Source organism: Gossypium hirsutum, chromosome A05 (genome assembly GCF_007990345.1).
Source record: "Gossypium hirsutum isolate 1008001.06 chromosome A05, Gossypium_hirsutum_v2.1, whole genome shotgun sequence".
NCBI classification, from domain to species: Eukaryota; Viridiplantae; Streptophyta; class Magnoliopsida; order Malvales; family Malvaceae; genus Gossypium; species Gossypium hirsutum.
Window position 1 is genome coordinate 82264422 of NC_053428.1, and position 72089 is coordinate 82336510.

General features: G+C 36.0%; 1 protein-coding gene and 2 non-coding genes across 4 annotated transcripts; all 3 read left to right on the forward strand.

Moving 5' to 3' along the window:
- Positions 1 to 21014: 21014 nt before the first annotated feature.
- LOC121230095 (small nucleolar RNA R71) lies at positions 21015 to 21117 on the forward strand. The gene has a single exon (XR_005928047.1). It is a non-coding gene; the product is annotated as a small nucleolar RNA R71 (small nucleolar RNA).
- A 3482-nt stretch (positions 21118 to 24599) lies between these two features.
- Positions 24600 to 32170, forward strand: LOC107948509 (histone-lysine N-methyltransferase, H3 lysine-9 specific SUVH4). Of its 2 annotated transcripts, none has more exons than XM_016883083.2 (15): positions 24600 to 25458; positions 25614 to 25682; positions 25877 to 25945; positions 26430 to 26484; positions 26622 to 26731; positions 27379 to 27555; positions 28021 to 28119; positions 28992 to 29090; positions 29502 to 29551; positions 29642 to 29730; positions 30503 to 30662; positions 30770 to 30875; positions 30982 to 31164; positions 31324 to 31560; positions 31795 to 32170. In XM_016883083.2, the coding sequence occupies exons 1-15, from the start codon at positions 24970 to 24972 to the stop codon at positions 31906 to 31908; spliced, it is 2106 nt and encodes a 701-aa protein (XP_016738572.2). In that variant the 5' UTR covers positions 24600 to 24969; the 3' UTR covers positions 31909 to 32170. The 2 variants fall into 2 exon arrangements, with proteins under 2 accessions (XP_016738572.2, XP_040968463.1); XM_041112529.1 differs by having other exon boundaries at positions 25319 to 25458; positions 25604 to 25682.
- Positions 32171 to 50480: 18310 nt separating this feature from the next.
- On the forward strand, positions 50481 to 50586 carry LOC121230107 (small nucleolar RNA R71). The gene has a single exon (XR_005928059.1). It is a non-coding gene; the product is annotated as a small nucleolar RNA R71 (small nucleolar RNA).
- The last annotated feature ends 21503 nt before the right edge of the window (positions 50587 to 72089 follow it).

Below are 72089 nucleotides of genomic sequence, written 5' to 3' on the forward strand. Positions count from 1 at the left end.
GAGATCACGATTGTTGTTGTAATTGAAGATGTGATTGGAGACTAATCATGACAACATGAATAGATAGATTTTGATTTGAAATCCACACATGTTTTGCGATTATGATTATGAAATAAAGAATTAATGGAGGTGTTTAGAAGCCTGTCCTATCAGATTTATTGCATTCCCTAAAGTGAATGCAAACATAAAGAAAATAAAATATATAATCATGGAGTACTAAAAGTGGGAACATAGTAATAAATAAGAGAACAATTCTCAAGATAACTCTTAAAAGGTTAAAGATAACTTATGTTATCAATGTGATATGAAAGATTATTGGCCACATATGTAGCATATGTCTAAATATTTTGTTTCTGTTAATATTCTTTGAGAAAAGATATGAGAATGTAGTAATAAATTCTATCATTATATATACAAAGTATTTATCTTATTTGGTACTAAAACAAACAAATATTATTCTAATATTTGATAGTACAAAATTAGTCGAAAGCTCCAAAAGAGCTAATATATTAATATCTTGTGATGGTTAATCCATTGGTTTTAAAAGATATTTATAATGGATCTTATATTAAGATTGTGAATGAAAAAAATATTATATTTCATATGAATCACTATTGCTATAAATATCTATTTTGAAAGGATGAAAAAGAGAGGGTTGGGTTATTAATTTATATTTATTTTATAATTTTTGTGATCTTCTTTTGTCATCATTCCCATTAAGGGGTTTGAAGCAAAATATTTAACTGTGAAAGATCTATTTATAAGCAATAGAATATGATAATTCTATCTAAAGCTCGTTATGGTTGGATGCACCTGAAGTTGTAAAAAAAATTAGATATTTGAAGATTTTGGCATAGTCCCTGAAGCGAATATTGCATATAATTGTTTGGAAATTATATTTATTTTGTTGACTTAGTGACATTATAATATTCACATTGATTTAGACATTTCCAGTAGTAAATGTCACAATAGCACTTATATGTGGATACAAAGTAAAAGAAATGATAGTAAAATTATTAATTTGTTACAATTTAGTACAATTGAAACTCATGTTAAAGTAAACCAGAAGTTTACTGATACAAATGCATTTACTACTTGGTGTGACTAGTTAGACCATCCTGGATCATATATGATGTGAAAATTAATTAAGAATTCATATGGTCATTCATTAAAGAACTAGAAGATTCTTTAATTTAAAAGAATTCTCATATGTTGCTTGTTCTCAATGAAAATTGATTATCAGAAACTCACTAGCTAAAGTTGAGATTTAATGTCTTGCATTTATGAAATGAATATCGGCTTATTCATCCACCATGTGGATGTTTTGATATTATATGATTTTGGTAGATGCATCTACAAAATAATCACATATGTGTTATCAATTTGTAACCTGTCGTTTGCAAGATTGCTTGTTTAAATAATTAATTTCAGATCCTGCAATTAAGACAATTCATCTTGCTAATACTGATGAGTTTATATCTCAATCTTTTATTGATTGAGTTTGAAAGGCTTTTGTAAAAGTATGAGGATAATGTTTTAGAGAAATTATTGATTAAACACCTCTGATTAATGTCTAAACTATTACTTATGAGAACTAAACTTCCTATTTCAACATGAGATTATGTTGATTTATGTGTTGTACGCATCAAGCCAATAAGTTATAAATACTCCCCATTACAATTGGTTTTTGATCAAGACCTAAATATTTCTCATCTTTAAATTTTTGTATGTGTGTATATGTTCCAATTGCTCCACCACAACGCACAAAGCTGAGTGATTCCTCAAAGAAAGTTAGGAATATATATTAATTACAAGTTTTTTTATACTATTAGATGTTTTCATTGTATTCGAGATTCAATTATGACATGATTTGTGATTACAATTTTGATTCGATAGTTTTCCTAACATTAGGGGGAAATAAATAATAACTTGTAATGAGTTAGAGGGAGAGTAATTTGAACCGGAAGTTCAATAAGAATAACTCATTACAAGTTAACTGTTAGATGTATTTACAAACTTAATGAGAATAATCAAGTGTTATATACGATGTAATATTTTAATTTGAATTTAAGTACCAGTAGGACAATCAGTTAGAATAAATAATAAATTGATCGGTTCCAAAGATGAAAATTCTTTTAGATGGTCATATAGTGGAGGCAGGTGCTCCAAAAGAGACCGAAGACATAACTAATAAGTAAAACTTCAAAAGAGATTCGGGTACCTGAAACTGAATTTTAAAATAATGAAAATAAGATATCTCGATAAGTTATGTCAATTTGAGAAAATGTGAAATCGAATAATAAAAGTGATTGACAATGATTTTGCATGCAATATTCTTATTGAAATAATGAAATAAAAGGAGTATCTTGAATAAATCTATTGAGAAATATAGATATGGAATAAATTGATCAAAATAGAAAGACGCAACTTAAGTACAATTAAATTCATGGAGTTTTTGGACCAGTAGTCCATATATCTAAATGTATAAAGCCAGTAAGGGTGCAATTGAAGTAGTTTTGCAAAAGTGAAAAAAGAAATATGAAGTTTTTCGCTAAGTCTTGGCATTGATTATGAAAAGATATAATATTCTTTTGTAGTGGATACAATTACTTTTAAATACATTATTAAATTGATAATTTATAAAAGATTTAACTTGCGTCTAATGGTTATTGTTACAACCTTTTATGAATAACTATATAGTAAAGCTTAATTAAAATCCTTGAAGGATTTAGGATGCTAGAAACATATTGAAATTCTTGAGAAATTGTTCATTTATATGAATTGAAATAATTTGAACATATGTGTTAAATTTGACTTAGTGAATAGTAGTTGATGGAGGATTATAAAATGATCCAAAATACCTATTTGTGTTTTTATAAAAGAATCATTATTAAAGTTTGTTGTGATTATTGTTGACTCTCTTGAAGAGATCAAAATATATTTCCCCAAATTTCCTTCGTTCATGACTTTTAAAAGAATGGTAATATAAATACTTAGCTAATGCATTCAAATAGTCATTTGAAAAAAACTAGTATTCAAGATTGAATACGTAGAATATGAGAAAATATGTGATGTTTTCATGAGGCGGAGTAAATATGAGTTGCACTATTTTTTCCTTAATCGAGGTTTTGTCCCATTGGGTTTTCCTAGTAAGGTTTTTAATGAGGCAGCATATTATGTGTATTATAGATTGTGTACTTTTTTTCCTTCATTAGGTTTTTATCCCACAGGGTTTTTCTTAATAAGGTTTTAACGAGGTATATTATCTACCAATGGACATTCAAGGGGGAGTGTTATGAATATCTTATGAAGCGGGTGTCCATCATGATCAAGATACAGTTTTAATGTACTTTAAATTCTAATAGTTATTAGAATTAGATCTCTACTTCTTTTATACTTCTTATGCCCATAAATAGATACTTTAATGAAGCATTGTTATCATTCTTTTTTATCCATAAAGTACATTCTCTATTGCTTTCATATTTTCTTTGTTCTTTATTCTCTCCATCTCTCTTTATTTTATAACACTCTGTTGGATTTTCTCTTTACAACTTTCTTTTGAATTCAAGTCTGTGAAAAATAATAACACATGACTCTTTTCATATTATAAGGCTTCTCTAAACAAAATGAGCAAGCCATCTTCGCATGGCTATAATGTATACAAAGTCGAAATATCATTCTACCTATAGTCTATCTTATACATGCCTTAAACCATGATGATATACAATCTTCTCAACTCACATAATGACTAGATAGTGTGATGATATCTCCGGCCCTTCCAACTCGAGCTAAAGTATATACCTATAAGAAATGGAAAAGAGAACACGGAGTAAGCTTCAATGCTTAGTAAGTTTTAAGCAATGCAAACAATTAATTTACTTATAGATCGATTATTCAAATTTTCAAGAAATCATCCCTAGATAATTGCCATTTTGGCCAAGTATCCATGAACATAATGCATATTTAGCAAATTCACCTCACTTGAATCTGAACTCAATTAAAACCAAATATTGAAATTACAAATAAGATCATAAGAACTCGAAAAGCATCTCATTAGCAAGTTTTAACCATGTTTGCAACAAAGTCACAAATTCACTACAAGCTGTCTTCCTAAGCAACAGTCACTAAATTATTTATAACTGGAGCTAAGAAACGCCAAATCAAGTGCCGTTAATTTTCCGTGAAAATAGACTCATATATCTTCCATCCATAAAATTTTTAGAATTTTTCGTTTGACCAATCAATACCAGGTTTTTATTGAAGTTTCCCCTGTTTCACTATTTGACTAATCTGACCACTCTTCACTACGAATCAAAGTTCTCATTATAAAGAATTCGAAATATGTTATCGTTTATTTCATTTGAAACTAGACTCATTAGGAAGTCTAAGAATATAAATTTTATCTTATAACCATTTTTGTACCATTTATAATGATTTTCTGAAAACAGAACAGGGGACCTCGAAGTCATTTTGACTCTGTTCCACACCACTTCAAATATCTCATTATTGGAAACTCTTTTGCTTAGACGGTTCCTTTTATAAAAAATAGACTCATTAAGATTTCATGACATAATTTATTGAGCCTCTAACTCAACTTCCACAATTTATGGTGATTTTCCGAAATCACGTTACTGCTGCTGTCCCAAGCAGATTTATTACCCATTCTTTGGATTCATATTATTTAACATGTATATCACCAAATCAATCTCATATAACCTTTCACCATAACCGAATACACACATACACATATGAGATTGTCACATATACTTCTCATTTTGCATTCATGATTCAATTCCGATCAATCTAACATATAAAAGTATATAATACATACCTGATCGACTTAATGTATTGAACATATTCAATGGTAGTTTACTACGAACATTCGAAATCATAATCTTACTCCAATCATCGGCATTAAGTCTGCTAGATTTAAAACCAAAATCAAATCACCACCAAAAAGCATGCGGGACTTTAAGCCCAGATATAATACCAGCACGAATGCCTTCGGGACTTAGCCCGAATATAACGCCAGCACGAATGCCTTCAGGACTTAGCCCGGATATAGCACCAGCACGAATGCCTTCGGGACTTAGCCCGGATATAATACTAGCACGAATGCCTTCAGGACTTAGCCCGGATATAATACCAGCATGAATGCCTTCGGGACTTAGCCCGGATATTTTTCCAGCACTTAGCCTGTGGACTTTAAGTCCGGATATATTTCCAGCATAAAGCCTGCAGACTTCAAGTCCGGATATATTTCCAGCATAAAGCCTGCGGACTTCAAGTCCGGATATTTTTCCAATACCATGCATACTTAGTTATATATTTAACACATCTCAATCAACCTATCACTTAGTAATCATTTAATACATTCCGATATAAGTTCAATAGGCACATCATCATTAACATTTCAACTCAAAAATTATACCTAATATCACACAATCATTTCGCCATTCAAGCTTAACCTCAAAGTTACCATCGACCTCAAAGTCATATACACGCACTGTTTATTAAACAACTTTGTACAAGTGCTAACTGAATTTCAATTCACCTATTATACTCTTATAAACCAACATCAATTATATATTAAAGGAAACTACTCAAAACTTACCTCGGATATTTTGAACAGTTGCGGATAGGCTACTCGACTGCTTTTTCCTTTCCCTTATCTGATTTAGACCCTCTTTGCTCTTGAGCTTAATTAAAACAAATAGATTTATTTAATGACTTATTCAACTTTACTAAATACAAATATCAATTTTTTTCAAAACAATATTCAAACATTATATCCAATGAACCACAACTATCGAGTATTTAACTTATAATCGGACATATGATATTTCCCATATGTCATAAGCTGATTACCGAACCTATTACTTCAATTCATGTACATATCGAATGGAGTAATCCTTACTCGAACTATTAGTCAACCTTATCAAATGGACAAATATACTTAAGATACCTTATATATATATGTGCATAGATACCATGTTACCGAAAATTATTTTTCTAGCTTAGTTGCCGAACCAATATACAAAACCCATATGCTAAACAACTCGTCAATGTTACCTATATATATATCAAATTCATTCCTCATCCATTCGACTAGCTAAGTTAATATCACGACACACTATCATATAATCCTTACGGCCACAAAGCATGCTCATTATTTATTATTTCCAAACCAATTTATAAGCTAATTTATACAATCAAAACAAGTCTATAATAAACCACAACCTAATCATATCCACCAATCACATTTACTTTACTTAAACCAAATAAGCAAGCACATTTAGTCCTTGGCCGAATATCACTAAACACAAGTCAACAATAGTCTTAATATTTATCACCCTATATATATCATTTGCAAAAGAAAAGAAAAAAATGGATTAATCATACATATATACTACAAAAGCCGAATACAAAAATTTAACCTATGCATAACATTACTTACATTCCAATACTCAAATTATTCAAAATCAAACTCTTAAAAGCTATGCACAAAGCCGAATCCCTAATATGAACAAACCTCAAATTCATTCATTTCAAACATCCACACGGTATTTGTTCAAGTCATTAAGTAAATTTATGTTCGGCTATAGTACTCATGAGTATTAAAATTTTATAACTTAACTAACTCCAGCCTTCCTCTTCAACAATTCTTCATAAAACATAAAGACTATAATCCAATCTCTTCCTTTAATAACCAAAACCGAATGCTCAAATCATCACCAAATTTCAAAATTTTGACAGGGGCTATGTATGAAACTATCTAATTAACTAAAATCAAGCTTAAAATTTCAAAAACTAACATAATTTACTAACCTTCGCCAAGTTTAAAGTGACCGAAAATCTTGTCCCTTTTTCTTTCTTCAATTCGGCCAAGAAGAACCAAAAAATATGAAGCTTTGTTTTCATCACCTCTTTTTCTATTATTTTTTTATATACATTAATACTATAAAATATAAAGCCACTTCACTAATAAACAATACATATATTCTAAATAAAACCACATCATGGCCGGCCATTACACAACAAAATAGATATTTGACATGCAAGTCCATCTTTTTGTATTTATGCATTAATAGGCCACTTTAAAATTAACCTAACATATTTCACAATTGTCTTACCTAAGTCCTATTTAATAAATTTCACATACAAATGACAACATTAAAGCATGAAACTTTCACACTTGCATGTACACATACTATAAGCATAGAATATAACAGTTAATTATTTTTTTATGACTTGGTTTTGTGGTTCCGAAACCACTTTCCGACTAGGGTCAAATTAGGGCTATTACACGGTCTAGCCACCAGTCTAACACATATGTGTCTTAAGCTGACGGGACGCATAAGCCACAACCTTACCATCCTGTATCAGAACACACCCTAAACCAACGTGCTACGCATCACTATAAACCACAAACTCCTTACCAGATTCAGGCTGTATCAGAACAGAAGCCTGAGTCAGAACAGACTTAAGCTTCTCAAAACACAATTGCTGCGCATCTGTCTAGTCAAATAGTATACCCTTACACAGAAGTTTAGCAAGACGAGCTGCAATCAAAGAAAATCCCTTAACAAAGTGTCAATAGTATCCCGCCAAACCCAGAAAGCTGCGGATCTCAGTCACGTTCTTAGGCTGTTTCTAATCAAGCACAGCCTCGATCTTTTGAGGATCAACTCGAATCCCCTCAGTAGAAACCACGTGCCTCAGAAAAGTCACTTCATGCAACCAGAACTCATACTTTCTTAGCTTAGAGTAAAGCTACTTCTCACAAAAAATCTGAAACACTATTTTGAGTTGCTCATCTTGCTCATCCTCCGTCTTAGAATATACCAGAATATCATCAATGAAAACCACAATGAACTGATCCAAAGAAGGCTGAAACACCCAGTTTATCAAATTCATAAATGCAGCCAGAGCATTCGTTAGACCAAAAGGCATAACTAGGAACTCGTAGTATCCACAACAAGTCCTAAACGTAGTCTTATGAATATCCATATCTTAACCCTCAACTGACGATACCCAGATTGAATATCAACCTTGGAAAACATAGAAGCCCTTCGGAACTGACCAAACAGGTCGTCGATCCTCGGAAGCTAATACTTAGTTTTTAAGGTCAACTTATTCAACTACCGATAATCAATGCATATCCTCATGGTCCCATCTTTCTTCTTAACAAACAAAACTGGTGCTCCCCATAAAGACACGCTAGGATGGATGAAACCACGATCCAGAAGCTCTTGCAGTTGAGTGTTAAGCTCAGTAAGCTCTTTCAGTGCCATACGGTAGGGAGCGATGGACACCGGAGCCGTACCCAGAAGAAGCTCAATCCCAAACTCCACTTCCCAATTAGGAGGTAATCCCGGTAACTCCTTAGGAAATATGCTTGAAAAATCCCTCACAGTTTTGATATCTCCAATAGCAGAGTCCTTAGGAACAGAAACACTAAAGTACGCCAAATACGCCTCACACCCTTTTCGAACCAGTTTCTCAGCCACAAGAGCAGAGATCACATTAGACAGATAATATTATGCTCATCGATTATTACCACATTCTCATCGTCCATAGTCTTCAGAATGACCCTCTTAGTCGCACAATCTAGATTGACTCGATGCTTGACCAATCAGTCTATACCCAAGATTAAATCGAACTCCCCAAACAAAAGCTCCATCAAATTAGCCAGGAAAACAGTCCCTTGCACCACTAACGGAACATCTCTATATAGTTTACTAACCAGATCAGATTGCCCCAACGAACTCAGTACAGTAACCTCACTCAAAGTGCTCTCAACGAAAATCATCAGGTTTTTGGAAACAAAACTGGCTATATATGAGTGAGTAAACCCTATATTTATCAAAGCGGTGAATGGTACATCAAAAATAAAGAACGCACTGGTGATGACGTCAGGAGCATCTATATCCTCTCGACGTCGTGCAGTATAAACCAGTGCAGACTACCTCACCTCTGTCTGACCAGCACCTCCGCCCGGTGCTCTCTGCCCTCGGCCTATACCATTACCACTCCTAGGCTGACCACGGCCCCTAAGGGCTGCTGAATTGCCCTCTGAGGCTACACAAAACCCGAAGCTTGCGTCTGATCTGCCCGCTATGGACAGTCTCTGATACGGTGCTCTAAAGATCCACACCTCAAACAGGCCCTAATCCTTCTTCAACACTCGCCCGGATAGCACCTACCACAATCACCGCATGGCTACAACCTAACTGGAGCAGTAGGAACCCCCACTCTAATGGGCCCATCAGACTTGGCATTTTTCTTAGGCCTCGAAACAGAACTAGAGGACTCCGAATCCCTCTTATTCTTACCCCTCTCTCTGTCCCTATTATGCCGCTCTACACACTTAACATCCTCAGCCATCTTCACCTTCTCTACCAGAACAATAAACTCTCGCTCCCTCTAAGGGGCAGTACCTTCAGACTATCCCTTAAGCTGACTTCAAACCGGACACACCTCTCGTACTCAGACGCCACCATGCCTCGAGCGTAGCGGCTCAACCTTAGAAATTCAACCTCATACTTAGCTACAGATCGATCACCTTGTGTGAGATTCATGAACTCATGCCTGCGAGCATCCACATAGCTTGCTCCCACATATTTGCTCTAGAATGTGGTTTTAAAGAAATCTCAACTTAAACAACCAGGCTGAGTATCTTCCTCAACCGTCAACCACCATTGGTAAGCCTCATCGCGAAGCAAAGAAACTGCACCCTTCAATTTCTGCTCGGAGGTACAGTCTAAGTCGTTCATAATTCTCTTAGTGGCCTCCAACCAATACTCGGCCACATTATGGGCGACTCCAGTGACACCCCTAAATAACTCACCTCCATTAGACCGAAGTCGTTCAGTTACTGACCTTAGGCCCTCAGATCCAGAATAAAGTCCAACGACCCTCTCCAATATCATTAGCATGGCCTAGGACAGTGCGTCTTCTCCAATCAAGTGACTCTAAGACCCAATCTCAGTAGCAGGTGAAATTGGTGTCTCACTCTTATCCAAATTTGGCATGCTGCCTAGAGAAGATAACTCAGCTCAAGCCCCCTACGGCTTTTACCACGGCTACAAATGCCACGTCCGCGTGTTCTATGAGCATTCATTGTTTAATTCGAGTTTTATCTACATTAAAAATTTTATGCATCAGTTTCAGTATTTATTAATGGATGTCTTATGCTTAAATTATCAAATGTTTAGAAGTATTTCTAGAGGTTCCAGTCTCTAACTATTCCAGTATAATTTTAGTATGTACTAACTACAGTGTTTCAGAACAATTTTAACTAAGTACAAAAATACTTATAAAATCGGTGCCGGAGACTCGGTGAACCACATACTTCTTTAATTATTCAAATAATTTTTAAATCCAATTCTTTCTAAAACAAAATTTTGGAACCTAAAATTCACAGGCCAAATTTTACAACCTGACTCTGATACCACTAAATGTAACACCCCAAACCCAGCTTAGACGTTATGGTCGAATCCAGATGTGTCACATGAAATGGGGTTAGAAACTATTGACGCTAAGTTAAAACCACATTAATTCATTAACCCTTATTGCATTTATCAATTTCGACATTTAATTCAATCAGTTGCTTAAAGGTAAATCGTATTTGTAGTGAAAGCTTATAAAACCGTTGAATGTAGGAAAAATCATTCGAGGTTTTTAAGAAACCTTTGTTTTTGGTAAAATCTGAGTTTTTGTCGAGTTTTGCAATATTAAAATCATAAATTACAGTCAAACCCAAGTATAAACAACAGTCCAAAAAGTCTACATTTTTATAAAAATACCCAAAAGAGAATCGAGAATTTAAAGTAAAAACCATAATCGAAATTGGTCCGTAACATGTGGTCACCGTCGAGTCCTCTGCTACACTGATCCGCCTAAGACTGTGGATTACTTGTACAGATCAAATGGAAAGGAGTGAATTTATGTAAACTTAGTGTAAACCCCATAGAATTAAGCATGCACACATACATAAATTCAAAATCAAATAGATACAGATCGGGCTTAATCCCGTCTCAGATTCAGACGTAGATGTGTAAATCAAAAACAGAAATCAGAAATTAGAATCCTACCCCCATCCTCTACACACCATCTCCGACCATCCCTATACACCCTGTGGGGTTTAAAACACCCACCCAGCCCTACATACCGTATTGTACCTGACTTGATCTAGCTCAGTTGAATTAGTCGAGTCTACATAAGTTACCTGATCGTCGATGAGAAGTTTCGTTCGGTGTTGTGAGAATGGTGTATTTTGGCTAAAATGATGAAATAGGTTCAAAACGCTAGAAGGTAGTTAGGATGATTCGGCTTAACAAAATCAAATGATAGAAGATAATTTGGATGGGCTCGGTTTAACAAGAAAGTTAGATAGCTAAGATAATTAATGGAGATAGACGATAAAGCTTAAGCGTCAAGAATGATTCGATACTATATCGAGTATCGCCTCGAGTCTTATATGGCTTAAGGTGAAGGATGGTTGGTAGATGGATAGGAGAACGCCACACCAAAAAATGGTGATAAGTTCAGAAAAAGAGTTCGGTTGACACCACTAACACGCTAGATAAGTCACTTGAGACTCGTACAAAATTTGAAAGGACGTTAACCTCATAAAAACAAAGTTTCATTTAATAATTTGGCAAAAGTCTTTTACATCAAAAATGAGCAAACTATTTATAGCCTTATATGAGATAGCCGAATAGACAAAATGACTAGCTTAAAGGCTAAGTAATTTGGCTAAGAAGAGGCTAGAATAATCTAGAACAATTTCCTTAAATTAGTAAGTCTAAATTTGGCTGAATGGAGCTTCAATGGGTAGCTTCTTGATTAAGCAAAAATGACTTGGATGAATGTGAAGACTTGGTAGCTCATTGGTCTTGTCTAGGTTCGGCCATGGCCTTAATTAGGGCATTGATGTTGTGTTGTTTGGTTGAAAGATTATGAGCATTAAAGAGGGTCCTTGAAGAGCCTTTAAGGTGTGAAAAGTCAACCTTGAAAAGTCCCTTTGTGTGTGAACATGTCTAACGGAATGGTCACTTAGTTTGACTAACTAGTGTGAACTGATTGATGGTAGACTTGAGAAGGTGGCCGGCCATCTTGACAATTAATTGAGAGCTACTCCTTGGCTGAATAGTCACCTTGAAAAGTCAAGTAATCAGCCCACCATTCATTGAAAGGACTGTGTATAAATCATCCAATGCATTGAACCAAGCCGTGCATGAACCTTGCATTTACTCCTCTTCCACATTTGGCTGCACCTATACACCAAATGAGCACATTAAATCAAGTGCATATTCAGCTGAACATAATCAAAACAGCACCTAGACAAAATAAATGACATACTAAGCTAAATGAAACACACTTAATTATGGATTAGCTAATATAGTAAACTTGGCTAGCTCAAACATGTGAACACAATTAATGCAATGAATTTTAAGCTAGGATATTCGATCATGAGCTGCAATAAATTAATTAAAATAAAAATAAATTTTAATTTATTAAATGATAAAGGAAGTAAGCTGGAAAGAAGCTAAGTCTAACTCAAGTGAGCTGAGTTGAGCTAGATAGAGCTCGGAGAGCAAAGGTTGAGCTGAAATCAGCTTGCACTAAGGTGCAAGAAGCCTTTAATGAGCTGGCCCGATCTTTTCTTTTGGCATGGAGCTCGTTGTCATTCTAAAGTTGAGCAAATAAAATTGAAACAACTTCTTGAATGTGCTTAGCCCGAGCTCGAGTCATAGGTCCTTTAGGTAACTCGATGGGATCAGGGTTAGAGCTTGTTGAGCCTCAAGACATGGTCACGTCAGTACCGATGCGGCACATAATAGATATAATGCAGCCATGCTGCCAGATAATAGGCATAAATTACCTTTTAGAACACTTCCTCCAATATACATCATCCCATCCCCAATATTAGATACAGAAATATACAAATACAGATAAACAGTCTAACATGCTCACATGCTTACATATAAGCATACATAGATAACAAATATGCAGATAATAGTGCAACTAGATGTGCATCAGTATCCTAATCAGATCAGTATATCAAACAATCAGATCATCAAGTTTAGGGTTTATTTAGCCCTTATCGACCCTACAATAGGCCCACAGTCGTTTGGGACGACTCGTGCAACCCTAGGAAAAATTTAGATAAATGGGCCCACATGCCCGTGTGGCTTGCTCGTGTGGGCCCACACGCCCAATTTGGCCTAGCCCGTGTGGCTCACACGGCCACACTCCAATCATTACATGGTAGTATCTTACGCACAACCTGGTCTTTGTCGATCACACGACCGTGTGGCGTCGACAATGAGGTTTTTTCGCTTTCATCGATTCCTATTTTTCTATATTTCGGGTACACACCTGGTACTGTTTTGCTGCGAAACTATCCTGAGCCTTCTGAAACCTAAAATTGATCAACTAACCCTCAATTAATTACTTGGAAACGATATTAAACCAACCATACCATAATGGACAACTTGTAAATCGTCTAAAACCTTTTACCATAAAACGTTTAACAACGTTTTCGCACAATCAAAGCGCTGATTGGGAACCTCCAGCCCCTTGATCTTCTCCTAAACATAAAACAAACCCATTAACCGAAGATTCATTAACTAAAATAAAAATTAGACTTACCAAAATTACTGATAACACCCAAAAGCACTGATATAATGAGTCACAGAAACTTGATAGTAGGTAGGAAATCAAAAACAAAATTTACAACCAGAAGGAGAAGAAGAAATCGATAGAGAGTAGAAGGAAAAAGGGGAAACGGCAATGGATGAGGAAGAGAACATCAGTTTTTTTGAAAAAACAAATTTGCGAAATAGATTTACTCAAATCCCACTACCTACACTATCATAACCACCCACTATAAGAATTTTAACTTCACCAAAACTTTGTTCCATAACCGAGCAAAAATAAATAGCACGCTGGCATAGGGATTCGAACATAGGACCTCTACGCAACACACAAACTCCCTTACCACTCGAAGCAGCAGGTTCATTCTGATATGGTTTTACAAGTAATTTAATATAAGCCCCTGAGCAAGTATAAGGCTTAAGTTAGAAAAATACCAAAATTTACCAAATGTAAGGCTTGAACTTGGGACCTCTCACACACACCCAGACCACTCAACCACTGTAGTAGACAGATATTTATGACAAATTTTACAGAAGCAGAAATAAATAATTAAGGTGCTACAGTATCATTCTTCCAATGAATAAATCTATATCTCTACCCATGGAGTTAACTACTACAATAGCCAAGACTAGCCATTTCCCCAATTGGAATTGTAGACGACATAATAATCCTTCTAAGTATTTGAATCAAATGCTCACTTTGATTCTTTTAAGGGATTACGAACTCGTTTAGATTATCTACTAAAGTAAGTTGTCTTTCTCGCAATGTAAAATTTTTTATAGTGTCGCTTACCATCAGTTTGAACTTAAATAATCAATGAGCTAATATTTGCTTATAACAACTTCGCTATGTATGCAAAACATGAAAGATAGAAACATAAAAGACATAATAGTGAAATGTGAAATTAACTTTGTTTATTTATTCTTCGTTCAGATACATAGAAAATAATTACATATTTACTACAATATGGGAACATTTCCCAACAATTTCTTATTAGACTAAAGACATGTTAGGTTCATCTACCGATATAAGTTGTCTTTCTGTATTATGATCTAACCACGTAATACAGCTTTATATTAGTTAAACATTAGATAATCAGTGAGCCAATATTTGCTTCCATTTTGCTTTGCATGTGAAAACCATTGAGGACAATATATAAAGGGTATTAATGTAATTCATGGATAATTTTATTAAACCAATCTATTCGAAAAATAAAAGTGTTCATAGGAAAAAAATACTACACTTAGGCATCAGATCTAATAAGAGCGTCTCATGAAGGTCACTTGATTAAATGAGGCTCATTTGACCCATTTGAACTGACCAGATTCGTGGAACATAAGGAGAGCCTATCTATTTGAAGCATTAATGGTCTAGTGAAACACTCAAGTAAAACTAGGGTTATCAAGGTAAATATGTAAAGTAATCTTAGAAGATTTTGTAATATCAGGGGATCTTGGAAAACCCCTTACGAATCTTAATTTGTAGATTGACTTTGATTTTGACAATTGATGTAATTTAAATTGTACCATTAGATTTGGGGAGCTCAACTATAAATAAAAGCTTCCTCCCTCATTTGTAATCATCCCATTATTGTGTAATACAATACATTTGAGAGCATTTACTCAAACACTTGATGAACTTATGATCGCGATTTTCGTGACAGGTAAGTTTTAAATATTTATAATGAATAGTTCTTGAAACTAACTATTATCACGATAAATGCAAGTGTACCTATCGAACAGTAGTATAGTTTTAGCAAGACCGGATTGTCGAACCCAAAGGAACTAAAAGTCCTAGTAATGACTGTATTTTTATTATCTAGCCTAAGAATAATGGGGTTTGTTTTAACTAACTAATTAACTAAACTAAGAAATCACAGAAAATAGAATTGGGGAATGACTTTTAGAAAACTCGATTGACTGAGACAATACCTAAGGAAAAATCCACCTAGAGTTTACTTGTTATTCTAGTTCTGAATCAGACGATTTATTCATTTAACTTGTTCTGTAGAGATCCCTAAGTTATGTTACTATCCCTATTCAAGACTAATAACTTCTAATCCCTAGATTGAATAATTGAGACTTTTCTCTAATTAACACCCTAGGGTTGCATTAACTCGATCTATGGATCCCCTTATTAGGTTTCACCCTAATCTGACAAAATCTTGTCACCCTATCTCTAGGCGCGCAATCAACTCCGCTTAATTATGACAAATGTACTCTTGACAGGGTCTATTCCTCTTCTGAATAAGAGCTTATCTTGAATCAGTATCCTGGGATATCAAAACAAGAATTAAGAACACATAATTAAGAACAAGTTAAATATTTATCATACAATTCAGAAAATAATAACAAGATTCGTCTTAGGTTTCATTCCCCTTAGGTATTTAGGGGATTTAGTTCATAACTAAAAAGGAAAACATCTCAGAAGAATAATGAATACAAAACATAAAGAAAACCCAAAACTCCTGAAGGGAAATTGAGGGGAGATCTTCAGTCTTGATGGTGACTCTGGCTTTTGAGATGGATCAATCGACTTCCCTTAAGTAGTTCCCTGCCCCCTTCTCTCTGTGCCTCCCATTTTCTTCCTCCTCTAGGGTGTATTTATAGGCTTTTGGAATGCTTAAGAACCCTCAAAAGTGGCCTTTTCCGAATTGGACTCAACTTGGGCTCGGTAGGGACACGCCCGTGTGAGTCGTGCTTCGAATCTGCCAAATTGACACGGCCGTGTGGTCTGCCCGTGTGAGGAGGTCCAGGCCATGTTGAATTTGTACTTTGGCCCATTTTTCTCTGTTTTTGGCCCATTTCTCGTTCCTTTCGCTCTCCTATGCTCTCCTAAGTATAAAACATGAAATTAAAGCATTAGGAGCATCGAATTCACCAATTCTAAGGAAAAATCATCCATAAAATGTGTTAAGCATGAGGTAAAAATATGTATAAATTACAGTTTATCAAATACCCCCACACTTAAGCATTTGCTTGTCCTCAAGCAAAATCCTCAACTCATAATCAAAATAAATTCTTCTTAACTTACAATTTCTATTGATAATGTCTCAAAATAATCCACAGGTAATCATACATTGAGAATTCAACTAAAAGAACATCAAAGTTTCAAACATTCCAAGTTGAGCATTTTATCCTGAAAACATAGGTGTCTCCCCTCATCTAAGTAATTTCCTTTTATTCAGAATATTATAGAGTTTCACATCCTCACTAAAGATTCACTTAAATCACTCGAGGTATTTAAGGACAATGAATGAAGCACTCAATAGTTAGTAATGAAAAGTCATTACCATAAGCTTGCATGAAAATCTCTCCACCACTATAAATTGAGTTGAAACATCAATCAAAAGGTCTTTAGAGGGTTATAAGAGGCTTGATTAGGGGATGCGGTCACAAGCTGAAAGAAAAAGGTTAGAATCGAGATCGAATTGAAAAATTTCCTAACTAGAAAAATGACTAGTCATTAATTGCATACAATAGAGCTTCTTCTCAGAATATGGAATTTAACTTTTTTAGCTCAAAAGATCACTACTACTAATATATATACATATTATTTTTTCAAGAACAAGTTAAATAAATAAAAATAGAATAAAACATAGCTAAGCAACTATTCCAACTCAGATCTTGACAAAAATAGGGATCAATTTAATTGAGGGGATTTTAACAATAATGGGTTAAGGGTTAATGTTAAGGGTAATAGAAAAAATGAGTTGTTAGGCTCAAGAGGGTTAACTAAAGGTCAATCGTGGAGGTAGGTTTTTCATGGCATGAGTGGGTTAATCCTAAGTGCCTCTATCATCTTGACATATCAAATTAAATAGTGTAGTCTTGACATGCATAATCAGGCAAGATCTAGAATAACAGTTCAATACTGACGCACTCAAAGCAATAATAAAAGTGAGCATGAAAGAATTAATAGATGCTCAAAAGGCTCAAAAATCTCACAAAAATTATGCCTTTTTAATGTTTAAACTTGTGAATTCCAATTCAAGATAATATTAGACTTAGGGAAACAACCTAAAATTTTAAATTCTTAAAAATCAACTTATCATGCTTGATTCTCTTAATGTCTTAAAGTTTAAACAATCAATGCATAAATGCCTATGTTTTAATTCAAGATATATCAATCAAAATAATAAATCAATCAAAATTTATCCTAAATATGATATGAGAGCTTTTCAAGAGAACAAGGTAATCATTCAGGGATTTTCTGATAATGAAATGAATACTTTCCACACTTAATGTACATTGTCCTCAATGTACAAAGATAGATATATAGAAAAGAATATAAAAATAAGTTAGGGAGAGAAGTGAAACTTCCTGAGTGATGAATGAATTTCCTTGAGCTGGAGGTTTGGAGAATAATCGACGCGATAGTGGAGGAGGATACTCCAGTGGGGGTAGAGGTTCGTTAGCCCACAAATCCTACACCAAAAGAATATTATATCTAGTGGTAGCTATGGTCGTGGTCGAGCAGGACATGGCAATCGTGGAGACCCTTTCCCGGTGGAGTTTTTAGTTCCTATGCGATTGTGAGCTTTGGAGCTCTCTATACCTGTGAGAAAATCAGGAACTTTTTAGGGGATATTAGAAAGAATATTTACTCATAAAGAAATAATCGAAATTTATAATTATAAAATAAAATTCTAAAATCTAATACAAATAAAAAGTAGTTTTAATAAAAATTAAAAAAATATAAAATAATAAATAAATGTTTTTAAACATCTTCATCGCTGGATGGTTCGCGAGGTGGGACTGGCGATGAGATGTGAAGGTGCTGACAAATCTGCTGTAGAGTAGGATCAATGTTATCAAACCATTGAAAACACTGCTGCTCGAATTGAGTGAGGCGCTCAGAGATGTCAGTATATGAAGCCGCCGCATGAACTGGATAAGAAGTGGTGGTGGCCGATACGGTGGGTCCTCGGGCTGTGAGGGTGCACACGGCCGTGTCTAGCATTGTTCGCTTCTCCCACGCTCGTGTTTGTAGGTCCACGCCCGTGTTAATTTAATAGGTTCGACCACTGGTACTAAACACAGGCGTGTCGCATGCCCGTGCTATTTTAAAAGGTTCACCCACGGTTCTTCCACACGGGCGTGTCGAACTCCCATGTTGTTTTGGTAGGTTCGACCAGGGCCATGTTGCACGGCCATGGTGTTTTATCGTAGCCCGTGTATGGGGAAAATCTTTGCCCTATTTTCACATAGTCCTAAGCACGCCCTTGTACTTGGCCGTGTCTCTGTGGAAAACCTGTATTCAAGAGCTCCGTTAGTAGGTTAGGTGTTGAACACTAAAATTTAAAGAAGTTAATACAGTTAGTGCTCGGGTTACCTCCCGATAAGCGCTTATTTATAGTTTAAGCTTGACTTACCTCTCCATTGAATGGTCATGGTGGTTCGAAGAGTTTATACTTCTCATTCCTGCTATCCATCTTATCAAAATAAGGTTTTAGACGAGTGTTGTTTACCTTAAAAGTGCCGAATTTGGAATGAATTACCTCGATTGTACCGAATGAGAAAATGCTAAGTACCGTAAGAGGGACGTATTTATTCGGTTTGGTAGTGACAATGTGAGGATCTACGGCATCTAATAAAACTTTATCTCCAACCTTAAGTTAATTTGGAAAGGTATTGAGCTTGTTCTGGCGTAGTGTTAATTTATCGAGTGTTCTCGGTTTTTACGTCCACCATTCATCTAGCTCCTCAATTTGTAGCCTTCATTCTTCATGAATATGTCATCTATTATTGCTTGAGAATGGTTCATGTACTTCATTCAAACTCATTTCCTGCAAAGTATGTTGTACCATATTGTCAGTTTTGATAGAATGGTTTAGACGATCACCTTCAATTTCCGATGTGTTGCCAGAATTGCGAGCTTGAAGGGTGATTGTTTCGTCTCCCACACGAAGTGTGAGCTCACTTGTGCCAACATCAATAATTGTTTTAGCAGCCGCTAAAAAGGGCCTTCCTAAAATCAAAGGAGTGTTGCTATCCTCCTCTATGTCTAGAACAATGAAGTCAACGGGAAATATAAATTTATCGATTTTAACTAGCACATCCTCAATAATACCCCTAGGAAATCTTATAGTTTTATCTGCTAATTGAATGCTCATCCTAGTTTGTTTGGGTTTCCCGAGACCTAGTTGTTTGAACATTTTGTAAGGCATGACGTTAATACTAGCCCCTAAATCAGCTAATGCATTATTGACATCTAAACTACCAATTAAGCAAGGAATTATAAAACTCCCTAGATCTTTTAATTTGTTGGGTAGCTTATTCTGTAGAATAGCTGAGCAAATTGCGTTTAGCTCCACATGCGATGTCTCGTCCAACTTCCGTTTGTTTGCTAAAAGCTCCTTTAAAAATTTCATTGCGTTTGGCATCTGTGACAGAGCTTCAATAAAACAGTAAGTTAATATGTAATTTTTTTAAGAGTTTAAAGAATTTACCAAATTGTTCATCTGAGTGGTTTTTCTTTGTCGCGTTGAGGTATGGCACACGAGGTTTATATTCTACATTCACTGATTTGTTTTTATTATGACCTACCTCACCTGGACTTCTGCTCACCATAGTTTCTTACTTCGGTTCTGGCTCAGGCTCAATGAATCCTTCTTCATCTTGAACATTAATTGCGTTGATATTACTTGGCAAGCTATCTTGTGGTCGTTCGAAAATTAGTTTGGACAGCTGGCCTACCTGAGTTTCAAGCCCTTAGATTGATGCTTATTGATTTTTAAGTGCTGTCTCGGTATTCTGGAAACGAGTTTCTGACACCGATATAAACTTTGAGAGTATCTCTTCAAGGTTCAGCTTCTTCTCTTATTGGTAGGGTGGTTGTTGAAAACCCAAAGGATGTTGTGGCCTTTGATTCCCTTGACTTCCCCATGAGAAATTTGGGTGGTTCCTCCAACCTGCATTGTAAGTGTTACTATATGGGTTATTTTGAGATCTAGAGTTATTGTTACCCATATATTGGACTTGTTCCTTCTTGATGCTAGGGTTGAAGGGTTGATACTCTGTGCATGCTTTTCCTCCATTTGTCTCGCACCTCATTACTGGATGTACCTGAGTAGAACCAAGTAAACCATCAATCTTTTTATTTAGAAGTTCTACCTAGTTTGACAGCATAGTAACCGAATTGACGTTATAAACGCCTGCTGTTTTAGTTGGCTTAGTCCTCATGACTTGCCACTGATAGTTATTCAGTGACATTTCTTCAATAAATTCGTAAGCCTCTTCAGGTGTTTTGTTGTTGATGGTTCCCCCAGTAGCTGCGTCAACCATTTGTCGAGTCGAAGGATTCAGGCCATTATGGAACATTTGAACCTGTAGTCAAAGCGGTAACCCATGTTGGGGGGCACCTTCTCAAAAGGTCCTTGTATCTCTCCCATGCATCGTAGAGTGTTTCTAAATCCATCTGTACAAAAGAAGAGATATCATTGCGTAATTTAGCCATTTTAGCCAGCGAAAAATATTTTAGTAAAAATTTTTCGGTCATTTGTTCCCAAGTAGTAATTGACCCTCGTGGTAACGAGTTCAACCACTATTTGGCTTTGTTTCTAATGAAAAAGGGAATAACTGAAGACGAATGACATCGTCAAAAATGCCATTAATTTTAAATGTATCGCAGAATTCCAGGAAATTTGCCAAGTGGGTGTTTGGATTCTCATCCTACAAACCGTCAAACTGAACAAATTAATGTATCATTTGAATAGTGTTAGGTTGTAGTTCAAAGTTATTCTCAGCAATAGCAGGTCTAACTATGCTCGATTCAGTTCCTGTTAAAAAAGGTTTAGCATAATCATACATAGTGCGTGGAACAGGATTTTAATTAACCGCAATTGCAAGAGGTAGCTGATTGTCTTGGTTTTCAGCCATCTCTTCGGTTGGGGTTTGAGTATCGTCCTCTTGCTCGTTCTCTGTGTATCTTAAGCTTCACCTTATTTCTCTTTGGTTTCTGTGAACTGTGCGATCGATTTCTTCGTAAAAAACTAGTGGTCTTGACGGGTTTCTTCTAGTCATAAACTATAAAAACCTACCAAGAGAAAGAAAAAGTAAATTAATAAATAAAAATAAAATTAAATTAACTTGCAAGAAAAATAAATGGCTAAAGTAATAAAAATTGAGTGTTCCTAATATCTTAGTTCCCCGGCAACGGAGCCAAAAACTTGATCTTGATTTTCGTGACAGGTAATTTTTAAATATTTATAATGAATCGTTCTTGAAACTAACTATTATCACGATGAATGCAAGTGTACCTATCGAACAGTAGTATAGTTTTAGCAAGACCGGATTGTCGAACCCAAAGGAACTAAAGTACTAGTAATTACTATCTTTTTATTATCTAGCCTAAGAATAATGGGGTTTGTTTTAACTAACTAATTAACTAAACTAAGAAATCACAGAAAATAGAATTGGGGAATAACTTTTAGAAAACTCGATTGACTGAGACAATACCTAAGGAAAAATCCACCTAGAGTTTACTTGTTATTCTAGTTCCGAATCAGACGATTTATTCATTTAACTTGTTCTGTAGAGATCCCTAAGTTATGTTATTATCCCTATTCAAGACTAATAACTTCTAATCCCTAGATTGAATAATTGAGACTTTTCTCTAATTAACACCCTAGGGTTGCATTAACTCGATCTATGGATCCCCTTATTAGGTTTTACCCTAATCTGGCAAAATCTTGTCACCCTATCTCTAGGTGCGCAATCAACTCCGCTTAATTATGACAAATGTACTCTTGACAGGGTCTATTCCTCTTCTGAATAAGAGCTTATCTTGAATCAGTATCCTGGGATATCAAAACAAGAATTAAGAACACATAATTAAGAACAAGTTAAATATTTATCATACAATTCAGAAAATAATAACAAGATTCGTCTTAGGTTTCATTCCCCTTAGGTATTTAGGGGATTTAGTTCATAACTAAAAAGGAAAACATCTCAGAAGAATAATGAATACAAAACATAAAAAAAAACCCAAAACTCCTGAAAGGAAATTGAGGGGAGATCTTCAGTCTTGATGGTGACTCTGGCTTTTGAGATGGATCAATCGGCTTCCCTTGAGCAGTTCCCTACCTCCTTTTCTCTGTGCCTCCTATTTTCTTCCTCCTCTAGGGTGTATTTATAGGCTTTTGGAATGCCTAAGAACCCTCAAAAATGGCCTTTTTCGAATTAGACTCAACTGGGGCTCGGCAGGGACACGCCCATGTGAATCGTGCTTTGAATCTGCCAAATGGACACGGTCGTGTGGTCTGCCCGTGTGAGGAGGTCCAGGCCGTGTTGAATTTGTACTTTGGCCCATTTTTCTCTGTTTTTGGCTCGTTTCTCGTTCCTTTCGCTCTCCTATGCTCTCCTAAGTATAAAACATGAAATTAAAGCATTAGGAGCATCGAATTCACCAATTCTAAGGAAAAATCATTCATAAAATGTGTTAAGCATGGGTAAAAATATGTATAAATTACGGTTTATCAACTTAGTTTTCTTATGACTTCTTTGTTCACTTTTTGCTTCTTTGTTTAAAATTTTTGCTGCTGCTTTTATTTCTTTACCTTAGAGAATTTTCTTTGTGAATTCTCACTTTTGAAAGTAAGGTTGACTTAAGTAGATTTGAAGCAAAAGAATGGCCTAAGGCCACACAGTTTGTTAGACTAAAGTTCTAGCCCCATTACACTAGCTCATTGAAACCAAAAATGAATTCCATGTAGAACCAAATGAATATAAATTGATGGAAATGATGAAAGTAGAAAAATGAATTTGTTTTCTCACTGAGTATAGAAAGAACTTGAGAATTAATTTAAGGTTTTTGAATTATTATTTAGTTAATTAAATAATTAAAATTCTAAAACTAAATTAAATTAAATAGTCATTGTGAATCTGTTGTATATGAAAATTAAATATATTTCCTTATAGATTCTTTCACAGTAAAGTTGTCATGATTTAAATGACATTAGAATTGAGTTGAAAAAATTATGTAATTGAAAAATTATTTTATCTAATTAAATAAATAATATTTATTTTGAGAAAATAATATATTGAGTGGGATTAAATTATAAAGTGTTGGGGGTTAAAAGTTCAGAAAACACATATAATTAAACCAAATATAAGAGGACCAAATCCTTTAATACAAGATGAAAGAGGTGACAATCCTAGTAGTTTTACAAGGGTGTGCCACCCATCCTATTCTATATAGTAAGAATATTATTTTTCATTAAATAAATATTATTTGTGTTTTACCAATTCAACCAAGATTCTTCTGTCACTCTCCATAATTAGATCACACCAGTAGAACTATTTACATAATATTCATATATTGTAATTTACCAGAAAGTAGTGTGAATTTATTTTCTGAAAAATAAATTTTATTTTCTGGAATTACAATTTTACCGGTTTCTATTTAGAGAGAATTACTTTCCTACTGAAAGTAATAAGTTCATTTTATTTTTGTTTTGATTTGTGATTATTCGAGCTCACATTAAAAGTAATTCGTATTGCAAGAATAATGGAGAAAATTATTCGGTTGAAACTTAGGAACGTCTAAGATTTGTCTCGCACAAAGGACAAATACTTTTTAAAAGAAAAATTATTACTATAAATATTACGAGCCAATTCGATTTTTAAAATTTTAATTTTTCATTATAGAAAACCGTTTTTTAAACCATATTTTTTCAACAAAAAGATGCAAATTAAATTTGAGATTATATATTTATTTTTCATATGTTTCCATACTTGTTGAATTTTTATTCCTTTCCATAATAGAAAAGATGTAGAATATTAAATTTGAGAAAAATATGTCTTTTTTTTTTATAGAAAAAAGTTCGAAAAAAATTAAATCCATTAAACCTTACAAATCGGAATACCTGAGAGACACCCAGCGTAGTTGTAGGAAAATGTACAATATGCATGTATGTTAGTATACACTATCCCCACAAACTTTTATTTTTTCCTGTTTTCCTATTACATAGCAAAAATGTATGTAAAAGTTAAAAAAATAAAAACCTGCATCTTCCCTCCTCTGTCTCTCACTGTCTCTTAAATTTTTAATTTCGAATTTAGTCATCCAATGAGTTAAGGATTCCCCTGCTGTGCTGTGCTCTGCTGTGGCTGTGGCTGTGGCGCTGTGAGTTTGTGCTTTCCCTCATCCATCCATCCATCCATCCATCCTCGCTCCTTACTGTCAAATCTTTGTTTCTTAGCCTTTTCCTCTTCTAACCCTAACTTTCCCCTCTCTCTTCTCTTCTACATTCCTTCTTTCATTTCATCATAGCATCGCATTCTTCCGTTTTAGATTTTCGATATGGTGGTTCAATCGCCGCATTCGCTCCAGAGTTCTGTCCCTACGCCTAAAAACGGAACCAAAAGGGTCCAGATTCAGGTAAAAGAGAATGGTTCAGCGGTCACGGACAACGTCGCCGGACAACGGAGAGCCAGTGCCAGATTACAAGCCGCCAAACAGAAAGCTGAGATGGAGCTTTTGGCAAAGCGGAAACTGGAGCTTCTGAATGAAGATGTTGGACGTAGCACCAAAAAAGTTAATGTGGATGCTGAAAAGCTAAAGCTAAAGCTACAACCTGCTCAAACCGTGATCCAACAGCTTCCTGAGATTTCATCACTCCCTGCTGACCCTAAAATCAACAAGAAAGTGGCGAAAATGGTGGAACGAGCGGCCAAAATTGCAGAGGGGCTTGACGGTACCAATGCTCCCAATGTTGCCGAGAAAAGTGCACATATGAAGGTCAAGGAGACTATAAGGCTGTTCAACAAGCACTATCTTCACTTTGTTCAGGTCTGTCTCTATTTCTACTGATTTTCGGTCTTCATGTCAGTTGAAACTTCACTACTCTGGTTTCGTTATATAATATTTTGCATTGCATCCTGTTCATCATTTGAGATCGGTTAAGCAGATTTTATTCTTATACAATCTTTTCTAGTTCTTCATAGGAAGAGGAAAAGAGGTGCGGCGCAGCTAAAGTTGACAAGAAAGCCCTCAAGGCCAAGAAGAAGGCCAATGTAAGTTATTCTTGTCTTTTCTTTCAGTTATACGGCTCATGATAATCAAGCTTTACGTTTGTGTATCTTTGTGATAACTTTTCTGACGTTGTTGCCTCTTCTACCTGTGACAATGGTGAAACATGGATTCTTTTTTTCTCTTTCAGTCATGCAATACTTCTTAATTTCATTGTTAATGTACAAACTATTTGCAGAGAGGAAATGTTTCTGAGGCTGATGTTAAGGCCAAAGCTAAGCGACCTGACTTAAAGGCAATATCAAAGGCAAGTGAATGAAAATGTGCTGCCTGTTCTTTTCAGTGTCTCAGACTTGTGCTTTTTGTCTGTTTGGTTATTCTGTTTAAGACTTCATGTCTTTCATTTTCAGTTGTTCAAGGGTAAATTTATAAACTACCCACTTTCATATTTTCTCCTCTAGTTTGTTGATTCAAATCATATTGGTGAGATGGGATCATATGCTATGTTTCATTAGATGAAAAGTTGTCATAGCTCCTTATAAGAATAACATATTGTTAATTCTTTTTATATTTTTTTCCCTTGAAATATCAATAGGTATTTATTGGCTGTTTGGGTGAACTATGTTGAACTGTTCTGATGATTATGAATTAATGATAACTCTGTAAAACATTCTCGATTCCATTTCTTATTCTTATATTTCTTTTTCTTTAAGTATGGTATTATGGTGTTAAATTAATACTGATTTTGATGTTACACGCCCTAATATTTTCTCAAATTAAAACATTTGCAGATGATGGAGAGAAATGAGGTGCTTTATCCTGAGAAAAGGATAGGTAGCATTCCAGGTTGGTTGTGAGAGCTTATCCCAGTTGTGTTGTTTCATGCTGGTGTTAGTTGGCTAACGTGTGCTCTAATGGGCATTCCAGATCTTGTTTCATGAGTTTAAGAAATTATCCTCTAAGATGTATTTAATGTATGGCAGGCATTGATGTTGGTCATCGGTTTTATTCTCGTGCTGAAATGGTTGCGGTTGGTTTTCATAGCCACTGGTTGAATGGTATAGATTATATGGGACAGTCCTACAAGAAAGGGGTAATACATTCAATATTTTCCTGTGAATGGGTTTTAGTGATGTCTGCACTTTTTTAAAAGCTTTTTATTTATTTCTTCAATGGATGGCCCTTTGATTTAAAGATGCTTTATAACTGCATTATCATACCCTTTCTACCTTGTGCACTGCAAGTGTACTCTCAAGCCTGCCCAAAAATTGGATAGAATCCAGGTTGTGCAGGGGGTTTCCGCTGTTACTTTTGCTGTCATCAAGTGCTGATGGCTACCATTAAGAGCTGTTGTTGAGTAAAATATCTCTTAATAGAAACATGTATGAACATGACTTGACATCTGAAAATATGGTTGCCTCTTGCCCCTCTTTTTCCTTTCGTACCAGTTCAAGGCTTTCAGTTTCCATCTTCTCTAGAATCATGTTTTATTAACACTGTAATTGCCTTGCTTATTTTTTTTGTTTCCTTATTTATTTCTATTTAGACATTCTAGACAGCTTTTGCTTTTCCTGAATGAACTCTTTGGTGCATGCTCTTTAGGAGTCATTCGTTTGGATGTTTTCAATTGAGTGGGTTCTTTTGTTTTTGTTTGTCAAAGAACGAAACCATCGTGTCAATAACATTTACGACACAACCAGCTCTGTTTTGTTTTACATTTTTGTGGTTGGAAAACTGCAGGAGTATGAACACTATATATTCCCGCTTGCAGTAGCTATAGTTTTATCTGGCATGTATGAGGATGATTTAGATAATGCTGAAGATGTTGTTTACACTGGACAAGGAGGACATGACCTAACTGGTAATAAACGACAAATTCGAGATCAAGTTTTGGAACGTGGTAATCTGGCACTGAAGGTATGAATTTTAAGTTCTTATGGATTTACATTTTATATACTTGGATGGTTGTAGATTGAATTTGTTACTAGTTGGAAACTACATATATTTGAAATTTTCTCATCATACTTGGGATAAAATATTTAAATAGAGCGCAATGGCATGCTATCAATATAATTATGAAAATGGTTTGTCTTTTGTGCATGTTTATTTGAGACTAAATCACTATGTTGTTAGAATGAACAAAAAAAGAATCACTATGTCGTTAGATGCTTGCTAATCGCAATTGTCATATCTTGGGTTCAAGATAAAAGTTCTTTTGTGCATGTGCACGCATGTATCTTGATGTTATGTTAGTGTCAGAATGTCTTGTCTGGCATTTGATTATAGGTTTTAAATTCTGTTGCATCTTGAACTTTTTCAATGTTGGTAGTGTACATCTCATTGGAAGTTGTCTGCTTACTTTCTGCCTGATTTTATTTATAGAACTGTGTGGACCTTGGGGTGACTGTCAGAGTAGTTCGAGGTCATGAATGTGCTAATAGTTACTCTGGGAAAGTTTATACATATGATGGATTGTACAAGGTAAGTTTCTGACAATTTATTCAGCTTCTCATTTTCTAACATTTTATTTGTTGGTTCAGGTTGCATGATATGTTTTCATTAAATTTATCATGTTATATGTTGTGGCAATAAAATAAATGGTAGATTTACTTTTCCCATTGTCTGTATGAACTATGATGAATAAAACTGAAACCATATTCCTAATTCTTTGTGAATAATTTGAATGCATACGATCATATTATAGTTCCTTCTGCGATAAGAAACTGATCAAATATGGCAAATTTGGATAATTTTTTAATATGATTAACTTACCTTGGTGATTCCGTCATGGCTGAGTGAGTCTTGTTTTCTTCAACACAAACATGCAGTTCTCTTGCCGTTCTTGAGAGAAAGACTGATTATTCCAAATATTTTTCTTTCGGTAAAAGCCAAAAGTTAAAGTGATAGGATGGCTTCATTTTGCTCAAAAGATTATGCAAACAAGTAGTTTGTTGCATGTCTTCTTGATGGGTGACAACAAGCTCTGTACCTATCTCGTGCTATGGCTTAAATAACTGAATGTTGAGTGTTTTGTTTTGCTTTGCTTTGCTTTTTACAATTTTTTCAGTTTTCGGGTTGATTTGTCTTTTACTTGCTTGACATTGTAGCCTTGTGTTTTTTTATCATGCAAGGCACGGCATATTTTTTCCTGTAATTTCTTAAATATTTAAAAACTAGATAATATTCTTTTAGTCTTTTTTGGAAATTATCTTTTATAGTATTGGATGTGCCTTTAGTTTAGGGTTTTTTTTTTTAAATAATAATAGTAGTCTTTGTTGATTTGAGAAATTGATGCTTTTTACCTAGCGTTCAATAGGACACTATGCATTTCAATACCTGCTCCACATTTGCAGGTTGTTCACTACTGGGCAGAGAAGGGTATTTCTGGGTTCACTGTTTTCAAATATAGATTGAGGCGGCTTGAGGGGCAACCAACATTGACAACTAGCCAGGTTTACTATATATTTTATGATTTTGGTTGGCTACTTGCTCTAGAAGGCCATTTATCTTCAGACCCAATGTTATTTGAATTTCACTGAAGATAATGATTGTTCTGTTATACTTTCCCTGTAAATTGAATTTCCACATGCAAGTTTTAAAATGAGAATAAATCTGATATTTATTCATCCAAATAGAGTATGTAAGAGGTTTTAGTACAATGGTGTAATCGGTGAAATAGGACTACAGAGTCTGGACTCTCTTTGGAGTTTTATTTTCAAATTTCTGATCAAACTGGGATTACTTTGCTTTCATGAGAAGATCTGTAGATCTCAAAAGAATGATGCGAGAATTCCTGTTACAGGAATTTGGATTTTTCTGTTGGATCTAATTATTGTAATCATGTTTGTTTACTCTTATGATAGGTTCATTTTACCTATGGCCGTGTTCCCCAGTGTCTGTCAGAAATTCGCGGGTATTTGAAGAATTAAATATTACATAAAATAATTTCTTGCCATTAATCAAATTTTCTAGTGTCTCTCAATTCGATTGTTTATTGGTTAAGGCTGGTGTGTGAGGACATAAGTGGTGGTCAAGAAGTGGTTCCTATTCCAGCTACTAATTTGGTTGATGATCCACCTGTTGCACCAACAGGCAAGCTTAACTTTCTAATTTGTTTCTTAGTAATGTGTTTTCATGCAGAATGAAATCAATAATATATTAGAGATATGCTTCTGGTTATAAGTTCATACTAGTTCACCAATAACATATCTGATCTGCTTCTTCTCGTGAGTTTGATAGTCCATAGCTCATTGCCTTCTTCTAGTTTATTATTACTGATTTATCATCTTATGCTCCAAACCTGCCACACCATGTATGAGTGTAAATTTCACTCATTCTGTCTTCTGTTATCTCAAGATAAGTTCCTGTAGATCACTTTGCATGTAAATTGTTCATTGTTTCCCTTTGATAATCTTGTCTTGTCTACAAATCCTCATTTCTAAGTGACTTTTTCTCCTTTCTATTATCATTTGGTGGAAGAGGTCCATTGTTCACATGCTTAATTGTGTTGCACGTTTTTATGACAATCTATGTGAAATGGATTCTTCATTTTTCTTTTCTTTTCTTTTTTCTGGCCAAATTCATTTTTCCTTGAGAAGTCATGTCTGATACATGTGTCTGAAACATATTAGACATGGATATGGGGGTATATACTTGGGAAAAATTGAGCATTCACATACTAGTATCTAACACTCACTCGAGTCTGGGTAACATAGCTAATAATGACACTCTTTTCTTCACTTTTACTTATAGTTTCCCCTCCTTTTTTCCAACTTTATACTTTTTTTATAAAGATAGGTCCATTGATACAATCTTATGCATGCATAATAAGTTATTAAAATTCATCCTGTTCCTGTGTTTTCAGGTTACCAGTATAGCAAGTCAATGAAATTTGCGCGAAATATAAAGCTTCCTGCTAATGCTGCTGGATGTGATTGCAAGGGGCTTTGTTGGGATCCCAAAACTTGTGCATGTGCAAGGCTTAATGGTTCTGATTTTCCTTATGTGCACCGTGATGGTGGCAGGTAAAATCTTAGTAATAGGGAGGCTTAATGGCTTGCGCCGTACTCCTTTTTCTTATTGTTGAAGTTTATTGCTTAATTATGCTCCTGTTCCACTGCTTCAATTTCAGGTTAATTGAAGCCAAACATGTTGTTTTTGAATGTGGTCCAAAATGTGGCTGTGATCCAAGTTGTGTAAATCGTACATCTCAGAGAGGATTGAAATATCGACTTGAGGTTTCTTACTACTGCAAGAAAAACTACTCTGCTCGTTTTTGATTTGGTCCTCTTTGATTCTGGTTGAAATATTTCCAGATAAAATCTGACTTATGTGAATTGACAGGTCTTCCGTACTCCGAAGAAAGGATGGGCCGTTAGATCTTGGGATTTTATACCTGCTGGTGCCCCTGTTTGTGAATATATTGGAGTGCTCACGAGGACAGAAGAGCTGGATAATGTCTCTGAGAATAATTACATTTTTGACATTGATTGCTTGCAAACTATGAGGGGGCTCGGTGGCAGAGAGGTATGGATGGTCTCTTAGCATATAGTATTGCATTTTGCTTTCCATTTCAAGTTGTTGAGTATAATCTTTTTCAAACAAAACACTGTTCTCTGATTTGTGATATTACTGCTCTGAAATCATATACGATTGTATTTATGCTGTTATTCTTTTCCTTGACAGAGGCGGCAACTAGATGCATCCTTGCCAATGATCCAGAACATGGACAAAATTGACGAACAGAGATCAGAAAGTGTGCCAGAGTTCTGCATTGATGCTGCTTCTATTGGAAATGTTGCAAGATTTATCAATCATAGCTGTGAGCCTAACCTCTTTATCCAGTGTGTCCTGAGTGCACATCAAGATATTAAACTAGCTCGAGTAATGCTCTTTGCAGCAGACAGCATTCCTCCTTTGCAGGTGATTCCCCCTTATTTTGGTTTCTGTGGAAGCACCTTTTAAAATTTCATGGAAGGTGTTTGGTACCAATTTCTGGATTTTAATGTAATATCTTTAGTATTGCTTCATAAATTCTGATAACGCTTGGAGCTTGAGTTATATATCTATTGGTCTTATTATGATCTACTTATATTTCTGTCTTGGGTTGGCTGGTGTTTGGAGTGACTGGATGAAATTTTGATATTTTGTTTGTAGGAGCTGACGTATGACTATGGGTATGCCCTTGATAGCGTTCATGGTCCTGATGGGAAGGTAAAAAAGATGGCATGCTACTGTGGAGCAGAAGGCTGCAGGAAGCGCCTATTCTAGGTCCTGAAGTCGCTTTCATTTCTATCTGCCTGATTTGTTCATGTCAACTTTTCCTTACAAATGGTGGGCAAACATGTAGGTTTTGTTGCGTTTTGTATATGGCCAGCTGTTGCTGGTTGTTACATCTGTCTTTTCTATGTTATTGCAAGTGTAGAAATCTTGTATCCTATATGAGGAAGTACAGTATGTACTGATTCCAATAGATCAGAGCTCAAGGGAATTTTAATGAAAAAAAGAGAAAAAAACAACTTTTTTTGCTCAATCAATGTGGTTTATGTGGTGGATGTCTTGTTCTGGTTGCAAGTGTTTTGTGCGTTGATGATGCAGAATCTCGGACCCAAATCATAACCCAAAAGATAGTTTTGTTGAATGTGGATGAACGGTTCTTGGAAATAATCAAATCTGAAAAATGTCGATTGAAATAGAAGTAGAATGATACGGCGAGAGAAGAAAGGATAAGGAACAAGGAAGAAACAGAACTTAATTTCACCGAGAATTAAGCATAACTGATATTTTCCCCTCACTCAGCCTAAAAGGGAAACAACCAGCAGTGTTTCATGGTAGTTACAGTAGCTGTTATTCTCAGATGGCAAGGGTGCACAAAATGCACCGTGTAACAAATAATTTATGCAAATTTTGAGTGGTTGATATCAAATTTTGTACTTATTATAATTCTATCTTGTTGGATAATGTTAAGGTAAATTTGTTATCTTCATTTTATATGCTAAACATATGATTTTTGCAGTTTTGAAGATGGTGTACTGGAAGGAAAGATGGACTCGAAACTCATCTAGGGATGCTCAGTGCTGTAACATCTCTGCAGCATCTCTACAATGACCTTGAGTCACCAATTTGCCTCCATCAGCAATGGACACCTTGAGTTTACATTGATGATCCACCAGCAAGTTCAACTTCTTCACTAACTTAGCATCCACAAAAATTATGGGTGCTACTAGAATACACCGGCATGATTGCCCAAGTGGTTCCAAGTTGTGCTGCAGTTCTCATTGTGTTATGGCCTTAAGAACCCTGCATTGCATGAAGTGACAAAATAGGAATGGTGCAGATCTCTCCCTTTGGATTAGTAGACTCTAAGATTTCCTGGCAATCTTGGAATTCCTCACCCTCACTTTCTGACAAAGGTTCTATCAACAATTGATATAATTGGGACATCATGCACTTATGATTAGGTCTATACTTAGCTCTATACCAAAAGCATAGGCCTTTTTTCCTCCTATCTTCCATGTCAGCTTGTGAAAGGGCTCAATTAGTGGACTTCTGGCCACTCATTCCCATAAAAGAGCTTATAGGAATAGAAGTGGACATTGGTGCAAGATTAGTTTTGACAGATGGAAACAAAGATGGAGGTCGGGACTGTCCCCTTATGCCCACCAGAGCTAGTTTTCTATTAGAATTAGACAAAATAGTCTCAACTTGTCTAGCAACCAAATCACCCTCTACCAAGGACTTAGGCTTGAATAGTTGCTAGTATTGTCTTATCTCAAGCTTAAGGTTACTAGTAAAGATGTTTAAAGCATATGTTTCAGGAAGATAAAGTTGATTGGGAAAACTTACAAAATCATCATGGAATTGGTCCGTCCAATTGCTTCAAAGAGACCAATTTTGCCATGGGGTCCCTAAAAGAACTAGATCAAACCTTTCTTTTAAGCTACGAGCATAATTGTCCTAAGACAACAAATGAAAACCTTCTTGTCTTTGAGCATAAAAGTGATGCCAATCGAGTGCCTTCCATTCTAAGTGCAACATCACAGCCCATGCCTTAACACTATCAACCACACCCTCAGTTTCACAATATTACTCCAGCTTTGACCACCACCCTCTAAAATCTATACCACCAGACCTTAGATAGTCCAACTTAAAAGAGCGCCCAGATCCATAAATGGGACTTCCACAAGTAAGTGTCCTAGTATTGCCCAGATCCCCCATGGGAGAAGCAATCAAAGTGTCTCTAGGAAGGAAGCCTAGTGGAGGACTTCCTAGAATGCTCTTATCTCGGTCTTGGGAAGAACCAACAACAACTACAGATGGCAAGTGTCCCAAGTACTACACAAACAAGCTCTACAACTCAGATTTGGTTTCCCTATGAAAATCTTCCCTGAGCTCCTTCAATCAGTTGTTGATCTTGGTGTCCTATTGAGATAACTCAACTTGGAGTTGATCAACCTCCTACTGCAAGTGGCCAACCTTTTTTTGCAATCTGGTGGTTAACCCTTCACTAGCCATGGCGAATCAAGTAGCTCTGATACCCTTGATACGGTTGTTTCAAGAAAAAGAAGAAAATAGAAGGAAACAAGAGAGGAGAGGAAAAGGAACAAGGAAGAAACATAATTCAATTTCACCAAGAATTAAGCATAACTGGTTTATTCCCTTCACTCAACCTAAAAGGAAAAAAACTAACACTATTTCATGGTAGTTACAACTGTTGTTATTCACAGCCGGCAAGGATGCATAAAACACAATGTAATTAAGGGCATAAAACATACAGTTCAGCTAAAGTCTGAACTCATTGTTTTTACAATTTATTCCCCCTCAAATTGAAACATATAATAACAGTAATAATAACAACGATCATAATTTTATTTTAAATTCTAACAGAATTAAAAATCCTTCATAACATAGAAGAAGGATTTTTTTATAGGTTTCTTAGAATCTAAGTAAGGTGCTGCTGATTCTTGAATATAAACACTTGAAACTTTGGAAAACTAAAGAGATTAGAATATTAAGTAATTAAAATCTAAAAATAATGAAATAAAGATGGAAAACAATGGAAAGATGAAAATGAAATAGAGTATGGATTATGTAAGATAGATGCATAATTGATGTCCATTAGGAAGTTTTTGGAATAAGGATTCCATCAAATTTAAATAATGGCTCCAATACAACCCTTCACAAAGTAAATTATTTTGGCAATTTCAAAGTTGAATACTTCAACTCTAATCCTAGAACAAATCAAGAAGAATGTAACACCCTAAACCCGGTCTAGACGTTCAGACCAAATTTTGGAGAGTTACGTCAATCATAATAAAGTTTCACACTATCTCATTTCAGTCAAAGTAAACCATACAATAGCATATTATTCAACACAACAAAATATAATATATAGTCGTCATAAACTCCATAACATCTTAAAATATTAGTTCCTACTAGTAATTCTGAAAGGGAAAAGAAAAGTTTCACCGAGCTCCCGCGACCTTGACCTGATCAAAGACTGGGATCCACCTGAAACCAAGTCAATGAAAATGTGAGTTGTGAACTCAGTGCATAAAGAAAATTAATTCAAATAGACCTCTTTCATAGTGAAATTCCAATTTCAGATAATCAGTTCACATTAAACGTATTTGCAATTCAAATTTAGAATAGACCAATTATATATGTACATTTACGCAATTTCAGATCATATGCGGTACCAATCAGATTCATATGTGATTTCCTATTACCACTCGCTACACACCATCTTCTGCCAAACCCAACACACCATTATGGACATTCAATACCCAACCAACCCTGCACACTATTAAGTGTTCGTTGACACTTTTATAGAGAAGCAGCTTAGCTGCTAATTCAGTATATAAGCGCCAAAGTCAGATATAATTTCAGTTGCAAAGCCACGATTTCAACAGACTTTTTCTTCCTTCATAGCACTTCACCCCATACCAATGCAGAATACACTATCGTAATACATGTTTAGTCATCCAAATACGTTACTAAATTAACCCAAACAATTCAATGACAGGGTGATATTACAGAGCATGTTCAATTGTGAAATCCACAGATTAGTCTCAATGAATCAGACAGTTCTCGTAATAACAATTTCAATCATTCATACATTGGGAAACCTAAAATCAAAGTTTAGCATCGTTTTTGGCCTTAGAAACAGTTTTCGGGCCCTACACCCTGCCACACGGCCTGGGCACATGTCCATGTGCCTTGGCCGTGTGGTTTTTAATCACAAATAGTGAGTTACATGACCTGGGCACACGCCTGTGTCCCTAGCCATGTGGTTCTTAAGTACAAACAGTGAGTTATATGGCCTGGGCCCACCGTGTGATTCTTAAGTACAAACAGTGAGTTACATGGCCTGGGCATTTGCCCGTGTTCCTGGTCGTGTGGTTCTTAAGTACAAATAGTGAGTTACACGACCTAGGCACACGCCCGTGTCCCTGGTCGTGTGGTTCTTAAGTACAAATAGTGAGTTACACGGCCTTGGCACACGCCCGTGTCCCTGGCCGTGTGAACCCTGCACTAATTTTGGCCATACACGGCCTAGTCACATGCCTATGTGGCCTTAATTCAGCAAACAATGAGTTACATGGCTGTTCATACGGCCTACCACATGTCCGTGTGTCCCACACGGCCTAGTCACATGCCCGTGTGCCAGGCCGTGTGACACCAATAGCCACCATTTTTTGCGATCCGAAACTAAAAAAGTTGAGTTTCTGATACGCACATGATCCGGTTTTGACAGAGAAACGATACGGAGACTACTCGGAACCTAATTATTCATTCCATAAACAATTATATCATCAATTCCAACGTTCAGCAAAATCTCTTATCGTTAAGCATACGTCGAAAGATTTGACATTATTCTATTCCAATTCGCACACTTACCTCGTACGAAACAGGAGGAATCAGCCTAACACGGCGGATTATTGTCTTTGGCAACACCCTTGCCTAAACAATATAATAAATCGAGCGTTTAACAGAAAATTAAATAAACAAGCAAAGTCCTATTTTGACAGAAAATACTAACAGAATGGAAAGCATAACGAAAGGAAGTTACAACGGAACTTATGCTGAATTGGTCTTACAAGCAACTAAACTTCACAACCACACAAGATTGATTGCATGAAGAAAAGAAAAGAAAAGAAATTTGAGAAGAAATAGCAAAAAATTAAAGAACTAAAAGGAAAAGAAAAAGAACGATAACTTTTCCTTAGACTACTTAAACTAAACCCACTCTTCTAGATATTTGCAAAAATATATTCCTAATGCATACGATGGAATTCGAACTGGGAACCAGACAGATGCTTAACTAGTGAACCAACATGCTCATTCTTGTCATCCTTTTATATAGGATTGAACTTAAACTGGTAGTGCATGCTTGTGGGTTGATTCTAAAAAAACAAAACTTTTGATGATGCGACTCAAACTCCAAACCTTAAACTCAATCACAGAACACAGAACTACAGATACAAAAATTAATTACTATAGGTTTTCACAAACAAGTTCTTAAGATTTTAGGGCGTTACGACTCTCTCCCCCTAAAAGAAATTTCGACCTCGAAAATTTATCTGAGTCGAACAGATACAGATACAGTCGTTAAATTGATTCTTCCGGTTCCTACATGGCTTTCTCAGTAATGTGATTCTGCCAGAGAACCTTCACTAGAGGAATAATTTTCTTCCCTAACATTTTAACTTCACGGTCTAAGATCTGTACAGGTTCTTCTTCGAATGTTAAATCCGGTCGTAACTCAATCTCATTAACAGGGACAATATGTGATGGATCTGACCGATACCATCTCAGCATTGAGACATGAAATACATCATGAATCTGATCCAGTTCTGGTGGTAACTCTAACTGTACGCAATAGGTCCAACCCGCTTCAAAATATGGTAAGGTTCGATGAACCTCAGGCTCAGCTTACACTTGTACCCAAAGCGGAGAACCTTCTTCCAAGGCGACACTTTTAGAAACACCTGGTCACCTACTAAAAAATCAATATCCTTTCTTTTTAGGTCCACATAAGACTTCTATCTATCGGAGGCTGCTTTTAGACGATCGCGAATCACTTTCACTGTATTCTCATTTTCAGATACCAATTCAGGACCCAATACCTGACATTCACTTAATTCAGTCTAACATAACGATGTGCGACACCTATGACCATATAAGGCATTGTAGGGTGCCATCTGTATACTAAACTGGAAGCTGTTATTATATACAAATTCGGCCAATAGTAGGTACTCCTCCTAACTACCCCTGAAATCCATCACACAACTGTGAAGCATATCCTCTAAAATCTGAATAACTCGCTCCAACTATCCTTCAGTTTGGGGGTGGTATGTAGTGCTGAAATTAAGTCGGATGCCAAAGGCCTCATAGACTTTCTTCTAGAATCATGAAGTAAATCGTGGATATCTGTCAGAGATGATTGAGACCGGAATCCCGTGTAGTCTTACAACTTTGGTGATATACAGTTTAGCTAACTTCTACAAGAAGTAATCTGTTTGGGTAGGGAGGAAGTGAGCCGATTTGGTCAATTGATCAACGACAACCCAAACTGAATATTTCTTAGTGGGGGTTAAAGGCAACCCCGAAACAAAATCCATTGTTATCCACTCCCACTTACTGAAGAATCTTAACTGGTTGAAGTAACCCGGATGGCAACTGATGTTCTACCTTAACCTTTTGACATATCAAGCAATGGGATACAGAAGCTACCACCTCCTGCTTCAGTTCGGGCCACCAGTAAAGTTCTCAAAGATCCTAGTACATTTTATTTCCACCAGGGTGCATAGCATAGGGACTATTATGCGCCTCTTGTAGAATTGAATGCCTTAGCTCCTTATCGTTGGGTACACAAATCCGTCCTTTGAAGCATAACACGTTATTATTATTCATGCTAAAATTAGAGTTCCCATTTGAACCCATATGTCGCATTCGCTACACTAAGGTCTCATCGTTCCATTGTTTAGCTTGAATATGCTCCACCCAACTCAGTTTAATCTGAAGTTCAGCCAACAGTCCTCCATCCCTAACCAAACTCAAACGAGCGAACATTACTCTCATGTTAGTCACCGCTATACGGCTAAGAGTATCAGCCACTACATTCGCCTTCCCGGAATGGTATTCTATAGTGCAATCGTAGTCTTTAAGTAACTCAACACAATAGCATTGACAAAGATTTAGCTCCTTTTGGTTTAACAGATATTTGAAACACTTGTGATTGGTGTAAATAAAGCACCTTTCACTATGCAGGTAATGTCTCCATATTTTCAAAGCAAATACCACCGCAACTAGCTCCAAATCATGCGTTGGGTACTTACCCTCATGTGTCTTAAGTTTTCGCGATGCATAGGCTACCACCTTACCGTCTTGCATAAGCACGCAGCCTAACCTGATATGTGAAGCATCACTATAAACCACAAACTCCCGACTCGATTCTGGTTGGACTAAAATAGGAGTTTGTGTTAGAACGGACTTCAGTTTGTTAAAACTAGACTGTTGTGCCTCAGACCACACGAATGGAGCATTCTTATGTAATAGATTCGTCAAAAGTGACGCAATCAGAGAGAACCCTTCGACGAACCCTCGGTAGTACCCAGCTAAACCCAAGAAATTACGAAGTTCGGACATGCTTTTTGGCTGTTTCCACTTAACAGCGGCTTTGATTTTCTTAGGATCAACTCAGATCCCTTCCGCCGTCACCACATGACCCAAAAAGGTGACTTCCTGCAACCAAAACTTACACTTGCTGAATTTAGCATACAACTATTTTTCTCGCAATATCTGAAGTACAATACGCATATGACCATCATGCTCAATTTCAGTTTTAGAGTAGATCAAGATGTCGTCGATGAAAACTACTACAAATTGATCCAGATATGGATAAAACACCCTATTCATTAAGTCCATAAATGCTGCTGGAGCATTTGTTAATCTGAAAGGCATTACTAAAAACTCGTAATGTCTAGAATGAGTTCTGAAAGCAATTTTGTACACACCAGTCTCTTTGACCTTGAACTGATGGTAACCTGAGCATAGGTCAATTTTAGAAAAGATGGACGCTCTCCGAATCTGGTCGAACAAGCCATCAATCCTCAGTAACGAATACTTATTCTTGATCGTCAACTTATTCAACTGTCTATAGTCAATGCACATTCTTGTCGACCCATCATTCTTCTTAACAAACAATACCGGTGCCCCCCACAGAGACACACTCGGTCGGATAAATCCCCTATCAAGGAGTTCCTACAATTATGCTTTTAATTCGGTCAGTTCCTTCGGTGCCATACAATAGGGCGCAATGGACAATGGGGCAGTACCTGGTAACAAATTAATTCCAAACTCCACCTCTCTTTTTGGAGGTACCCAGGCAATTCCTCGAGAAAGACGTCTGAGAATTCCCTCATAGTGTGGATATCTCCTACTGAAAGCTTTTCAGAAGTAGAATTAGACACACAAGCAAGGTATGCTTTACATCTCTTTCGGACTAACTTATCTGCTACAAGAGCGGGGATTACATTTGAGAGATAATCTCGACGCTCATTAACCATAACCACCTCCTCATTCTCATTCGGTCTCAGAGTAACCCTCTTGGTTGCACAGTCTAGACTGACTTGATACTCAACAAGCCAATCCATTCCCAAAATCAAGTTAAACTCATTAAAGGGCAATTCCATTAAATCAGCAGAAAACACTATACCCTGAAGTTCTAGGGGTACCCGTATGTATACTCTATCAACTCAGATTGACTGTCCCAATGGACTAATCATAGAAAATTCTCTAGCAGTATTCTCAGCAGTTAAACCCAAATTTATAGAAATAACACTAGCTATATACGAGTGAGTAGATCCAATATTAATTAGTGTATAATACAGGACAGAATGTATAAAGAAGGTACATGTAATGACATCAGCATCATCGCTTTCCTCACGACATCTCGCTACATAAACCAGTGCCGGCTGATGAGCCTCAGCCTGACCCGCACATCTAGTTAGTGCTCTCTAACCTCTCCCAAATCCATTACCATCCCTACTAGTACCATAACCATGGAATGGTTACTGAACCTATCTTGGAGGTCGAACAGAATTAGGAGCCTGAGTTTGTGCCGCAGTTGGCACTAAATCAGATCGACGAGGGAAATCTCTAACTCGATGCTCTATCGACCCGCAACGGAGACATGCTCCTAGCTTCCTCTAGCACTCATTTGGATGATGTTTCCCATACTCACCACACAACTGAACCTCGGTCACTACAAATGATGCCTCGGCCTTCGGGGGCTTACCAACCTCGCTCGCTTCTTAGGGCATTAATTTGAACCAGAGGGATTCAGGTCCTTCTTACACTTATTTCAATCCTTCTCACGATCACGCCGCTCGCGCTCAATGCGCTTCACTTCTTCCACTATCTTCGCTTTGTCGACTAGGACCGCGAAAACCCGCTCTCTCTGAGGAGCTATCAAAACCCGCAAATCATACCTCAAACCCCCATCAAACCGCACATACTTATCGTAGTCAAATGCTGCTAAAGTTCGTGCATATCTACTCAGCCGCAGAAACTCAGCTTCATATTCAGCCACAAACCGGTCGCCCTGAACTAGGCTCATAAACTCACGTCGGCAAGCCTTAACGTAACTTGCCCCTATATTCTTACCCTGAAAGGTATTTTTGAAATAATCCTAGTTCACCTGTTCAAACTGAGCACCCTGCTCAACGGTTAGCCACCGCTAGTAAGTTTCATCTCAGAATAGAGACACAACACCCCTTAGTTTTTGAGTAGGAGTGCAGTCAAGGTCTGTCATGATACGCTCGGTAGCCTCGAGCCAATATTCAGCAACAGTACGAGTGACTTCTATGACGTCCCTGAACAATTTAGCACTATTTGATCGGAATCATTTAGTAATTAACCATCGACTTTTTGATCTCGAATAGGTCGTAGCGACCCTTTCAAGTGCTCGGATCATACCCTGGAATAGTGCGTCGTCCCCAGCCGTTGGAGTTTGAAACTCCGTCTCAGTAGTGGGAGTAACAACTGTCTCGCTGGTGTCCAGATTAGGCATGCTACCCATAAAGGATGACTCTGCTTGAGCTACTCCCCGGCGTCCTCGACGCCCTCGCATACCATGTCCACGACTACCACGCGGACTCATAATGCTTTAGTTACAATTTCAGAGTAAATAGATCAGTTCACAGATCCAGCAAGATGGTTTCACCATTTTATATCAAGCAATTTAGCACAACAGTCAAGTATTGTAATCTTTATAGCAGAGAAGAAATACTTACTGGGTCAACATCGGAGACTCAGTCACACACTAAAGTTTTAGTGTTTTCATATTAGTTCAGCTACTAACTATTACTAGCTACCTTTCGCATACATTAAGAGCCCAAATACCGTCTGAGTGTTGACTAATCTGGCTTTGATACCACTAAATGTAACACCCTAAACCCGGTCTAGACGTTCAGACTAAATTTTAAAGAGTTACGTCAATCATAATAAATTTCACACTATCCCATTTCAGTCAAATTAACCCATACGATAACATATTATTCAACAAAGCAAAATATAATATATAGTCATCATAAAATTTATACCATCGTAAAATATCAGTTCCTACTAGTAATGCTTAAAGGAAAAAAAATGTTTGACCAAGCTCTTGCAACCTTGACCCGATCAAGGCTGGGATCCACCTGAAACCAAATCATTGAAAATGTGAGTTGTGAACTCAGTGCGTAAAGGAAATTAATTCAAATAGACCTCTTTCATAGTGAAATTCCAATTTCAGATAATCAGTTCACATTAAACATATTTGCAATTCAAATTTAGAGCAGACCAATTATATGTAAGTATATGCAATTTTAGATCATATGCGATACCAATCAGATTCATATGTGATTTCCTATTACCACTCGCTACACACCATTTTCTGCCAACCCAATGCACCATTATGGATATTCAGTGCCTAACCAACCCTGCACACTTTTACAGAGATGCAGCTTAGCTACTAATTCAGTATACAAGCTCCAAAGTCAGATATAATTTCAATGGCAAAGTCACGATTTCAGAACAGACTTCTTCTTCCTTCACAGCACTTCACCCCGTACCAATGCAGAATACACTATGGTAACACATGTTTAGTCATCCCAATACATTATTAAATTAACCCAAACAATTCAATGATAGGGTGGTATTACAAAGCATGTTCAATTATTAAATCCATAGATTAGTCTTAGTGTATCAGACAGTCCTTGATGGTCGTGTAACTAACTAAAAATTTGACTTAAGGCAAGCGCACCTATCGAACAGTAGTATAGTTATGGTGAGACTGGAAATATCGTATCCATGAGGACTAAAAGTATTAGTAATTACTATCTTTTTTATTATCTAGCTTAAGAATTAAAGTGTGTTTTTAAACTAAAACTATTTATCTAATTAACTAAGATTACGACAAAGATGAAGTTTGAAAAATACTTTGGGAAAAACCGATGGAGAAGACAATACCCAAGGAAGAATCCACCTAGACTTCACTTATTACTTCTGAATTAGACAATTTATTCACTTAACTTAATCCGTAGAAATCCTAATTTATGTTAATATCTCTCTCGAGACTAAGAACAACTGACTTTATGTTGATTAATTGAAATCGCTTTCTAATTAAAACCCTTATTGTCGCATTAACTCGATCTATGGATTCCCTTATTAAATTTAACTCTAACCTAGCAGATTTATGTCGTCCTATCTCTAGGAGTGCATTCAACTCCGCTTAATTATGGATGATGTACTCTTAAACAGAGACTTTTACTCCACTGATTAAGCATATCAAAACCTGAATTAATACCCTAGAATATTAAAACAAGAATTTAGAACTCACAATTAAGAATAAGAATAAATCTTTATCATATAATTCAAATAGTAATAAGATTCGTCATAGGGTTCATCTCCCTTAGGTATTTAGGGAGTTTAGTTCATAATAATAATGGAAAACATATCAAAATTTGGAAAACAACAAAACAAAAAGAAAACCTAAAGAGCTTCTAGGAAATTGGATGGAAATCTTCAATCTTGATGTAGATCTTGGCTCCGAGGTCATTCCGATGGCTGTTCTTGAGTATTTTCTGCCTCCAACTCTGTGTGTCCCCTCTAATCCTCTTTTAAGGTGTTTATATAGGCTTTAAAATGCTTCAAAACTCTCAAAGTGCCCTTTTCCGAATAGAACTAGGCTTGGGCTCCACAGGGACACGACCGTCTGCCACGCCCGTGTGAAGGTGCTCAGGCCGTGTGCAATACTGAGTTGGTTCTTAGTCGACACGGCCATGAAACACGGGCGTGTATTCTACCAGTATGTCACACACGGGCGTGTGGATTACCCGTGTGGAAGTGCCTAGGCCGTGTGCAACACTAATTTAGGCACAATTTGTCTATTTTTGGCCCGTTTCTTACTCTTTTTGCTATCCTAAGCTCTTCTGAGTATAAAACATGAAATTAAAGGATTAGGAGCATCAAATTCAATAAAACCAAGGAAAAATCATCCATAAATATGTCAAGCATGGGGTAAAAATATGTATATCTTACGGTTTATCAAATATCCCCACACTTAAGCATTTGCTTGTCCTCAAGCAACATCCTCAACTCACAATTAAAATAAGTTCTTCTCAACTTATAATTCTTACTAATAATGTTCGAAATAATCCACAAGTAATCATACGTTAAGAGCTTAACTATAAGAACATTAAAGTTTCAAACAATCTAAATTGAGCATTTCAATCATAAAATTATAGGCATCCCCATTTATCTAAGTAATCACCTTTAATTCCAAATCGATAAGGTTGACATCCTCACTATTGATTCACTCAAATCACTCAAAGTGTTTAGGGTTTAATAATTAAGCACTCAATAGTCAAACATGGAAATTTATTACCATAGGCTTGCATGAAAATCAAATCTCCACCATTATGATGAAATGATACACAAATCAAAAGGTCTTTAACAGGGTTGTAATAGGGCTTGGGTTAAAGGTGTGGATAAAGGCTGAAAAAGAGGGTTAGAATCGATATTAATTTAACTTAATTACCAAATTTAGAAGAGTGAGGCTAAGCGCTGAATTAAAAGAGAGTGCTAGAATTTAGACTATCTAAAGCAAAAAATGTGAGCTTCTTTTTCATAACATAACAACTTTAATTCATCGAAGCTCTTTAGAACAATATGTAACTGTATAATATAAATATACGTCTTTTTTTTTTAAGAATAAGAATAAATAATGGAACATATATAATAAGAATTAATTTAGCAACTGGAATGAACGAAAAAGAAATAGGTAACTAATCAAATTAAATCTCGATTAAAAAAAAGGAGTTAATAAAAAGGGAAAAATTCTTAATGAGTCAAAAAGGTTTAAGTTATGGGTTAATATTAAGGGAAGAATTCAAGAAATAATAGTTAAGGCTCAAAGGGGTTCACTAGGGGTCAATTATGTGGGTATACTTTTTATGGGGTAGATGGGTTAAAACCTAGGTGCCTTTATCATTTTCGTATATCAAATCGAATGTGTGGTCTCGACATGTATAATCAATGCAAGTTCTATAATAACAAATCAATGTTGACACACTTATAACCAATAAAATCAATAAGCAAGAAAGATATATGCTCTAAAAGGCTCAAAATCTCACGAAAATTATGGGTATTTGATGTCAATCTTGTAAATTCGAAACTTCAAGATAACACCTCAATTCAGGGAAATAACCTAGCAATTTTAGTTATCAAAAGTCAACTTATCATGCTTGATTTTCTAATATCTTAAAGTTTAAACAATCAATGCACAATTACCTATGATTTAATTCAAAACATATCAATAAAAATCATAAATCAATTAAAATTATTCTAATATGAGAAAATTGTTTGAGAACGAGATAAAAATTCAGGGATTTTCTGATAATCACATAAATATCCTCCCCACACTTAAGATGTACATTGTTCTCAATGTATAAAGATAAATAATAGCAATTAAGCATAATAGCAAAAGAGAGGGAGAGAAGCGAAACTGCACCGAATGTTTGGATGAAATCCTTGGAATAGGGAAGGCTGGATTTGTAGATATGACCAATGAAAGGCATGATTCTGAGCTATTAATAAGAAAAAAAACACAACTGTGGAAGAGAATTTAGGGCTTACTCGATAATAACCATTAAGATAAACATATTTCAAAATATAAAAACATAAGTTTTCAAAAATAAAAGATAAAATAAAAAATAAAAATAAAAATAAAATAAATGGACTCAAAGGTCCTCATCATCGGTGTCGTGAGCCGGTGGCGCTGGAGGAGCGATATGGAGGCGCTCACGAATCTGCCGTAAAGTCTCATCGATACTGTCGAACCTCGCATCAAGACTGTCGAACCTCTGAACACAGTACATACGGAAGTCAATAAACTCCTCGAATGACACTCCTCGAAAGCTGGCAGCAGAAGGAGCATGGCGATGACTCGATGGTGGAGGCTGTGGTGGATCCTCATGAGGGGGAGGGACATCATCAGTAATGTCCTCTGGCTCATCCTGGTCATCAGACTAAACGACTTTGTACTGAGAGGGGTCAAATCCACGGCGTCGTTCTATCATCCTCATGTGGATCATGCTAGAGATTCCTTGAGGAGACATCTGGCCTACTAGTGTGAGTGTCGATGACATCTCTGGAGTGTTGAAAAGGCCGAAGTGTTGAGCGAGGCAAGTCACATAAGGGCCAAGGCAAATGGGGCCCCTCCTATGGCGATCCGTCTGGTGCCGGAAGGCGAGGGCGACAAAATAAGCCAAGTCAAATACATGGCCAGTCGCCATGCTCCATAAGAAGTACGCATCGGTGATGCTAACTACTCCGGTGCTCTCTCTCCTCCCAGTCAGAGTGTGAGCCAAGATGGCATGAATATAGCGTAGTGTTGGAGGAAGAGAAGTCGCCGTCGCCTTCGAGCGACTCGCGTCATAGGGAACTGTGCTCACTGTAAGGTTAGTCCAATAGCAAGATGGCGAATAGTGTATGTGTCGGTGAAGCTGTAGAAAATTCTCAGAAGTCATGAACTCCTCCGTGTAGAGGCCCAAAGCAGCTCCAAACTCAGGTACACTCATATGCCTAACAAGTCCACCAAGTCTAAAGACGATAGCACCAGCCTCGTCATGTGTGTTCATCACGTGCTGTAGGTGGAAGGTAGTGCAGAACTCCAATGTCAGCTCTGAATAGGTGGGCTCGATGATCGCAAAGAACCGATCATATGGCTCAGTATCGAGATGGAAGTGAACGAGGTGAGCAAGTTGGACCTACTCCAAAGCGGCCCAGTCAATACAGCGGCCCACTCACAATGGTAGTACACGTAGTAGCTAAAACAGGACGTCTTATGGGCTGGAGGAGAATCGAAGCAGTGGGTGACGAGCTTCGGTCGAGGCGCTCGGGGAAGTTGTGCTAGGACTCTTCCGATTTTTCGAAGCGGGGACAGTAGTCTTTTTGCCTCATGTGTTCGTCATGGTGTGCCTGAATAATAGCATTTTCGATATTAGTGAAACTGAGATAGATATCACCAATCAACTACATCGAGAGTCTGAGGGATAGATATGGGAATAAGACAAAATTATGTTAAGAAGTAAAATGACCAAGTTGTATAATCTAGTCCTATAAGCATTGATATCTAAACATGTAAAAACTTTCAAAATAAAAATTCTCAAGTATCGGTAAACTAAACTACTTATCAATAGTAATAGTAAGAAAAGAAATAGCATCTAAACTAAAAGAAAAATCCAATGCACCTAATATACAAATTAATAAAGAAAACCTTACTAACCAAATCCATAAAACTGCCAAAAAGAAAAATAAGCAATATAGTAGGATTTCAGAAATAATAGGAAGACTAAAATGAATAAAAATAAAAAGACTAAAGCTAGCAAAATGTCAGTCAATAGAGAATGACAAAATTCTAAAGAATTAGTATGTGAATAAAATAAAACTGACTTAAAAATAAAATAAAAAAAGAGAAAATGGGAAAAAGGTTAACCAACGCGGTGTAGGGTGATCGGTGGACGGCGTGGGGGGTATTGCGAATGGCTGGGGTGTGGGTGGAATGGTGGGTGTGTGGGTAGGGAGAAGAGGGAGAGAGGAGGAAGGGAAGAGAAAATGAGAGGTAGGAAAGAAAGAGGGTCGACCAGTGGTGGTTAACGGTGGCCGGAAGAGAAGTGGAGGGGGTGCGGTGGCTATGGTTGGGAGACTTAGGGGGAAGACAAGGGAAGAAAAAAATTAGGGTTTAGGGGGTTTAAAAAGGGCACGACCGTGTGAGACCCGTGTTGGGCCACACGATCGTGTCACACAGGCGTGTGGCTCGCATCCAACCAGTGTTTATCACGAAATTTAAATGCCTAATCATCACACGGCTTAGGGACACGTACGTGTGACGATTCCGTGTGGTTCACACGGTCGTATCGCAAGGCCATGTGCGATGATGTTCGTTTCTCCCACACCCGTTTGGTCCCCCACATGCCCGTATGTTCAAACACACGGTCGTGTGCCTTGCCCGTGTGGCTCTCTGACTTATTTAAAATTTGAAAGTTTAGCTCCAGTTTTCACACGGCTATGTCGTACAGCCGTGTGGATAGAATTCATGGCCGTGTGGCTTGATACTTGGGGGATTTTTAGCCCTATTTCCATACGGCCAAAGACAAGCCCGTGTGGGCCGCTGTACCTGCAAAAAACACTAAAAATAGCTAAAATAAATGAGTTAGGAGTGTTAATGCTCAAGTTGCCTCCCAAGAAGCACTTATTTAGAGTCTAAGCTCGACTTACCTCTCATTCGCATGATTACGGTGGGTTGAGGAGTTGAAAATCCTCACTTCTACTATCAATTCTATTATCCTCATAAAGTTTAAGTCGAGTAATATTCACATTGAAAGTGTCAAATTGGGAATGATTTACCTCGACTGTACCGTATGGGAAAACATTCAGTACCATGAAGGGAGTCACTCCGTTTGAATTAAGCTCTGAGGCAGCAATTCAGGGGTCTTTTTCATCTAACAACACTTTATCCCCAACCTTAAATTTCACTGTTTCATCCCTACTCTCATCGTGGTGTCACTTTGATTCATTGTGTACTTTTGGTTTTTCCTTGACCTGTGTTCGTCATTTGTCTAGTTCAATGATCTGAAGCCTTCGTTCTTCATGAGTAGCTCTATTTTTGTTGCATAGATTAGACTGGAGCTCCATCACGTTCTTTTTAGAGGAGTCCTGCAAAGGAGGTTTAAGTGCAACATTATTCAGGTTAATAGAACTTAAACAATCGTCTCGATTACTAGATAGTTTAGCAGAATCACGAGCTTGAAGCTTAATCGTGTCATCACCTACAAGAAGTATCAATTCACCTGTGCCAACATCTATGATAGTTCTAGTAGTTGCTAAAAAGGGTCTTCCTAAGATTAAAGGCACGTCACTATCCTCTTCCATGTCTAGAACAACAAAATCAATTGGGAATATAAATTTATCAATTTTAACAAGCACGTCTTCAATAATACCCCTAGGAAATCTGATTGTTTTATCTGCCAATTGAATGCTCATCCTAGTTTGTTTGGGTTTCCCAAGACCTAGTTGTTTAAACATTTTATAGGGCATGACATTAATACTTGCCCCTAAATCAGCCAAAGCATTGTTAACATTTAAACTACCAATTAAACAAGGACTCGTAAAACTCCCTAGATCTTTCAACTTTTTTGGTAGCTTATTCTGTAGAATGGCTGAGCAAACTGCGTTCAACTCCACATATGACACTTCATCCAATTTTCGTTTATTTGCTAAAAGCTCCTTTAAAAATATAACTGTGTTTGGCATCTACGAGAGAGCTTCAATAAACGGTAAGTTAATATGTAATTTCTTTAATAATTTAAGGAATTTACCAAATTGTTCGTCCGAGTGGTCTTTCCTTGTCGCACTAGAGTATGGCACACAAGGTTTATATTCTTTACTTACCAATTTTTGCTCACTGTGGTCCACCTTATCCTTACCTTTACTTACCACAATTCCTTGCCTCAGTTCTGGTTCAGGTTCAGCTAACCCTTCTTCATCTCGAACAGTAATTGCATTAAGTTGTTCCCTTGGGTTAGTTTCAGTATTGCTCGGCAAGCTATCTTGTGGTTGTTCAGAAATTAACTTAGCAAGATGCCCTATTTGAGTTTTGAGTCCTTGAATCGACACTTGTTGATTTTTAAGAGCTGTTTCGGTATTTTGAAAACGAGTTTCTGACACTGAGATGAATTTTGTTAGCATTTTCTCAAGGTTTGGCTTCTTTTCCTGTTGGTAAGGTGGTTGTTGAAAACCTGGGGGATGTTGTGGCCTTTGATTTCCTTGACCACCCCACGAGAAATTGGGATGGTTCCTCCAACCTGCATTATAAGTGTTACTGTATGGGTTATTTTGAGGTCTAGAATTATTATTACCCATATATTGAACTTGTTCCTCCTCGGTGCTAGGGTTGAAGGTTGGATAATTTGTGTGTACTCCTCCTCCACTTCAATCACACCTCATCACTGGGTGTACCTAAGTAGAACCATACAAACCATCTATCTTTTTTATTTAAAAGTTCTACCTAGTTAGATAGCATAGTAACTGCGTCGAGGTTGAAAACACCAGCAGCTTTCGTCGGCTTCGTTCTCATAACTTGCCACTGATAGTTATTCAGTGACATTTCTTCAATAAATTCATAAGCCTCTTCAGGTGCTTTGTTGTTTAACGTTCCATCGGCGGTTGCGTTGATAAGTTGCCTTGTAGAGGGGTTTACACCGTTGTAAAACGTCTGAACTTGTAGCCGTAGAGGTAACCCATAATGAGGGCACCTTCTCAATAAGTCCTTGTACCTCTCCCATGCACTATACAAAGTTTCTAAATCCATCTGCATAAAAGAAGATATACATTCCTTAATTTAGCTATTTTAGCCGGCGAAAAATATTTTAGTAAAAATTTTTCAGTCATTTGTTCCCAAGTAGTGATTGACCCTTGTGGTAACGAGTTTAACGACTGTTTAGCTTTATTTCTCAATGATAATGGAAACAACCGAAGGCGAATGGCATCGTCAGAAATGCCATTGATCTTAAAAGTGTCGCAGAACTCCAGAAAATTTGCCAAATGAGTGTTTGGATCTTCGTCCTGCAAACTATCAAACTAAACAAACTGTTGTATCATTTGAATCGTGTTAGGTTTCAGTTCAAAATTATTTGCAGCAATAGCAGGTCTAACTATACTCAATTCAGCTCCTGTTAAACTAAGTTTAGCATAATCATACATAGTACGAGGAGCAGGATTCTGATTTACTGGGTATACAATAGCCACAAGAGGTAACTGATTATTCTGATTATCAGCGATCTCCTCGGTTCTGGTTTGAATATCATCCTCTTGTCCTTCCTCTATGTATCGTAGGCTTCGCCTTATTTCTCTTTGGTTTTTGCGAGTCATTCTTTTGATCTCACTATCAAAAAGTAGAGGTCCTGACGAGTTTCTTCTAGTCGTAAACTATAAAAACCTGCCAGAAGTAAATAAAAGAAATATTTAGTAATTTTAAGAAAATTAAATTGCAATAAAATAAATGGCTAAAGTAATAAAAATTAAGCGTTCCTAATATTTTGGTCCCCGACAACGGCACCAAAAACTTGATGGTCGTGTAACTAACTAAAAATTTGACTTAAGGCAAGCGCACCTATCGAACAGTAGTATAGTCATGGTGAGACCGGAAATATCGTATCCACGAGGACTAAAAGTACTAGTAATTACTATCTTTTTATTATCTAGACTAAGAATTAAAATGTGTTTTTAAACTAGAACTATTTATCTAATTAACTAAGATTACAACAAAGATGAAGTTTGGAAAATACTTTGGGAAAAACCGATGGAGAAGACAATACCTAATAAGGAATCCACCTAGACTTCACTTATTACTTCTGAATTATACAATTTATTCACTTAACTTAATCTGTAGAAATCCCTCATTTATGTTAATATCTCTCTCGAGACTAAGAACAACTGACTTTAGGTTGATTAATTGAAATCTCTTTCTAATTAAAACCCCTATTGTCACATTAACTCGATTTATGGATTCCCTTATTAAATTTGACTCTAATCTAGCAGATTTATGTCGTCCTATCTCTAGGAATGAATTTAACTCCACTTAATTATGGATGATCTACTCTTAAACAGGGACTTTTTCTCCACTGATTAAGCACATCAAAACCTGAATTAATACCCTAGAATATTAAAACAAGAATTTAGAACTCACAATTAAGAATAAGAATAAGTCTTTATCGTATAATTCAAATAGTAATAAGATTCGTCATAGGTTCATCTCCCTTAGGTATTTAGGGAGTTAGTTCATAATAATAATGGAAAACATCTCAAAGTTTGGAAAACAACAAAACATAAAGAAAACCCAAAGAACTTCTAGGAAATTGGATGGAAATCTTCAGTCTTGATGTAGATCCTGGCTCTGAGGTGATTCCAATGGTTGTTCTTGAGTATTTTCTACCTCCAACTCTGTGTTTATATAGGCTTTAAAATACTTCAAATCTCTCAAAAGTGCAATTTTCCGAATAGAACTAGGCTTGGGCTCGGCAGGGACATAGCCGTGTGCCACGCCCATGTGAAGGTGCTCAGGCCATGTGCAATACTGAGTTGGTTCTTAGTCGACACGGCCATGACACACGGGCGTGTAGTCTACCCGTGTGTCACACACGGGCGTGTGGATTACCCGTGTAGAAGTTCCTAGGTCGTGTGCAACACTAATTTAGGCCCAATTTGTATGATTTTGGCCCGTTTCTTGCTCTTTTTGTTATCCTAAGCTCTCCTGAGTATAAAACATGAAATTAAAGGATTAGGAGCATCGAATTCAATAAAACCAAGGAAAAATCATCCATAAATATGTCAAGAATGGGGTAAAAATATATATATCTTACGGTTTATCAGTCCTCGTAATAACAATTTCAATCATTTGTACATTGGGAAACCCAAAATCAAAGTTTAGCATCATTTTCGGCCTCAAAAATAGTTTTTGGGCCCTACACCCTACCACATGGCCTGGGCATACGTCCGTGTGCCTTGGCCGTGTGGTTTTTAAGCACAAACAGCGAGTTACACGACCTGGGCACACGTCCGTGTCCCTGGCCGTGTAATTGTTAACTACAAACAGTGAGTTACACGGCCTAAGCACACGCTCGTATCCCTGGTCGTGTGGTTCTTAAGTACAAACTGTGAATTACACGGCCTGGGCATACGCCCGTGTCCTTAGCCATGTGGTTCTTAAGTACAAATAGTGAGTTACACAGCCTGGGCACACGCCCGTATCCCTGGCCGTGTGGTTCTTAAGTACAAAAAGTGAGTTACAAGCCCTGAACACACACCCGTGTCCCTGGCCGTGTGGTTCTTAAGTATAAATAATGAGTTACACGGCTTGGGCACATGCTCATGTCCCTGGTTGTATGGTTCTTAAGTACAAGCAGTGAGTTACACAGCTTGGGCACACGCTCGTGTCCCTAGCCGTGTGAACCCTACACTAAGTTTGGCCACGTACGGCCTAGTCACACGCCCTAATTTAGCGAATAGTGAGTTACACAGTCATTCATACGGCCTGTCATATGCTCGTGTATCCCACACAACCTAGTCACACACTCGAGTGCCAGGTCGTGTAACACCGACAACCATCATTTTTGGCGATCCAAAACTAGAAAAGTAGAGTTTTCGATACGCACTTGATCTGGTTTTGACGGAGAAACTGTACAAAGACTACCTGGAACCTAATTATTCATTCCACAAATAATTACATCATCAATTCCAACGTTTAGGAAAATTTCTTATGGTTAAACATACGTTAAAAGGTTCAACACCATTCTTATTTATTCACACACTCACATCGTACGAAATAGGAGGAATTAGCCTAACACTGTGGATTACTATTTTTGGCAACACCCTTGCCTAAACAATATAATTAATCGAGCCTTTAACAGAAAATTAACTAAAAGAGCAATGTCTCATTTTGACAGAAAATACTAACAGAACGGAAAGCAAAACGAAAGGAAGTTATAACGGAACTTACGCTGAATTGGTCTTACAAGCAACTAAACTTCACAACCACATAAGATCGATTGCAGGAAGAAAAGAAAAGAAAAAAAATTGAGAAGAATGAGCAAAAAATTAAAGAACTAGAAGGAAAAGAAAAAGAACAATAAATTTTCCTTAGACTACTTAAACTAACCACCACCCTTCCCGATATTTGCAAAAATATATTCCTAATGCGTACGATGGAATTCGAACTCAAATCCAGATAGAATATAGATAGATGCTTAACCAGTGAACCAACAGGCTTATTCTTGTCATTAGTTCACTTAGGATTGAACTTAAACGAGTAGAGCTTGTTTGTGGGTTGATTCTAAAACAACAAAACTTTTAATGATGCGACTCGAACTCCAAACCTTAAACTTAATCACAGAACACAGAACCACAGATACAAAAATTAATTACTGTAGGTTTTCATAAAAAATTTTTTAAGATTTTTGAGGCGTTACAAAGAAGAACCTTCTAATAAAATACAAGAACAAAATCTTGTAAATAAACACTCCATGAGTAATTTTATTAAAATAAAAATAATAATTATATACACTTAGGACCCAACCCTGCCTTCGCAGTTACAATTAAAAGCAATTTGTAAAATATTAACAGTGTTAGTGAAAATAAGTCAAGTGTCGTGAATTTTATTTAAACTTTTTTTTACCAACTTACATTACAAGAAAGTTAAAAATTTTAAATAATAATTAAATAATTTAAAAATAACTAATAAAATAAGAATTAGTATTTGGTACATCGGCAGTGTATTTTTTTTATTTCACAGCAGCCTTAAAAATTTATCATGTGTCTCTTTTTTGAAAATATTTATTTATTTTTAATATTTTTCTATACTCCTAAAAAACATTTGTCAACCTCTAAACCTACTTGAGAAGTCTAAAAACTTCATTAATAATGTTACAAAAATAATAAAATAAAAGACTTAATTGAAAGGTAAGAAATGAGCAAGTACGATGACTTTTACTAAGGTGGCAAGTTGGTTCGTGGAATGATTCCGAGGGCCATTTGGCTAACACTCCTGATTATCTATCTAATTCACCAATTAAACTTTTTGAGGGAGAAGCTTTTTTTATAAGCTTAAATTAAGAATTATTCCTTATATGAATTACTTAATTTAACGAATTTCTTAATCTCAGTCTTTGATTTGGATAACAAATTTTCAAACTTGATTTCCACCCCAATTACCCCCTGTAATTGATCAATTAAAATTTTAGAGGAAGAAGTTTTTTTACGATGCTTCAAATAAGAATTCTTTCTTTTTTGAATTACCTAATTTAATGAATTTTGTAATCTTAGTCCTTGATTTGGACAATAGTTTTTCAAACTTGATTCCCATCCTTATTCGAATTGCCCTATTGAGAACTTGACTAGCTTTTTCAAACTAAGTATTGGACGAGAGAGATAAGTTTACTTTCAATTGCTTGGAACATAATTCAGTAATGAGACCTTAAGGAAAAATTAGTTCCTAGTCTTTGACTTGACTAGATGAGATGTTTGAACGCACATCATTCCTCCTTCCTCGAAAGGATACGTATATTTTATTCATCATATAGAACACTTTATATATTTTCATTTTGGTTATTACCTCTTGTGAAAATAAAATAAAGAACACATAGATTTTTTACATGGAAATCCTTTCGGGAAAAAAAACCACGGGTAGAAGAGAAGAAAAATTCACTATATCGAATTCGAATTCGAATTTTTTTTTAAAGAGGAATAGACTATATCTATTTATAGGCTTGTAAACCCATATTCTAGTAAGACTGAAACACATTATTCTAATCAATATAAAATAGATGGAATTTAATAAGGTTTAAAAAACCTTATTCTAAAAAATAAAATAAAAGTAGTGTAGTTCTATATGGATTTTACTTTTATTTTATTTTACCAATGTATTTTATTTAAATAATGATTTGGGTCATTTAATTCTAACAATCTCCACCTTGACACGAATTCTTAATGAACGAGATCTTCATCACGAACTCTCAACGAACAAGTTCTCCACCTTTTCCATAAAACCCCTTAAGGGTTTAACTTCAACAATGAACACTAACCAAGTCTAAGCAATGCTCAAACTTGGTTATAGGAAGTGACTTAGTCATCATATCTGCATGATTTTCATGAATACTAATTTTGCGCACAACAATATCACCACGAGCAATAATATCATGAACAAAATGATACCGAACATCAATGTGTTTTGTTCTCTCATGAAACATATGATCTTTTGTAAGGAATATTGCACTCTAACTGTCACAAAATACTGTACTGATTTGAAGGTCCTCATTGAGTTCACTAAAGAGTCCCTTCAACCAAATAGCTTCTTTACAAGCCTCAGTAATCGCCACGTACTCAGCCTCGGTGGTAGACAAAGCGACTGTAGTTTGCAAAGTGGCTTTCCAACTGATTGCACAACCTCCGATTGTAAAGACATAACCGGTGAGAGATCTTATTCTATCAAGGTCTCCTGCAAAATCAACATCAACATACCCAATGACTCCATCTCTAGTTCTTCCAAACTATAATCAGACATCAGTAGTACCTCGTAAGTATCTTAAAATCCACTAAACTGCTTTCCAGTGTTCTTTTCCAGGATTCGCCATGTATCTGCTAACTGCACTAACTGCTTATGATAAATCTGGACGTGAACAAACCATAGCATACATGAGAGATCCCACTGCACTAGAGTATGGAACATGTGACATGTACTCAATCTCATCATCTGATTGTGGAGACAAAGCTGATGAAAGTCTGAAATGGGTTGCTAAAGGAGTACTAACAGGCTTAGCACTCTGCATATTGAACCTACAAAGAACTTTCTCAATGTAGCTCTCATGACTTAGGTACAATTTACTTGCTTTTCTATCTCTGAGAATCTCCATACCAAGTATCTTCTTTGCTGGTCCCAAACCTTTCATCTCAAATTCTTCACTTAGTTGTGTTTTGACCTTTCTTATCTCTCCTTTATCTTTTGCTCCTATCAACATGTCATCAACATAAAGAAGTAGATACATAAAAGAACCATCACTGTTTTTCTTAAAGTAAACATAACTGTCAAAACTACTTCTTTTGAAATCATGAAAAGTCATAAAGGAATCAAACTTCTTGTACCATTGTTTTGGTGACTGTTTCAAACCGGAAAAGGGACTTTTTCAGCAAGCAAACATAGTCCTTTTTTTTTCTGATACTATAAAACCCTCTAGTTGTTGCATGTAAATATCCTCTTCAAGTTCTCCATGTAAAAATGCAATTTTTACATCTAACTGCTCATGCTCCAAATCATGCATGGCCACAATACCAAGCAAAGCTCGAATCGAACTATGCTTAACAATTGGGGAGAACACTTCTGTAAAGTCCACTCCTGGAATTTGACTGTAACCCTTTGCAACAAGTCTTACTTTATATTTGGGTTCTTTAACTCCTGGAGTCCCTTCTTTCTTTTTAAACACTCATTTACAATGAACAACCTTTTTATCTTTAGAAAGCTTCACAAGATCCCATGTTCTATTTTTGTGGAGTGATTCCATCTCCTCTTGTATAACAAACATCTACTTTTCTGAGTCTTCACAGCTAACTGCCTTAGAATAATTAGATGACTCTTGATTCACATCTATATCTTTAGCTACATTTAAAGCATAAGCAACTAGATCAGCTTCGGGATACTTCTTTGGAGGTTTAATTTCTCTTCTAGTTCTGTTTTTTGCGATAGAGTATTGCGGTGAAGAAGCAAATCTATTCTCAATTTTTATACTAGCTTGAGGAGTCGACTCTGTATTAATCTGATGCTCCACCTGCTTTTGATTTTCTTTATTGAAGAGTCTTTAAGAGATAAGTTAGGTAGCGTAGTAGTTTCATCAAAAACAACATCTCTACTAATCACAACTTTTCTATTTTCAGGACACCATAACTTATACCTTTTTACACTAGCTTTATAACCAAGAAAAACACATTTAATGGATCTCGGTTCCAATTTTCCATTATCAACATGAGCATACGCAGCACATCTAAAGATCTTTAAGTCAGAATAATTAGCAGGATTACCATACCATACCTCTTGTGGAGTCTTTTTCTTAATGGCAACAGATAGGGATCGGTTGATCAAAAAACATGCAGTAGAGGCTGATTCGGCCCAAAACGAGTTTGGAAAGCTGGCATTGGACAACATACATCGAACCTTCTCTACTATTGTTTTGTTCATTTGTTCTGCAATGCCATTTTGCTGTGGAGTATGGCGAACTGTCAAGTGTCTCACAATCCCTTCTGACTTGCACAATCTGTTAAACTCATCAGAACAGAACTCTAAGCCATTGTCTGTGCGGAGGTATTTTATTTGTTTTCCTGTCTGTTTTTCAATCATAATTTTCCAAGACTTAAATGCGGAAAACACATCGCTTTTCTGCTTTAGGAAGAACGCGCAAACTTTTCAGGAAAAATCATCAATAAAAGTTAGCATATAATTAGCTCCACCTCTCGAAGGCACTCTGGATAGCCCCCACAGATCAGAATGAATATACTCTAATGTTCCCTTCGTGTTATGGATTCCTTTGGTGAATCAAACTCTCTTTTGCTTCCCAAAAATACAGTGCTCACAGAACTTCAGTTTGCAAATTCCTTGCCCATCAAGAAATCCTCTTTTGCTCAATTCTGCCATGCCATTCTCACTCATATGCCCTAGGTACATATGCCAAAGTTTAGTAATATCATCATCTGACAAGGAAGAGGAAGCGACAGTTGTATCACCAGTAACAGTAGAACCCTACAAAACATTAACTTGGTAGTCTTTCTCTGCCCTTTCATCACAATAAGGGAACATTTGGAAATCTTTAAAACTCCACTTTCAGCTGTGTATTTGTACCCTTTTGAATCAAGAATCATTAATGAAATTAAATTTCTCTTCAATTCTGGAACATGTCATACGTCACTAAGTGTTTTGACAACTCCACCAAACATCTTAACTTTAATTGTTCCAACACCTACGATTTACATGAAGCATTATTTCTCATCAAAACAACACCTTCAGACACTGTTTCATAAGTTGTAAACCAATCCCGATTGGGACTCATGTGGAAGGTACAGCCTGAATCAAGTATCCACTCCTTGTTCACTTTAGAATTGTTGACTGAAGCGACTAGAAGTTCACATCGCTGTAGTCTTCTACAACATCAGCTTCACCGAAATTTTTTGATTGTTTTCCCTTTTGATTCGCAGCCTCCCTTTTAATCTTTTTCCGTAGCTTATAGCACTTAGATTTAATGTGCCCTTTCTTCTTGCAGAAGTTACAAGTTTTACCTCTATTTGAAGACTTTGATCTACCCTTAGATTTACTGCAAGGATTTTGTTCCTGTGTCCTTCCACGATCATCATTAGTATTCCGATCTTGTCTCCCACGAATAATTCGGGTTTAACCACAATATGCTTCATCTTATCATACAAGGTCAAAGAATCATAAACCTCATCAACTATGAGAGACTTGCGACTATATAAAATCGTGTCTCTAAAGGTTGAATAAGAAGGGGCAGCGAACAAAGTAGAATCAACCCTAGATCTTCCTTATCATACTGAACCTCCATGGCCTCCAAGTTTGAGAGAATTTCTTTGAACACTGTTAAGTGTTCATGTACAGACGCACCTTCCTCCGAACGATAAGCATAAAGACGCTGCTTCATATGCAACTTGCTTGTTAGAGTTTTCGACATACATATTTGTTCTAGCCTCTTCCATAATGCAACGACGGTCTTCTCTTTCATCACATCCTGCAAAATTTCTTTGGAAAAATGCAAATGTAATTGTGTTAACGCCTTTAGATCCTTACGCTTCTTCTCTTCATCAATTAATGTCGATGGCATCTTATCTATCCCTAGCAGGGCATCCTCTAGATCCATCTGCGCAAGAACTGCTTGCATCTTAATTTGCCACAATGCAAATCTGGTATTGCGATCCAACAGTGGAATTTCATACTTCAAAGACGCCATCACCGTGATCGAGATGAGCAACCCGGAAGCTCTGATACTAATTTGTGAAAATAAAATAAATTAAATTAAAATAAAGAATACACAATTTTTTACGTAGAAACCCTTTCGGGAAAAAGAACCACGGACAGATGAGAAGAAAAATTCACTATGTTGAATTTGAATTTTTTTTTACAAGAGGAATAGACTATGTCTATTTATAGGCTTGTAAAGCCATATTTTAGTAAGACTGAAACAGCTTATTCTAATCAATATAAAATAGATGGAATTTAATAAGGTTTAAAAAACCTTATTCTAAAAAAATAAAATAAAAGAAGTGTAGTTCTATATGGATTTTACTTTCATTTTATTTTATCACTGTAATTTATTTAAATAAGGATTCGGGTCATTTAATTCTAACACCTCTAGTTTATTATACACATTAATTAATAGAATTAATTAGTCTACAATCAAGAATAAGAAATTATCTAGTATCATCTAAAATTTACAAGTTTGTCAATTCTATATACTTATTCAATATGTACAACTAGTAACTTATTACCTAATTATAGTCCAAGCACCATGCAATTACAGAAAATAGAAACAAAAATGAAAATATTTTTGGGATTTTTAAAGAATTTAAAACAAAATTAAAAAATATTTTTGGAGTTTTTTTTTAAAAGGCGAAAAAGTTAAAATAAACACACAAACTGAAAAAGGTGAAAAAGTTAAAATAAACACACAAACTAACATAAAAGCAAGAAAAATAAAACACATACTATTATGTGCACCCCCCACACTTAAATTACACATTGTCCCCAATGTGTCCCCAGAAAAAAGATAGGAGGTTACCGGACTTCCCCAAAATGGAGCATTAGACTAGTTCGGGGTCCACATCCTCATTGAAGCTCGGAATGTTGTGTAGTCTTTCAGGGTAATTTGCTGCACATAAGACAAATACACAAACAACAACAAAAACAACCCAATACAATAAGAAAAATAAAAATAACAAGAAATAAATCCAAAAGTATTTATTAGTTTACATGCCGCATAAAAAAAAGAAAATAAAATGCAAAGGCATGTAACTAATCAGAGTCATCCTCATAACCCTCACTCAATCCCTTAATTCCCTTGCTTTTGGCCCTTACAGTCGACCTTGCGAAAGACATCTCAGGTTGGTTACTTGGCTCACAGATGATAGGTCCCCCCGTGGATTGTTGCGCAGATGCAAAAGTTCCCTCGAAGTTGCTGCAATAGGGTGTGAAATCATCATCCTCCGTCACCTCTTCATCTTCTTTTTCTTCGATTTCCTCTTCTTGTTCCTCATTAACTGTATTGCCCTTCGGTTAATCGCTTGATCGTTCGGGCCATTGTAAGCTCTATGCCTTCTGACTTGTCATGAAAGTGTCCATGAATGGTTTCATGGCCTCCAGTAATCTCATGTTGTAGTGCACATCTTTTCTGAGCCTACGTTCCCAACGCGTAGGCTCCTTATTGGTCTTCTTTTTTGTGCTTTTCTACTTCACCGCTGGAGGCACTTCCATTTTCTATTTACATCGCTAGTTCCATTCCTTTATTTCCTTCTTGTGCAATTTCTGGAAATTGCGGAGCAGGGTATCTCCAATAATGCTCGTAGTCGGATGATGAAATTGTTCAGTGGTTCCCATCACCACTCCAGCTCGACGGCATAAGTCAGCGATCAGATGAAGAAAATAGATTCTGGCATTCATGTTCGATATACACTTTTTGATCTCCTTCTTTACCCACTTCCCAAGGCTAACTCTCTTTCATTACAAAATACAGTGCAACAAATCAGTATGAAACACATTAACGGTATTAGCGTTAAATAGTGGCAAGATACGAATACATATAAATTGCATCAACATCTTAGCGACAGGAAACATGATAGCTTGTTTAAAAGATAAGAGGTAATTATTATACCCCTCATGCTTTCATTCACCCCTAACCTCTGTTAAAAATGCTAAATCGTCGTCCATATCAACATTAGTAAACTTCTAGAGGTCTAAAGCAGACAAATCATTGTAACGTAATATGGCACGCCATAATAATCGCTAACTGCTTAAAGGGAGATATTGTAACACCCCTAACCCGTATCCGTCGCTGAAATAGAGTTACAGAGTATTACTGATCAGTCGGAAACATTAAAACTTTTTAACATTCAATAACATCAATCATAACATAAATTAATCAATAACATGCATATTGTCCCTGAATCGAGCCCTCAGGGCCCTAAAATTAACTTAGAATCAATTCGGGACTAATCTGAAACAATTTGAAAAGTCATGGAAAAAGTCACAAAAATTTGAAAATAGGGGTCACACAGCCGTGTGGCAAAGTCGTGTGCCTCACATGGTTGAGACACACGCCCGTGTCTCAAGCTGTGTAACCCTTGAAATAGGGACACATGACCATGTCCTAGCCCATGTCCTCACCCGTGTAACTCTCTAAGTAGAGTCACACGACTGTGTAACTCTTGATATTGCCTCACACGCCCGTGTGCCAGGCCATGTAACTCACTGACTTGTTAACAAAAGAACCTACAGATGACACACGGTCGTGTCGCCAAGCCGTGTGTCTCACACGACTGAGTCACATGGCCGTGTCTCAGACCGTGTGGACCTAAAATGTACCAAAAAAATCAAGCCATTTCCAAACCATTCCATACATGACCTTACCACCCATTTATACACACTATATATGAGCCTAAGCATCTTCAAACACACATTAATATACCATTTCAAAATCCCAATTCAATCAACCAATATGCCATACAAGGCACCTCAATATATACAAAAATATAACCTACCTAAACATGTCCATATACCTAATTCCATGCATACAATTCTAGGCCATTTAAGTATTTAAACATTCCTCACTTGACCATTTCTAAAACACACAAAACATACCACAACAAACCATTACCAAGACATTACAAACTTACCAAAAGAACCTTATATACATGCATTTATAAGTGACCAAAATGAATTACTTAAGCAAGCATTATAAGCCCGTCAACAATCCACAACACCCAAGCATAAAACATACCAAGATATTATTTTACATGTTCATCAAAAACACCATTTTAAAACACCCTATACATGCCATTATAACCTTGGCCAAAACATTAAAAAACTACCGATATATTTACTGGATAGTGTGATAGATCTCTGATGAACTTCCAAACTGATCGAGCTTCCGATAATCTATAAAACAAAGGAAAAACAACTACGTAAGCATTGAATGCTTAATAAGTTCATATAAACAAAACTTAACTTACCGAATCAATTACGTAATGTAAAATTAATCATAAAATCAACCATAACCATAAGCTTGATGCAAGCCTAACAACAATATCAAACTAACAAGTTAGTCCACTTCTTCATATATATTTAAATTCATCCATAGAATATGTGATTTATCACGTTTAAACATAACATTTTACACCATCAATGTTCTATATTGGATACACGAGAAAGCTCACACAAAGTGTGCCTATACATATAACCATAACCTTTCCTTTACATCATTGCTCACACGAGCTGTGAAATGGGCCTACTCACATGAGCTGTAGGTTGGAATGTAAGCTACAAAATGTTGCTCACGCAAGCTGTAGAGTATGCGCAACAAATGCAAGACCTCAGCCATCAGTAAGACATTCTAGACCAGCACCCGAAACGTGAAATCCCTAATGACATGCTATTTGTATCCTAAGAATTCCTAAGGTTCAATTGGGACACGGTATCTGTCAATTCTTCATAGCATTGATATGTTCATATATTGATTCATTTGCAATATAATTAACATAATCAATGAAATTAATTTAATATGATAATCATTCATACGAACTTACCTTGATAACTAGGGTGTAGAAATATGATCGAGCTAATCCGTAGCTTTAGCCTTTCCTCAATTTAGATTCGGTTGAGGTTTATCTTTATCTAAATAGATAATTATATTCAATAAAGTATTTCAATCATTCTCAAACATTCAATTCAATCCATGATTCACATTTATGCATAATTATCATATTGCCCTAACATTTTAACTTTTCACAATTTAGTCCTTAAACTTATAACTTAAAATCTAACCATTCCAATCAAATTCCATGTTAACCAAACATGCAAGGAACCTTCAAACTACTCAAATTTATCACCTTTTAATAATAAAACCTATAATTTCTACCTTTAACAATTTAGCCCCTAAATGTCATTTTCATCAAAAATCACTTTACAAAACTCATTTATTTTTCAACAAGAGTTCATAATCTAACGTTTAACATCAAAAACATTCAAGAATCATTCATGGCATAACCCTCAACTTTTAACAATTTTACAAATTAATCCTTAAGCTAGCTAGGTTAAGCTAAAACGATCTCAAAAACATAAAAATCATTAAAAACAGGGCTTAGAATCACTTACATGCATACACCCAAGCTAGCCAAAGTCAAGAGCCCTAAAAATGGCTTTCTTTCCTTGAAATTTTAGTGGAGACAATTAGAAGAAGATGAAGTTAACCTTTGTTTTATTTAATTTATGTTTAATTTTCCATTTATCATTTTAACCTTTAAAAACTTCCAAAATTTCAATAAAACATGCCATGCACATCCACTAACCTTATGAATGGTATAATAACCATTTAAGTCCAATTAGTCCCATTTCTATAGTCATTTAGCCCTTTTAACTAATAAAACTCCACTTTTTCACCTTTTACGATTTAGTCCTATTTACTTAATTAATCAAGCAAACATTAAAAATTAAAATTTCTTAACAAAATTTTAATACGACCTTACTATAATTCCATAGTAATTAAAATAATAATAAAATAATAATTCACTCGTCAGATTTATGGTTTTGAAACCACTGTTCCGATGTCACTGAAAACAGGCTGTTACAAATATCGACTTTCTTGTGTCGAACATACACATTGTTCTTTTTAGAAAATTTTAAATTGGAGTAAAACTCCAAAACTACTAGTATTATCGTAGGTGTAGCTGGCACAATAGCAAGATTCATCCATCGATGAAACTGAACCAAATCCTAAATTTCTTCGCAATCCGAGGCGAAAGGGTCAAAGCCTCTTTCAAGGATAAAATTCCTTCCTTAAATGTTTGAGAAATAGGGTTTGGCCTCTTTCGACTTACACTTATCCAAAACATAATCTGATATCAGTGGTGGTTCGGGTTGGGATTTCGCTCATTTTTTCATTCTATGGGGCATGTTTATCAACCTTTAAACAAAGCTAACTATCAAGTATGTACTAGCCAACTAACCCACAACCAATCAACACTGAAACCAAAATAAGATAGTAAAAATAATAATACTAAATATGAAAAAGATAGCAAATGCAAACAAAAGGAAGAAAAAGGAAACTTGAACTGTGTTAGTTGTGATGAATTTTTTGTATGAGGCAACAAAGTTTCGTGTTTCCCAAGCTAAAAGAGTAGAATACCTACAAAAGAAGAAAACTTACCAAAAATAAAGCAAAAAGAAAAGAGAAATTACAAATAAAAATGAAGAAGATTGAGAGAAAATAAAGTGGGGAAAGCGTTTTACAGAATTTAGAGTTGAAAATTTGGGGAAAATAAAGAGAATAAGGTGTTCGAAGGCTTAAAATGCCTCTAAAACACGTGAACTATGATACCTGAAACTAGGTATCGCCTGAGCCAGGCAAGGATATCACGATACCTAGGGTTGGATATCGCGATAACCCTTATTTTTGGACCCTTCACATTGCATTTTATCTGAGCTATCACAATACCAAGGGTTGGGTATCACGATACCATTGTTTAAAACCAAAATTTTAACTTTTGAAATTCTAAGGGTATTGCAATATCAAAGGTTCGATATCGTGATAACCAAAAGATTTTTGACCTCTATTGGAATTGTTTTAGAAATTGCAATATCCTTCATTAGGCATCGCGATTTCACTGAACAGACCCCAAAACTTTTACAAAATCATCAAATTTTCTTCTCAATCATCAAATTTATATCCTAGCAAGTCTAAAAGGCAAACACATACAAATTAAAATCCTACATTACATGTAACACCCCAAACCCATATCCGTTGCCGGAATAAGGTTTCGGAGTATTACCGAAGCTTATCGATCAAACAGATATAAATTTTAAAAATTTCTTATCATATTATATTCAGGTAAAAAAATAATTAAACTAATAAATATTGTCCCTTATTCGAGCCTTCGAGGCCCAAAATACATGTTTGAAACTAATCGAGACTAATTCAAAAACTTAGAAAATTTTTCGAAATTAATAAAAATTTTCAAAACTGCAGGGTTCACACGGCCAAGAGACACTCTCATGTCTTAGACCATGTGGGCATTCGAAAAAGGGACACACAGCCGTGTCCTAGCCCATGTCTATACTCGTGTAACTGTCTGACTTGGGTCAAATAGCCAAGCCACACACCCGTGAGTCAGACCGTGTACCCTTTCGAAATGGCCTCGCACGCTCTTGTGCTAGTCGTGTGTCTCACACGGCCCAGTCACATGCCCACGTGTCTGGTCGTGTGGACTCAAAATGTACCTTAAATAACAAGTTTATCAATCCCTGCAAGCTTAGACATTAAGCAACTCAAAAATCATTCGTTTAACTATTTCAAATCACAATCAAACACATTTAAAACATATTAAAACAATCATCCTAGGTGCCCAACCAATGTACCCTCATTGGTACCACAATTATATCATCAAAATAAATCATCAAAGCATCAATTTAATCCAAATTATAAGCATACCAATTTCAATCCATTTTCTCCTAAATCATGAAAACTTAAACATCAATTTAACATACCATAATAAGGTTTCAAACACAAACACATACTTATAGATATATGCCAACCAATATTGATTTTGTAATCTCATTTACAATCAATCCACAAAAAAATTATTATTTAGACACCCTAGGCACATGCCGACACATTTCAAAAGGATAAATATCACCACATTTGAGTTCGGGATCATTGCTGGATGTTAAATCAGCGATCACAATTAAATACCTAACCTGCACACAGAAAAAAAATCGTACGCTGAGTAAAACTCAGTGGTATTCCTATAAACCGAATATTTAAAAACAAAACAATATAACATACACAATTAAATGTTAAGCACAATTACATATTTCAAACCACATTTATTTATACAATAAGATTAACCATTCAATACTCAAATCATGAATACATCATTTTATATTTACTCAATTTTCACCGGTTGCTATAGTATAGCTTTTCACAATTTGATCCATATATCATTTAACAATAACATTACTCATTTCATATCCAATTCATGAATACATAATTCATGTATTTCATTTGCATATTTCAATTCACTATTTCATTTTCAATTCACATACCATATCAATCATAATACTATTTTATTTCATTACCCCTATTAACACGACTCCGACTCGGACGGATACACCGATCCAACCAAATACACCAGTTTGGCACCCAGTGCCTTATCGAATAGTTCGAAGTAGTAAATTGATACCCAGTGCCTCATCGGTTAAACCGAAGTAAATTGGCACACAGTGCTTCATCGAATAAATCTGAAGTAATAAATTGACACCCAGTGTCTCATCGACTCAAAGTTGAAGAAATCCTTGAACTCTTTCAATCCTATGGCATGCCATCTATATCTGACTCAGCCCGATACAGTTAATAGGGTTCGAATTCACTTTTCAAATACACAATATTCATTTCAATTCAAATAATCAATATATTCAATATATATACCAATTCAATCTATTCAATCAACTTAAATTCAATTCCATGACAAAGTGTCAAATACTCACCTCAACACTTACCATATACATTAAATAAAAAATACAACAATTGAACTTGGAAACTTTGAAACCCCTAGCCTTGTCTTTCTACTTTCTTTCTTTCCCTTTTTCTTTTTCTTTCTTTCTTCTTTCTGTTTCGTTTCGTTTCTATCTTTCTTTCTTTATTTCTTTTTATTAATTATTTTATTATTATATAATATATATACTTAATAATTAATAATTAAGATTTAATATTATAATATTATAATATATATTTTAACTTTAAATTTCTATAATAATATATACCTTATGTCGCCTTATTCTAAGACAATGTTATAATTGCTAGTTTAGTCCATTTAATTTTTCTTTCATCTATAATTGTGTAGCACCCAAACCCGGCCCAGACGTTATAACCGGATCTGACATGCCACATCGAAGCGTTCAAAACATTTTATACTGTTGATCCAGAAAAACTTGCTTAGTGTTTTAAAAGATAATTTCATTATAGGTTAAAGTGAATGAAAGCTGTGCACCAGGTAGGAAACCGGAAAAGAGGTGGTGAGTCCATCGGACTGCTTAAGTACCAAGCTCCCTTCGGATCCAATCCTAGACATGCATACCGCCATTGCCACACCTTAACGTCATGGATATTTCTAGGAAACCGATTTGATTAAGTCATTTTTAGGAAAAGTGATTAATTTTGGAAAATACTTTCATTGCGGAAGCTTTGCTTGTTGTCGTATTATTTTGAAATCAATTGTTGTTTTTGAAAATGCGCCCTAAAGCTATCCAATTTCAACAGTTAAAATAAGTAATACCTATCTTAGTAACACATATTAAAACCATCAAAAATAATTAAGCAGCCTTATTACATTTAAAAACCCAAACCTCAACGTAAATAATAGGATGTCCAGTTCATCAGAAGAAAACCAAACTTTCAGAACGGGTGGCCACTCCGAATTCCCTCACAGCTCCAAGCCCACTATGGTTGGGGATTTCCTGCGTGGATGAAAATAAAAGGGGTGAGTCTGGGGAAACTCAGTGTGTAAGGAAAACCCATTCAAAGCCCAAGTCAGCTCAAGCCTATTGGGCCTAAGCCCATTCAGGTAACAGTGGTACTGGGCCAGAGCCCTTTTCAGATTACAATAAACTAGGCCTTAGCCCCTTATTCAGATAACAGTATGGCCCATAGGCCCATTTCAAAATACATGCAACATCAGTAAACATATGCAAGCCCATTTGGGGAGACTACTCAACCCACCAACCACTACACTCCACCCGTACCAGCCATACACTCCATGTGGGGAATAGCTCAACCCACCCAGCCTAACACTCCACAGTTGCAGCCTTGCTGCTCAGTTAACAGTAAATTGAGGCAAAGCCTCCAGTACGTGGACAAGCCACTTTCAGTACTTCCTCCGTCAATATCCCAATCCCATGTATCAGATAATAACAACATGGCATGCAGTAAATAACAACAGTCAAACATGCATTTAGGTCAATTTAACCCTAGGGGTATTTCGGTAATTTATCTACTAGGGGTAAAACTGTAAATTTTCCACTTTTAAAGGTATTTCAGTAATTTATCTATTTTAGGGTTTTTCATGCATATTCCTACTTTTCACGTACTAACAGAATCACGTACCGAGGGTTCTTACCGAATTGGGCCCGTTGGCCCATCTTTCCAATTTTGGCCCATTAAGCCCAAAAATATCGAGGGCACAGAAATCATGCACTTTACAGTCCAAATTTTGCAGCTTACCAAAAACATTAATCGATTTACCTCACGAGCATTCGCACACTCGCAAATCTAAAAAAATACCAATTTTCGGCATTTCGGCTTTTCGACTTTTGCCGATCCAGACTAAGAAAGAGGGTGTTAGTTACACACCTGTTTGCGACGATATGCTGACGAGATCCACACACGGACCGCCTACAATTGGATTACTAACACGTTAATCTAACTATTCAAATACAAACTACGTATTAACCCCTTACAATATTCGGCCAACCACACCTACAGATCATAGTAAGCTTATAAGAAATCAATAAGCAACTCATTAGCAAATTTTTGTCAATGTTTACCACATAATCATAATCTCACTGCAAGCTGTCTTCCTGAACAACAGTCACTAAATCATTTATAACTGGATCTACGAAACTCCAAATCAAGTGCCGTTAATTTTTCCTGAAAATAGACTCATATATCTTCTATCCATAAAATTTTCAGAATTTTTGGTTTGGCCAATCAATACCAGATTTTTCTTAAAGTTTCGCATGTTTCACTGTTTGACTAATCTGACCACTCTTCATTACGAATCAAATTTCTCATTGTACAGAATCCAAAATATGTTCTCGTTTATTCCATTTGAAACTAGACTCATTAATATTTAATTACATAATTTATGCAGCTTCTAACTCATCTCCCACAATTTATGGTGATTTTCCAAAGTCACGTTACTGCTGCTGTCCCAAGCAGATTTATTACCAAATCACTCTTTCACACATAACTTGCATGCATGTTTTTTTTTAAACATGTATATCACCAATCAATCATCACATATCTATGATTTTACTTAAGTATAATCTCCATTTCATCATTTTAAAGCACAACATATTAGCCGATTTTTCCCCTTGGCATCTAAGCACATGCATGCTCATTTGTTTGGCTCAACTTCACATATCTTCCATTTTCCATCAAAAGAACATGAAATAACAACAATTTCCTTCATTTTAATTCATGACCAAATGCTCACAACACAACCAAAAACCTAAATATGCTTCAAGAGTTAAGGTAGAATCAAGAAGAACTCATGAACATCAAGATAGAAGCAAACTACCATGAACTTACCTTCAATTTTCTTCCCCAAGTGACCGAACATTCAAGAGCTTTCTCCTCTCCTTTCTCTTCTCTAACTTTAGGCTATGATGAACAAAGATGGACAAAACTTTGTTCTTTTCACCCCTTTTTCTTTTAATAAAATTTCATATTTCATCTATTTAATTCTTTAATACAAAGACATGAAATTCCCATCATGAACATTTACCTAAACCATTATCATGGAACATTTACCTAACCCATTATCATGGAATATTTACCTAATCCATTATCATGGAACATTTACCTAACCCATTATCAATTTGTATCAATTTGTACCATAAATTATGGATATCAAGTGCTTATATTGTCTACAACAACATGATGGCTGGCCACTTCATGTAAAATGGGATGTTTGTCATGCAAATCCTCCTATTTTGCACTCCTACTTATTTGGCCACTTCAATTTAGCCTATAGCATTTTCAAACATTTTCACATAGGTCCTATTTCATAATTTCACCCCCTTTTTCTTATGGAACAAAAATTAACTAAAATTTCCAAGTTCTATCTTAAGCTTGGGCCTTCTAGAGGCCCACTAACATAATTAAACCTATGCCAACATTCACAGAATTCCCGAAAATTGGGGCGTTACAAATTGAACTTTAACATTTTATGCAATTTAGTCCTTTTACCTAAGTACTCTTAATTCATGCAAATTCACTTAACCAAAACCTAATTAACTACACAACTAACTTCATAAATATTTCTAATAAATATTTACGAGTCTAATTTACGAAAACAGAGTTTCGAAAATGCACTTTTCGACATACGTGACTATTGGGTCATTATAATTCTCCCCACTAAATAAATTTTGTCCTCGAAATTTACCTGAAAAGAGGTAGGGGTGCTGAGATCTCATTGTCTCTTTCAGTTCCCGAGTAGCTTCCTCAACACTATGACTACGCCACAACACTTTCACTAATGGAACTCTCTTATTACACAATTCTTTCACTTCTCGTGCCAAAATTTTAACAGGTTCTTCTTCGTATGACAAATCAAGTTGAATTTCAATATACTCTGTCGAAATAACATGAGATGGGTCCGATCGATACCTTCTAAGCACTGAAACATGAAAAACATCATGTATTTTCTGTAATTCCGCAGACAAAGCTAAACGATATGCAACTGGTCCCACTCTTTCCGTAATCTCATACGGTCCAATAAATCAACGACTTAGTTTTCCTTTTCGACCAAACTTAAAATTTTCTTCCAAGGTGAAACTTTAAGAAATACTTTATCGCCAACAGAATATTCAATATCTCAGTGTTTCAAATCTGCATATGATTTCTGTCTATCAAAAGTTATCCTTAATCTATCACAAATTTTTTTAACAATGTCTTCCATTTCTTGAATTAATTCCTACCCGATCATTTTTCTTTCACTCAATTCCATCAACAAACAAGTGATTGACACTTTTGACCATATAAGGCTTCATACGTAGCCATTTGAATACTCGATTGAAAACAATTGTTGTATACAAATTCAGCCAAAGGTAAGTAACGCTCCCAACCTGATTCAAAATCAATAACACAAGTACGAAGCTCGTCTTCCAAAATCTGAATAACATGCTCAGATTGTCCGTCAGTCTGCGGGTGAAAAGCTGTGCTAAAATTAAGTCATGTACCAAGAGATTCATGCAACTGTTTACAAAATCTCGATAAAAAATTATCGACATAGGGACACTGTGCAATCTCACTATT

Excerpts from the sequence above, each read along its gene's own strand:
- LOC107948509 (XM_016883083.2), top strand. The coding sequence starts at position 24,970 with ATGGTGGTTCAATCGCCGCATTCGCTCCAGAGTTCTGTCCCTACGCCT. Across the intron at positions 25,459-25,613 it reads ACTATCTTCACTTTGTTCAG|GAAGAGGAAAAGAGGTGCGG; the intron begins GTCTGTCTCTAT and ends AGTTCTTCATAG. Across the intron at positions 25,683-25,876 it reads AGGCCAAGAAGAAGGCCAAT|AGAGGAAATGTTTCTGAGGC; the intron begins GTAAGTTATTCT and ends AACTATTTGCAG.